The sequence below is a fragment of the Dermochelys coriacea genome, chromosome 6, assembly GCF_009764565.3.
Source record: "Dermochelys coriacea isolate rDerCor1 chromosome 6, rDerCor1.pri.v4, whole genome shotgun sequence".
Lineage (NCBI taxonomy): Eukaryota > Metazoa > Chordata > Testudines > Dermochelyidae > Dermochelys > Dermochelys coriacea.
In genome coordinates this window covers 7,570,998-7,642,370 of record NC_050073.1, presented here as the reverse complement: position 1 = coordinate 7,642,370, position 71,373 = coordinate 7,570,998, and the positions used below count along the sequence as shown (strand labels likewise).

At 47.2% G+C, this 71,373-nt stretch overlaps 4 protein-coding genes and 1 long non-coding RNA gene across 5 annotated transcripts in view; 3 read left to right on the top strand and 2 right to left on the bottom strand.

Annotated features, from left to right (window-relative positions):
- LOC119856901 (olfactory receptor 1009-like) overlaps positions 1 to 690 on the top strand; it is a gene marked incomplete at its 5' end in the record, with an annotated part of 5,546 nt that extends 4,856 nt beyond the window's left edge. The window contains 3 exon segments of the mRNA XM_038404993.1: positions 1 to 342; positions 345 to 371; positions 374 to 690. The exon segment at positions 1 to 342 is cut by the window's left edge and continues 41 nt beyond it. Coding sequence (XP_038260921.1) covers positions 1 to 342; positions 345 to 371; positions 374 to 690 — 686 coding nt within the window.
- An 8,065-nt stretch (positions 691 to 8,755) lies between these two features.
- LOC119856900 (olfactory receptor 11L1-like) lies at positions 8,756 to 9,697 on the top strand. The gene has a single exon (XM_038404991.2). It carries the CDS (start codon positions 8,756 to 8,758, stop codon positions 9,695 to 9,697), a length of 942 nt encoding a protein of 313 aa, XP_038260919.1.
- Positions 9,698 to 26,243: 16,546 nt separating this feature from the next.
- LOC119857688 (olfactory receptor 10Q1-like) lies at positions 26,244 to 33,058 on the bottom strand. Its single transcript, XM_038406940.2, is given in 2 exon segments — positions 26,244 to 28,760; positions 32,882 to 33,058. A coding segment is annotated over 1 exon segment (942 nt). The 5' UTR covers positions 28,738 to 28,760; positions 32,882 to 33,058; the 3' UTR covers positions 26,244 to 27,795.
- Positions 33,059 to 36,805: 3,747 nt separating this feature from the next.
- Positions 36,806 to 55,391, top strand: LOC122460607. The gene is made up of 3 exons (XR_006282026.1): positions 36,806 to 37,195; positions 47,391 to 47,398; positions 55,379 to 55,391. It is a non-coding gene; the product is annotated as an uncharacterized LOC122460607 (long non-coding RNA).
- On the bottom strand, positions 45,797 to 58,649 carry LPXN (leupaxin). The gene is made up of 9 exons (XM_038406151.2): positions 58,491 to 58,649; positions 57,415 to 57,569; positions 57,009 to 57,064; positions 55,088 to 55,190; positions 54,301 to 54,483; positions 53,772 to 53,945; positions 53,539 to 53,620; positions 46,885 to 47,033; positions 45,797 to 46,526 (listed from the first exon to the last, which is right to left on the bottom strand). Exons 1-9 carry the CDS (start codon positions 58,501 to 58,503, stop codon positions 46,260 to 46,262), a joined length of 1,182 nt encoding a protein of 393 aa, XP_038262079.1. The 5' UTR covers positions 58,504 to 58,649; the 3' UTR covers positions 45,797 to 46,259.
- Positions 58,650 to 71,373: the final 12,724 nt, after the last annotated feature.

Sequence of the window (71,373 nt, the reverse complement as noted above, 5' to 3'; positions counted from 1 at the left end):
TGGCTGATTTCCTCACCACCGACAAGTCCATCTCCTACACTGGCTGCATGGCACAGATGGCTTTCTTCTTACTCCATGGCACAGTGGAGTGCCTGCTCCTGGCCACCATGGCCTATGACCGGTTTCTGGCCATCTGCCACCCCCTTCTCTACCACACTCTCATGTCCAGGGGGATGTGCGTACGACTGGTGGCTGTGGCCTACACCCTCAGCATGGCCAACTCAGCCGTGCAGACCAGCAATGTCTTCTGGCTTCCCTTCTGCGGCCCCAACAACATCAATCACTACTTCTGTGATATCCCCCCTCTGCTGCAGCTCGTGTGCACCGACACCATCACGGCCAAGGTATTCTCTACATCTTCTCCGCCCTGGCAACATGACCACCTTGACCATCATCCTGGTGTCCTACTGCTACATCCTGGTCACTGTTGGGAGTATGAGCTCAGCAGAGGTCCGCCGGAAGGCCCTGTCCACCTGTGCCTCCCACTTCACAGCCATCTTCCTCTTTTATGGCACAGTCTTCTTCATGTACATCAAGCCCAGAGCAGCAGACTCAATGGATCAGGACAAGGTCATCTCAGTGTTCTACACCATTGTCATCCCCATGTTGAACCCCCTGATCTATAGCCTGAGGAACAGGGAGGTAAAGGACTCCCTGAAAAGGAAGATCTGTGGGAAGATATTTCCTTAATGACCTCAATAGAGAAAGGTGGTGGGAATTACCAGGGGGGAAGGGAGCTCACAGCCCCACATAAAAGGTCATTTGGTCTCATAAGAGGGAGCTGCTAACCATTACAGCTTGGGCTCAGAAGGCATTTGCTAAACAGCAAATGTCTAACATATTAAAAAGAAAAAAATCTTCAGCCTATTTTGTGTTCAGGGAAATGCAAAATGACTTCAGTTTGACCCTTCTGCGAGGAGCCAAGTCTCTTGGCCAGACTGAACACCACTATGTTTGATGTTCAAAGATTCATAGATGTGAAGACTGTTAATACGAGCTTGTCATAGGTGATGACTCTGGACTATTCTGTTATAGATTTCGGAGATTCATAAAAGTTTAAGGCCAGAAGGGAAAATTAGATTATTTAGTTTCATTTCCTGCATCATACAGGCCATTAAATTTCACTCAGTTACCCTTGTATTGAGCCCAGCAACTTGTAATTGACTAATGCAAATCTTCCAGAAAGGCTTGATTAGAAGATTCCAAGAAATGGAGAATTCACCAAATACACTGGGAATTTGTTTCTGATAGACTCATAGATATTAAGGTCAGAAGGGACCATTATGATCATCTAGTCTGACCTCCTGCACAATGCAGGCCACAGAATCTCACCCACCCACTCCTGTAATAAACTTCTCACCTATGTCTGAGCTACTGAAGTCCTCAAATCAATGGTTAAGCAACCTCCTTGTGTGCCTTATGTCCAGTATGAATCTCTCTAGCTTTAACTTTCAGCCATTGGTTCTTGTTATGCTATTCTACACTATTAAAGAGACCTTTTGCAAATGGATACTATCACTAATTGCTAAATCATGCTATTACTAACAGGAAAGTACTGATGTTGGAGAATGGTAGAGTGAGGCTTTGATGAATTGAAATAAAGTTGTTCTGACAGTGTTTCCAATCCCACGTGTTCAGAAATTATGAGTTGCCTCTCCATCCCAATCCAGAGATCAGCTTAAAAGTCTTGAGATTTTAAAAAAATCATAAATTTAGGATTCTTATTCACTTGCTGGTTACCGAGCCTTCAAGGTGCCCTGGCTTTACGTTTGTAAGCTTTCTTGTGTCACCACCAGTGGTAGAAACTGGCATTTTATATTGAATGGAAGCTGTGAGTCTTAGTCAATCTTGTGAGTCCAAGAGCTGGGGCTTGAAGAAAAACATGAGACATTGCAAGATACATGATAACATCTCAAGAGTTGGTGACACTGTCCTGAATTCTCGTGGACACTTGGCTGGCTTTTGTTGACCTGGAAATCACTGACTGTAACCCTTCCCCACACTCTCATTAGTCTTTTGTGACACTGCACCCCATATTCTTCATAGTGATATTAGTATAATATGATTATATCATAATTATGATGCATTTTATGCAAGATGAGGCATGTGAGATGTCATTGGAAAGGTTATGATTTGCTGAATACGATTATCCTAGTTGTATGCATGCATCATTTCTGTATCTAAAGTTATTCATAATCACTATGTATCTGTATCTCACATGTAGATATACCTTGGTAACGCCCACTAGGCAAAATACTCTTAGTCTAGAGTGAGGGGCATACCTTGGGCAGGGCAGTGGTTGGAGGGGGTGGCCCTGTAGTGCCCAGCACTATGGGAATTCTGGGAGAAGCCATAAAATTCACCTTTCCCCCCCCACACCAAGGCCATATGTTTTGTGGCTCAGCACCAAATCTTCCCTTCCTTCTCTACTTCCATCTTCTTAATGGTGGTTTGTTGTGATTGGTGCAGGGGTGGGGAAGTACAAGGAGATCATAAATTCAGGGTGGTCTTGCTGAAAACGCAATGTGTCATGCAGAGAGTTATTTTCACTCAGTCGTAGGGCAAGAGTAGTAGCTGGGCTGGGTCGGTAGACGAGGCTGGTGGTATGTGCGAGCAACATGCTGCTTGTTGGAGTTAAGGTTGCTAGGAGTCTGCCAGTCTTCTTGAATAACACACTACTGCCTGCCTAATCCTCAAACAGCCAGCACTAGACCCTCTTTTGACCTCACCCACTACCTTGCCATTTCCAACCTCCCTTCCCTCGGTAAGAACACCAAGGAAGAAATTCCCCCGCAAACACCCATCAATGTGTGACATTTGCCAACATTCACAAATACTGCCAGTTCTAGCTCCAGACCCAATCCCAGCACTCAAAGTTAACTTCCATGTGTCCCTGGGTACAGGCAATGTCTCCATTCCCATGCAGCTAGACTTCTGTACATAGGACTGGAAGGGACCTCCTAGGTCATCAGGGCCGAGCCCCCTCATGTAATCCCATTGACATGTAAAACTAATTAGATTGTTTGCCCACCCTTCCTCCTACTTGGAGGCCATTCAAGAACCTCCCTCCTCTGATGGATAGAAACTTTCTTGTACGCAGTGTTGTTGTAGCTGTGTTGGTCTGAGGATATGAGAGAGAAGGTGGTTGAAGTAGTATCTTTTGTTGGACCAGCTTCTGTTGGTGAGAGAAGCGAGCTTTCGAGCTCATACCAACCTGAAGATGAGCTCAGTGTAAGCTGGAAAGCTTGTCTCTCTCACCTCCAGAAGTTGGTCTAATAAAAGATATTACCTCACCCACCTTGTTTCTCTAGAAACCTTCTTCTAATTTCCACCCTGAATTTACTCATGGCCAGTTGTAATCCATTTGTTCTTGTGTCAACATTGTTTTCTAGCTTCATAGCTCTTCTCTGTGCCCTGGTGTATTTATAGAGAGCAGTCAGCTCTCCCCTCAGCCTTTGTTTTGCTACGCTAAACAAGCCAAGCTCTTTTAATCTCCTCTTCAGTAAAATAGACCCTCCATTCCCCTGGTCATCCTAGCAGCCCTTCTCTGAAGCTCTCTGTGACTTTAGAAAGCAATTCTCCACCAGCTACTGTTACCCTGCCCATGTGATATAGTATAAGTAGAGTGAATGGCTTCCAATTGTTCCTTCCCAACAGAACCTGGGGGCAGTGCTGGGTACCTGCCCCTCTTTCTCCAGGTTCCTCACCTCCGTCCTGTTGTTTAGACTGTCTGGACAGAGGTGCTGACCTAGCAGAAAGCTCATCATCTACTCTTCCAATGGGTTTAAAGAAAGACGTGTGGCTGATATAATTCGTAATTCTTCCCCTTGAACATGAACTCTTCTCTATTATGGATTTTTTGGGGCAGGGCACTTAGAAAGCTCAGTGCTACACAGGACTTGGGCCTGGAAGTCACACGTCTACTTCTCCTGGACACAATGACACATGGTAGGTTGCTTTAGCTAGTTACAAAGCATTTGGATGCACCCCTTAATTCTACAGAGAAGAGGAAAGATGGGCCAGTAGGAGTCTAAGATGAGAGCCAGTGGGATGGTCCATTTGGGATCCTAGCATTGGATGTGGAAGACCCAGGTTAAATTAACTGATTTCCTGTGTGCACCTTGGGCAAGTCACATAGGTTCAGATCATCAAAGGTATTTAGGTGCCTAATGCCTATTGAAATAGGTGTCTTAATACCTTTGAGGATCTGGGCTTTAGTCTCTCTGTGCCTCACTTCCCAACCTGTACAATGGGGATAACAGCACTGCCTTGCCTGACAGGTGTACTGTGAGGGCAAATACATGGAGGATCATGACGCACTCAGATGCTGTGGTGATGAGGGCCACACAAGTAGCTAGTACTCAAGTACAACTAATCCTGACATCTTCCCCATGACATATTCAAAATCAAAAATCCTATCCCAGGCAGAGTTATTAATCCTAAAAAGGAAGAAGTGCCAGAGACTCCATGAAGTCTAACAGGGACTTCGCTGTTGCTGTTCATTTTACATGGATGGCACACAGACTCCGCAGAGTCTGCATCCGATGAAGTGAGCTGTAGCTCACGAAAGCTTATGCTCTAATAAATTTGTTAGTCTCTAAGGTGCTACAAGTACTCCTTTTCTTTTTGCGAATACAGACTAACACGGCTGCTACTCTGAAACCTGAATCATCAAAGGTTCAATAGGAGGGAATCAGGAGAAGAAAATCCATGGAAACATTTCAGTGGATGAATAGAGATTTCTTTGAGGCAGCTATCAATTTCCAGGATGCTTTCACTGAGGGAATACATATTTTAGGGGATGAAAATATTTCTGAAAGGAAAGTAACTTTATTCCTTGTCTCCTCACATTGCATTGATCACTAAGACACCATGCCCAGCCTTTAAAATAATCCCTTGATATGGCAGAGCAAGCGCTACCTTCCAATTAGTCAGCAAGAAGTTAATTGTTTTGGGGCTCTGTCACACAGGCAGCAAAAAAGGGAACCACAAGGTCTCTGGATGGAGTTAAAGGCAGAGCAGCTTCTAACAGAGACTTTAGTGCAACAGCTGCTGTCTCCTTCAGTTCATCTGATGCAGTAGCCGCAGATGGGACCCCACGAAGGTCCCTCGGTTCTGGTCGTGGATGTGGGGATGCCCATCCAGCAGCTCACTCAGGTCCAAGGACCCTGCTAAATATTTCCCCTTGAAGCACCTGGCTGCTGGTTCTAGCAAAACCAGACATCAGCAAGCATCTTTCCTCCCTCCAGAAGAACATGACCTGCTGAAGAACATGATTTTGGAGTGATCCCTTTCTTAGTGAACCGGGGGAAGCTTGGCAGGTATATAGTACGGACTGTCTACATTTGCAGTGGTTGCATCTCCATGTAAGAGTGATGGTCTTGCAATTAGGCATGGAGTTTTGTTCATGAATTATGGCAGTGCAGCAGTGATTCTATAGTTAAGGCTGAGTTTGGAAATCCATTGCAATCTTCTTCTGACCTGCTCTCCCTTCCCACCCAAACTTTTGATCTGCATGAGCCATTTATTTGCAAATTTCTTTGTGTAAGAGCCAAGAGTGAAAATTTGGTGCTCAACCTGCTTAGGCATCTTTGAAAATCCTGCTAGGCACCCAAGTGCGTCTTTAGTAGCCTAAATACCATAGAAAAACGCCCTAAGTCCTGTTGAGATCAGTCGGAGTTGTTAGGGCTGAGAACTTTTGAAAATTTGGCCCAGTGTTTAAAATTCTCACATGAAATTCTCAGCTGATGTAAATGAATGAAATCCCATTCACTCCTCTCTCTCTCTCTCGCTCTCATGGTCCTCACAACATCCTTCCATCTTTACCAGTCTCCTGCTGAAGTCTTAGCTTCTTCCCATGTCATTTTGATAGCTTTCACTTCTGCTTAATTGTGCATTTCCATGTTATCCTTGGTCTACCTGGTCGCCTCTGCCCTGGGTGTTCCAGTCTAATGCCTGCCTTATTATGTTATTCGGGTCTTTCCTCCATGTATGTCTTAGCCATCTCCATTTTCATTCCATAATTTCCTGGGCTATCAGTTTCTGTTTAGTCCTTCTCCATAGTTCTTGGTTTGTGATCATTTCTGCCCATCTGATACTAAGGTTTTTTTCTAAGACAGCTGTTTATGGAAACTTCTGGAGTTTAGACAGTAAGATCTTAATAAGTCTCCAAGTTTCAGCACCATATAAACACCATTCACTTCATTGGAGCTTGTGTGATAGGAGGTGAATAGAAACGCCTGAGCAACCTTCTCTAGATCATTCATTATTATATATCCCATGTCATGTCCCCATCTCATTCCTCTCCTCTTTAACAAACCTAAACTTCAATTATTCTTTTTGTACAAGCATATTGGTTAGCTGGTGCTGAGTAACAACATGAGAAGACTTCATGTTATTAAAACTAATCTAGTTGTTTATTAAGAGAACTATTCACAGAAATGTTGCAACTGCAGATAGCATTCCAGCCATGTGCACACAGACTAATTCCCTGGTGTCTCCTCCAAACTCTTCCCTCTGTAACCTGGGCTTCTCCCTCCCAGTTCCATACAGGTAGCTATGTGCTGCTGAGTGCCTTCAACTCTCATTGGCTGCTGGAGGTTTTGAGAATGCTCAGCATCTCACTGGATTGGGCTTAGTCCCTGTTAAGCAATAGGGAAGTTCTAGAATCTCAATATTCATAGATTCTAAGGCCAGAAGGATCCGTTATGATCATCTAGTCTGATCTCCTCTACAACACTGGCTATAGAACTTCCCCAGAATAATTCCTCTTTGAACTAGAGCATATTATCTAGAAAAAATATCCAATCTTGATTTATAAATTGCCAGTTATGGAGAATCCACGACAACCCTTGGTAAATTGTTCCAATGGTTAATTACCCTCATTGTTAAAAATGTATGTCTTATTTTCAGTCTGAATTTGTCTAGCTTCAACTTCTAGCCATTGGACGTTTGCTTTGTCTGCTAAATTGAATAGATCATTATCAAATGTTTATTCCCCAGGCAGATACCTATGGATAAGTCATCCCTTATCCTTCTCTTTGTTAAGCTAAATAGATTGAACCCCTTGAGTTTATCACTCAACTGATCACAGAGACAGCAGAAGGAGCTAGGAATGTAAGCAGCTCCCAAATACATCCTTAATCCATCCTCCAACCCAATACAGGATACTGGCTTGGGGGCTCAGATGTATGAGTCTCTTGTGTCTCTCTAGGGCTCAGGAAGATATTTCCCCTGAAAGTTTCTGATTATTGCTGTTGGTACTGCAGGAGAAAATGCACCTTTGTAACTATTTGCTCCACATAGAAACTAGGGATGAAAAAATCAGCAGTCCCTCCAGCCCATAGGGTATGTCTACACTGCAGCTGGATACCTGGGGCTGGCCTATGCCTGCTGAGTCAGGCTCACGGGTCTCGGGCTAAGGGGTTGTTTCATTGCAGTGCAGACATATGGACTCAGGCTGCAGCCTGAGCTCTGGACACTTCCTACCTCATAGGGTCCTAGAGCTTGGGCTCCAGCTTGAGCTTGCACATCTACACTGCAATGAAACAGCCCTTTAGCCCGAACCCGGAAACCAGAGTCAGCTGGCATGGGCCAGCTCCAGGTGTCCAACTGCAGTGTAGACATACCCTTAGTTTGCTCCCTGCAGTGCACTGTGCAGTTAGTTTTAAATGATTCGAGAGATGTGACTCCCAGGGCTTCTGTGTTACACAGGCTGGCTGGCCAGGATATCAGGAAATGTCCCTGATCTTCTGCCTACATTTTCCTTTTATCAGATTCAGCCCATCATCCCTAGATTTGTATCATCCTTGGAGCATCCTAAACAACTCCTCACCCTCCTGGATGTGTCTAGTGACTAGGTCCCCAGCTGGTGTCAATTGGCTGTAGCTCCATTGGAGTTAATAGTTACACCAATTTACCCCAGCTCAGGATCTGGCCCAGTGGTTCTATCATATGATCCTCAATTCGGCCCTCTACTAAGCCCTCTCTTCATGCTTAACTCTGTTAATATTTCCTCATAACTACAGCTGAGCTAATAATTAATTTGTCAGTTTGATGGCTGAAATGAAAAATCCTCTCCCCCCTCCCCCCGCCGCCGCCAAATGTGTTTCAAGTCAATCTGGAATTATCTTTTTTTCCTGATTTTTTGTTTTGGAGCATTTACAGGTAGATTTGTGGTTGTTGGTTTTTTTAAAAAATGTAACTAAATATGTGAAACAAAATGCCGTTTTGAAATGAAAAGCCAGAATGTTTTGTTTCAAAAATGTCAAAACTAAATGTTTCAACTTTTTAAAAAAAAATTTTTTTTTTTTCTGGCTAAAACTTTTTGCTGAAATCCAACCTGAATTCATGAATAGTTCTGGTAACTCCAAAACTGCATATTTCATCGAATAAACTATTCCTCTGAAAACATTTCACCTTGCTCTGCCCATAACTCAGTGTCTCCAGGGCCCTCCACTTCACCGGCATCTTCCTGGTATCAAGGTGCCTAAAACTGAACAGAAGACACCAGAGGTTCCTCTTCTCCCCTTATAGGATGCAAATAATACCCTTGTATCCTTCAAGGGAGAGAATATAGCCCTCTATATTTGGTCACAGCAGAGACACATAAAGAGACACCAACCCTTCCCTGATCTCTGTGCCTGCTTTCCCTGAATTCTTTCTCTGCTTGCCTCTTGCCCTTAGCCCCCGTCCCATTCCTCCGTCTCTCACACTCGCTGTTCCTCTGAAGGTAACACCCTTGGCCAACGCGAGCATGGAGAACCGAACATCTGTCACCAAGTTCATCCTGCTGGGCTTCCCCCTCCAGTGGGAGCTTCGGCTCCTCTCCATCGCCATCTTCCTGGCCATCTACCTCATCACATTGCTTGGCAACATGGTGATCATCGTCCTCTCCCAGCTGGAGGCTGGCCTGCGCACCCCCATGTACTTCTTTCTCAGCAACTTCTCCCTGCTGGAGATTTGCTACACCTTAGTCATGGTGCCCCGGCTGCTGAAAGATTTCCAGCATAGCCGTTGTGCCATCTCCTTCCGTGCCTGCATCACCCAGATGTACTTCTTCTTCTTCAGCTCTACAGAGTTCTTCCTCCTGGCTACCATGGCTTACGACCAGTACCTGGCCGTCTGCCACCCGCTGCGCTACCTGGTGCTCATGAATGGCCAGGCCTGTGCCCGGCTGGCCCTCGCCTCCTGGGTGAGTGGCTTCCTTATCCCCTTCCTGCCCAAAGCCTTCATCTCACAACTGCCCTTCTGTGGCACCAACCAGATCAACCACTTCTTCTGTGACACAGGGCCCCTGCTGAGGCTGTCATCCGGTGATACCCACATGGCCAACATCTTGATCTTCCTGGTCTCAGCGGTGGTGGTGCTCAGCTCCTTCCTCCTGATCTTCACCTCCTACACACTGATTGTCTCTGCCATTTGCCATATCCCATCAGCCACAGGGAGACACAAAGCATTCTCCACATGTGCCAGCCACCTCACTGTCATCACCATCTTCTACAGCATGGTCATATTCATGTACATTCGTCCAGGATCTGGCTGGGCCTCCGACGTGGACAAGGTGGTGTCAGTCTTCTATGCCATTATCATCCCGCTCCTGAATCCTGTCATCTATACCCTGAGGAACAGGGACTTCAGGAGAGCCCTGGGGAAGGTCCTGAGGAGAGTGAAGGCTGCCCTTACTATCCTGATCTGAACCTCATCACATCCCATCAATGGGATCAGGAGTGGCCAAGCCGGCTGTGTATCTGCAGAGAGGAATGATCTTCATGGAGCTGACTTGCCAGCTGGGACTTATTTCCAGACATCTTTCATACAGTTTAAGGCCAGAAGGGACCATTAGATCATTGAGTGTGACCCCAAAAGCTACAGCTGGAACTGGGACATGAATCCTGGACCCTCAGATTAAAAGTTTGATGCTTTTCTGACTGAGCTATCTTAGCAGGGATGGAGGTCAAGCAATAAAACCATTGTACTCAAGGTGTGTTGAAGTGTCTCTCTTTCTTTCTAACAGCAGAACTTTCCTGTTATTATTAATTATTATTATGGTCCTATCTAGAGTGCCCAGCTGGCCTCCAGTTGCGCTGAGGGCTGCACATGCACAGACAGATTGTTTCACAAGGAGGGGTTTATACATCTATTTGTGATAGTGCAGGTAGGCGAGCATGCCAGAGTTAAAAAATCCAAGTGGTCAGAGAAGGCGATATGGGTTTCAGGCTTCCTGAGTTCTAAGCTCACTGCTGCTATTGATTTATGTGCTTTTGGGAAAATAGTTGCATTGATGTGCTTCAGTTTCCCCAATTGTGAATGGGAACGATGATAACACTCACCTATCTCACATCCCCCTATGGAGAACTGTGAAACGTCTGATCTATTTTTATGGAAAAAATAGGCATGACTCCGTTTCCCCTCTTACCTTGTATTGCTACCTGGCGGGGGGGGGGGGGGAGAGGGGGAGGAAGTTAACTTCTTTCTCATCCTGTGGGAAGCTGTGACAGAGTGAGACCTTATAAGTACGGAAACATCAAAGACCATTATATTGAGATGTTGCAGACTCTATTGGCACATGGGGTATTCAGTGTATTATATTAAGTGTTGTATGTATCCCTGTGTTCTTTATTCATTGGTGAGTTACCTGTGGAATCTAAAATCAGTAGTGGGGAATTAAGGCAAATCCCTAGACAATTAAACAAACCTGTAGAAGTACCAGCCCTAGTTACTCCATGTAGCAGATGGGCAATGCCTGGTAAGCTTAGCATGCATATAGAATATGTATTGTTTTATTGTAAGTTTCCTCTGTAATGCTTTTGTCCTAAATAAATGTACTGTGCTTTGTGTAACCCTGTTCACTAGTAACCCTGTCATAGTCTGAATTTATCTAGCTTCAGCTTACAGCCATTGGATCTTATTATGCATTTATCTGTAATTTAGGAGCACAGGAGTTGCCAGATTGGATCAGCGTCCAGATCCATCTAGCTCAGTCTTCTGTCTCCAACAGTGGCTGGCATCAGATGCCACAGAGGGAGCTGTAAGAACCCCACAGTAGAAAATGTGGGATAATCTGCCCCCACATTAGGGCTTATTCTGGTCTCTGATAGCCAGAGATCAGCTTAAACTCTGCAGCAGGAGGTTTAATATCTCAATATTTGCTAACATTGACTGTTGTAACTCTGGAGAGTCTTGTTATCCATAGAAATGACCAATCTCTTTTTGAATTTTGCTAAATTCTTGGCCTCAAAAACATCCTCTGGCAAGGAGTTCCACAGGTTAATGAAGTACAGTGTGAAAAAGTGTTTCCTGTTATCAGTTTGGAATTTGCCACCTCCCTATTTCACTTACTGTCCTCTTGTCCTTGTGTTAGGAGTCAGTGAGAACAGCAGCTACTAATCTCCCTTCTCAGGGTCAATCAGTATTTTATAAACTTTCAACCTGGCCCCTCCTCCTCACCCCCTCTCTAAGGTAACAATTCTGATATTTTCAACCGCTCTTCATAGGACACTTTTTCCAGCCACTTGATCATTCTCATCGTTCTCCCTCTATTCTGTGATAGCCTTCTGGAGATGGGATGTCCAGGCCTGCACAGTATCCAGATGAGACTGCACCACTGATTGATATAAAGACATTAAAATATTTTCCATGTTATTCTCCATCCCATTCCTTATGCATCCCTACATCTTGTTTGCTTGTTTGGCCACAGCTCTACCTCAAGCAGAGAACTCCACTGAGCTGTCTACAATGGCATTGTGGTCCCTTCTCTGAGCTGATACAGTTAATTTAGACCCTTATAAGGTGTAGAAGTCATTTTTTTCCTTCCAATGTGCATTATTTTGTATTTATCTACATTAAGTTTCATTTGCCATCATGCAAATTTGCCCATTCCCCTGGCTTGTTTGGGTCACTCTGAGGTTCCTCAAAGACCTCTCTGGCTCTGACTAATCTAAACAACTTTGCATCATCTGCACATTTTGCTACCTCCAGATCATTAATAAATATACTAAACACAGGACTTAATATGGACTCTAGACACCCCAGCTGTTCAGTCTGCCAAGATGAAAATGGACCTTTTTATCGTAGTCTTTGCTTTGTGTGTCCTACCCAGATTTTGATCCATAACAACACTTTGCCTCCCACCCCATGATGACTTAGCTTGTTTGGTAGTCTTTTCTGAGGGACTTTCGGAAGTCTAAATAAATCACTTCACCTGCTTTTCCTTTATGCACCCGATGAAGTGATCTGTAGCTCATGAAAGCTTATGCTCAAATAAATTTGTTAGTCTCTAAGGTGCCACAAGTACTCCTTTTCTTTTTGCAAATACAGACTAACACGGCTGCTACTCTGAAAAGACACTATTTTCCTGATTAAAGATCTGTCTACTATTAGAAATCTCCTTCCCATGTAGGAACTTACAGAACATAATCAGGTAAACTAAACTGATTGAGCTTCTCATTGAAGTTTCCTAGACTTTGAATAATTCTTGTAGCTCTTTTCTGATCCCTTTCTGATTTTTCAACATCCTTTTTGAAGTGCGGGCACCAGAACTGGACACAGTATACCAGTCATAGCCTGATCATTGCCATATGCAGACATATCACCACCTCCTTCCTCTGACTTGATGTTCCCATTGCCTGTACATCTAATAAGAGCCTTCACCTTCTCAGCCACAGCATTGGTCTGGGAGCTCAGGCTCAGATGCTGGGACAGTCCCTCACTGTTTACTTTCATTTTGATGACGTGTTGCTAAGCAGCTGTTGAAATGTACAAATAAATCTAATTGTCTTTCTTTGAATGCTATATCATTTTATTAATTAAAAAATAATTGACCATTTATCATTCCTATCAATCAGAGGGTTTTGAGGCAACAGCTAGTCCAGCAAGGTAGTGTGTAAGGGTTCCCTGATCCAGGCTGTAGAGAGCTTGGACTCTCACAGCCCATTTCCAGCTGGACCTAGAGGATGTCTGGGAAGCAATAAAGTGAGAGGAACCATTGCCATTGCCCTTAAACCAGGCAGTTCTCTGATCCTCAACTCCCCATGGGATGCTCCTGGTTGGTTCTTTGTGCAGCCTTCAAAGGCTGCCTCTGCTCTCTAGGATGTAAGACTAGATGATCCTAATGGTCCCTTCTGGTCTTGGAACTTTTCAAAAGGGCAATGATCCAATTATCCAGCCAATGGAGGGAAACATAAGGGAGGTAGTGGGGAAAAGGGCAGCATTTCAGAGCTACCACAAGTCTGTGCCTAGAAGAACAGCTGCAAATCAGAATGGGAGAGAGAAGTGAATTGGGGACAAGAGTGAGAAAAGGCTGATAAAACTGCTGTGGGTAAGTGGCCACATAAGTAGCAGGTACAGATCTGTGTGAGCAACTGGCCACCTAGGGTAAACAATGCCAGATCTAAGGGTCAGATCCAGTGGAAGTTGACTTTGGTCCATTGATGTCAGAGCAGTGATGCCGATTGGCATCCAATGAGGTGTCCATTTGTGCCTGTAAACATGGGGTTTAGGTACAGAGGTTAGCTGGCCTCTTCTGCAAACTGGGCTCCAGCCCAGAAGGAGCGTTTTTATTCTCAAGAAACTACAGTTCTGTGGATGACCCAGCTACTTCTTCCTCAAAGGCCATGTGTTATAACTGGAGTTAGTGGGAAATATTCCATCAAAATGTTTTTTTCGGAGACAGAAAATGGCTTGTGCATTAAATAAAAATGTCACCCTAAAATATACATTTTCATAGACATTTTTCAGGTTTTCATGGGGTAAAAGGTCGCTTCTCAACCCACTCTAATGCTATCCCTCCCTCTAGCACCAACAGCTCCACTCTATCCCAGAAGCGGTTACTGGAGCGTAACATAGGGTACTGCTTCTCTGACCCAGGAACTGAGCCTGATGACATCCAGCATGTTCTCCAGCCCTTAGGGAGTGAGAGACCAGGCCAGGCTGCCAATCCCTGATCTCCTGGTGCATTGAACTGCTAAAGGCCCCAGACCTGATCTCCACTGTACTCCCAGTCTCACGGTCCTGCCTGGACCACGCTAGCTCAAAGTGCTACGTCCCAGGAGTACTAGATGATCTCTGCACCCTACTAATGAGGGTACTCAACCTCATGTTTCCCACAGTTCACTGGGCTTCAGGCCTTGCCCTTTGCAGTACTCCTAGAGCTTCCACCCACTCCTGGGAAATGGGAGACTGGAACTAGGCACAGAAGCGCTCCTGCATGGCTGTACAGGACACTATCAGCTAGAGGTAGTGGGCCTGGCCTCGGCAGCACTCCCAGCCCCTGCTAGCCTAGTCTGGTCCTCATTTGAAAGAAGTCCCTTAATTAATATCAGAGCTCAGCAGTTAGTTTCCCACAACTCCTTATTAAAGAGACTTCTCAGTGCCTTGGAGACTTGGCGCTTAGGGACACTGGCCAAGTATTGCACAGACTCATGCACCAGTGCAGCGAGCCATTTCTAAGCTGGTGATGGCCTGGGAGAGAGCTCCCGGCTCCTTTCGGCTCTGCCCCCACTGGACTTCAGTGACCCAGTCCTTATGATCTGAGCGGGACTTGGGGAGACACGGATGAGAAATAATACTGCTGAAGAAGTCTCAGTGTGCCCTCCTCAGAGGGAAAGCAGCAAGAAAGCTGAGGCTGGGCAATGAAGGGCTGTGGGTCTCTGACTGGTAAGCACCATCTCTGATCCCACTACAGAAAGGATGGGGACAAATTGGAAAGAATCCAGCGGAGGGCAACAAAAATGATTAGGGGGCTGGGGCACATGACTTACGAGGAGAGGCTGAGGGAACTGGGGTTATTTAGTCTGGAGAAGAGAAGAGTGAGGGGGGATTTGATAGTAGCCTTCAATTACCTGAATGGGGGTTCCAAGGGGGATGGAGCTCCGCTGTTCTCAGTGATGGCAGATGACAGAACAAGAAGCAATGGTCTCAAGTTGCAGTGGGGGAGGTTTAGATTGGATATTAAAAAACACTATTTCACTGGGAGGGTGGTGGAATCTCCATCCTCAGAGGTTTTTAAGGCCCAGCTTGACAAAGCCCTGGTTGGGATGATTTAGTTGGTGTTGGTCCTGCTTTGAGCAGGGGGTTGGACTAGATGACCTCCTCAGGTCTCTTCCAACCCTAATATTCTATGATTCTGTGATCAGAGGGAAGTGGGAGGCAGGTTACAATGAATAGGCAGGAGGAAGAGCTGGGCTATGAGGGCGGAATTGTCAGATGAAATCAGACCAGCAGGCCATCGGGTCCAATGCCCAGCACTAGGGCTGGGTGCAAAACTTTTGAAAAAACTTTTTAAAAAATTGTCTATTGTCAAAACCAAAACTTGTGGAAAAGTATCAATTCAGACATGTGTTCTTTCTGCATGCTGCACTGGTTCTGTTAAGTTAGCCTGTGTAGGAGAAAGAGCCTAAAATATAAGGCCTTGTATTAGAGGCCTGGTGTAAGGCCTAAGCTAAAGTAGTGGGCAAGCTTTGCTGATGTAAAGCAAAGTTAGCAAAAGTTAGGCTGTAAGCAAATGTCAGGCTCTGCCTGCTTGCAATTTCACAAAATTTGGCAAGAACAGGGTTGATATTGCAAAAATACACATTCCTAAGAAGTGCTAGGCACAGAGTACTCACACAAACACATTTCAATATCAAGTGATACCAAAATATCCCAATATCAAGAATGGCATAAAAACATTCCCCAAGAATAACAGGCACACACGAACCCCTCCTAAAAGATAAGGTCAGGATAACAGCACATAATAAAAATGTTTTAATCAAACCAACATTGTCAAGGTGATGGGTAATAACTAGCCATGTCAGGGGGCAGCAACTAACTATGTCAGAGTGGCAGTACTAACCTGTTTATATGAGGGTATAAAAATGGAGTATCTTTGTCCAGCCGAGGGGGGGGGGGGGGAAGAATGGAAAGTCCCACCATTCACTGAGCTGTATCCATTGTCATGGGCACACGTCTTAATATTCTCGTAGAGTCTCACAGGTGCTATTACTGTGCTTATAGATTCATAGATACTAAGGTCAGAAGGGACCATTCTGATCATCTAGTCCGACCTCCTGCACAGCGCAGGCCACAGAATCTCACCCACCCACTCCTATGAAAAACCTCACCCGTGTCTGAGCTATTGAAGTCCTTAAATCATGGTTCAAAGACTTCAAGGAGCAGAGAAGCCTCCCTCAAGTCAACCATGCCCCATGCTACAGAGGAAGGTGAAAAACCTCCAGGGCCTCTCCAATCTGCCCTGGAGGAAAATTCCTTCCCGACCCCAAATATGGCAATCAGCTAAACCCTGAGCATATGGGCAAGATTCACCAGCCAGATACTACAGAAAATTCTTTCCTGGGTAACTCAGATCCCATCCATCTAATATCCCATCTCAGGGGATTTGGCCTATTTACCCTGAATATTTAAAGATCAATTACTTACCAAAATCCCATTATCCCATCATACCATCTCCTCCATAAACTTATCGAGTAGAATCTTAAAGCCAGATAGATCTTTTGGCCCCACTGCTTCCCTTGGAAGGTTATTCCAAAACTTCACTCCTCTGATGGTTAAAAACCTTCGTCTGATTTCAAGTCTAAACTTCCTGGTGGCCAGTTTATACCCATTTGTTCTTGTGTCCACATTGGTGCTGAGCTGAAATAATTCCGCTCCCTCTCCTGTATTTATCCCTCTGATATATTTATAGAGAGCAATCATATCTTCCCCTCAGCCTTCTTTTAGTTAGGCTAAACAAGCCAAGCTCCTTAAATCTCCTTTCATAAGACAAGTTTTCCATTCCTCCGATCATCCTAGTAGCCCTTCTCTGTACCTGCTCCAGTTTGAATTCATCCTTTTTAAACATGGGAGACCAGAACTGCACACAGTATTCTAGGTGAGGTCTCACCAGTGCCTTGTATAATGGTACTAAAACCCCCTTATCCCTATTGGAAATGCCTCTCCTGATGCATCCCAAAACTGCATTAGCTTTTTTCACAGCCATATCACATTGGCAGCTCATAGTCATCCTATGATCAACCAATACTCCAAGGTCCTTCTCCTCTTCCGTTACTTCTAATTGATGCGTCCCCAACTTATAGCTAAAATTCTTGTTATTAATCCCTAAATGCATAACCTTACACTTCTCACTATTAAATTTCATCCTATTACTATTACTCCAGTTTACAAGGTCATCCAGATCCTCCTGTATAATATCCCGATCCTTCTCTGAATTGGCAATACCTCCCAGCTTTGTATCATCTGCAAACTTTATTAGCACACTCCCACTTTTTGTGCCAAGGTCAGTAATAAAAAGATTAAATAAGATTGGTCCCAAAACCGATCCCTGAGGAACTCCACTGGTAACCTCCCTCCAACCTGACAGTTCGCCTTTCAGTAGGACCCGTTGCAGTCTCCCCTTTAACCAATTCCTTATCCACCTTTTGATGTTCATATTGATCCCCATCTTCTCCAATTTAACTAATAATTCCCCATGTGGCACGGTATCAAACGCCTTACTGAAATCTAGGTAAATTAGATCCACTGCATTTCCTTTCTCTAAAAAAATCTGTTACTTTTTCAGAAAAGGAGATTAGATTGGTTTGGCACGATCTACCTTTTGTAAAACCATGTTGTATTTTGTTCCATTTACCATTGACTTCAATGTCCTTAACTAATTTCTCCAGGACCTTGCATACTACAGCTGTCAAACTAACTGGCCTGTAGTTACCCGGATCACTTTTTTTTCCTTTCTTAAAAATAGGAACTATATTAGCAATTCTCCAATCATTCGGTACTATTCCTGAGTTTACAGATTCATTAAAAATTCTTGCTAATGGGCTTGCAATTTCAGGTGCCAATTCCTTTAATATTCTTGGATGAAGATTATCTGGGCCCCCTGATTTAGTCCCATTAAGCTGTTTCAGTTTCGCTTCTACCTCAGATATGGTAATATCTACCTCTATATCCTCCTTCCCATTTGTCATGCTACCATTGTCCCCAAGATCCTCTTTAGCCTTATTAAAGACTGAGGCAAAGTATTTGTTTAGATATTGGGCCATGCCTAGATTATCTTTAACCTCCACTCCATCCTCAGTGTTAAGCGGCCCCACTTCTTCCTTTTTAGTTTTCTTCTTATTTATATGGCTATAGAACCTTTTACTATTGGTTTTAATTCCCTTTGCAAGGTCCAACTCTACTCGACTTTTAGCCTGTCTCACTTGATCCCTACATGTTCTGACCTCAATTAGGTAGCTTTCCTTGCTGATCCCTCCCCTCTTCCACTCCCTGTATGCTTTCTGCTTCTTCTTAATCACCTCTCTAAGATGCTTGCTCATTCAGCTTGGTCTACAACTCCTTCCTATGAATTTTTTCCCCTTTCTTGGGATACAGGCTTCTGATAGCTTCTGCAGTTTTGATTTAAAGTAATCCCAGGCCTCCTCTACCTTTAGATCCATAAGTTCTTCAGTCCAATCCACTTCCCTAACTAATTTCCTTAATTTTTGAAAGTCAGCCCTTTTGAAATCAAAAACCCTAGTTGCAGATTTATTTTTGTTAATCCTTCCATTTAGTTTGAACTGAATTAGCTCATGATCACTTGAGCCAAGATTGTCCCCTACAACCATTTCTTCTATGAGGTCCTCGCTACTCACCAAAATTAAATCTAAAATGGCATCCCCTCTAGTCGGTTCAGCAACTACTTGATGAAGCAAAAAAAAACCTGTGATTACTTGATGAAGGAATCCATCAGCTATCGCATCTAGGAAAATCTGAGCCCTATTATTACTAGCACTGGTCCTCCAGTCTATATCTGGGAAGTTAAAGTCTCCCATGATCATGCAGTTTCCATTAGTATTTACTTTATTAAAGACATTAAAAAGGGCTGTATCCATATCCAAATTAGATCCCGGAGGTCTATAGCACACCCCAAGCACTATCGTAGGAGAAGCTTTACTAGTTATCTTCCCCAATGTAATTTTTGCCCAGACGGACTCTGTCTTATCCATTGCATCGCTTCTTATTTCTTTACATTCTACCTCATGATTGATATACAATGCTACTCCACCCCCTTTACCTTTGTTTCTGTCTTTCCTAAAGAGCACATACCCTTCAATACCTGTAGTCCAGTCATGACTACTATTCCACCATGTTTCTGTTATCCCTATAATATCTGGTTTCACTTCCTGCACCAGTAGCTCTAGTTCCTCCATTTTGTTACCTAGGCTCCTCGCATTGGTGTACAAACATCTTAATTTTTGCTGTTTGGCCTCGCTCACATTTTGTACCCTATTAGGCACAGTCATTCTACAGCCAGTATAACCTATTAGACTAGTATCCACACCGCCCTCACTCCTTATATACATTCTCCTACCCACGGCTGTATCCATTCTTACTTCATCTTCTTCCCTCTCAATGCTAAAATCTGGCGTGGAGATTTTCTGGACATCTCCCATCCATCTCCCCCCAATTCCTAGTTTAAAGCTCTCTTTATCAGTTGTGCCAGCCTCGATCCTAGAAGTCTATTTCCTTCCCTACTGAGATGAAGTCCATCCCGAGAGAACTGACCTCTGTCCGTGAATGCCTCCCAGTGGTCATACATCCCAAAGCCCTCCTTATAGCACCACTGCCTAAGCCATCTGTTGACAGTCATAATCTTGTCAGACCTTTGTTGCCCTTCTCTAGGAACAGGAAGGATCCCGCTAAAGATCACCTGAGCCTCAATTTCCTTAAGCGTCTTCCCTAGCCTAGCATAGTCTCCCTTAATACTTTCCAGCGAGAATCTAGCCGTATCATTTGTTCCCACATGAAGGATAATTAGGGGATTCTTTCCCGCTCCCTTTAGGATCCTTTTCAACCTCAGGTCTACATCCCGTATCTTAGCACCCGGAAGACAGCACACCCTTCTATTCTCAGGATCAGCTCTAGTTACAGGCCTGTCTATTCTTCTCAATAAAGAGTCCCCGATCACATAGACCTGCCTTTTCCTGGTGACAGTGCTATTCTCCAAAAAGAAAAGGAGTACTTGTGGCACCTTAGAGACTAACAAATTTATTAGAGCATAAGCTTTCGTGAGCTACAGCTCACTTCATCGGATGCATTACTATTCTCCAGTGTCTCCCCTGTTCTCTCTGGCTGCAAGTTCTTTCCATTCCTATTTTCCCTTACAATCTTCTTCAACCCATCCTGTATCCTCCTGGGGCTCATATTTGGTATAGTCTCCCTTGACTCTTCCCCTTTTTCTATAGGGCTAGCCTCTCTTCTCTTCTTCCTTACCCTTCCACCTTCAACAAGTACCTGCTGAGCCCCGTCTTCATTTTCCAACTCTGCAAACCTGTTCCTAAGCTCTATTTCTCCTTCACTAGCCCGTCTTTTTCTCTGCTTGGTTCTTTGAGTCACATGTTTCCACTGACCACTTTCCTCACCCAGTCTCCCCTCAAAATTCCCCAGCCCTGCTTCCATCTGTGAGTCTGAGCTTTTCCCTTCAGATACCTCATGTCTTTGCTCCATCATCTGCTCAAACCCCTTCCTAAACTCAACCAGACTTTCCACCTGCATCTCCAAACCTCAGATCTTTTCCTCCATCAGCTCTATCAGACGGCATTTCACGCAGAAAAAACTCTTACCGGTTCCCCCCTCCAGGAGCATGTACATACCACAGCTTCCACATCCAGTCATCCTCAATGTGTCTTTCACTGCAGGAGTCACTCCCACAGCTGCCTCTGTATCTGTCATCTCCTTCCCACCTAAATCCTGTTAATCTGGGAAACACAAGCCACACCAAAAAGACCACAACCCCCCAGCAAAAGCAAACCCCAAACAAGCACCACAATCCAAACTCCCCTTGCAAACTCCCACCCAAACTCCCCTGTTTAGAGCTCTGTTTGCTAGCTCCTGTGCCGCTGCAGCTGACTTGTTCTCCCATCTACATTCCATGAGGCTCAGAAGGATGCTGGGGAAGGCCTGTCTGTCATTCCAATGTCAATGGGCTGGTGAAAAGGGCCCAGTGGCTAAACTAACCCTGTCTCAGGAGCTGGGAAAAAGGTGCAGTTCATGCTAACGGCTCCCCCACACCACTACCCGGGACATTCCAGCCTCATCAGCCGGCACTTTGACTGGAGTTGTTTCAAGATACCCAGAGCTCCTCCCTCTGATGTGGAACTGAGGCCCCAAAGCTGAAAGGCTCCACATCCCCTCCCCTCCCTGGACCAGTCCCTCCCCCTCAATCGAGTTTGGTGGATTGTAAAATCTTTTTGTTCTGTGTTTGTACAGCACCTAGCCCAGTGGGGGCCTTCTCTGGGTCTGGAGTTCTTGGGCAACAGCAGAACACAAATAACGATGGAGGTGAGAAACTATGGATCCCGTTCTCCCACACCCGGGGTTATCCAGCCTCAGGCCAAGTTAAAACCAGTGACTTAGAGCTCAAGAGATCCTGCCTCAGTCTCCTGAGCAACCCATTCTCCCTGCCCTAGCCTACATGCAAACCACTGAGCTACAAGTGAAGTAGAAGGATGGAGAAGGTGATGTTACATCTGTGAGGGCATCAGTGCTGAATCCTTTGGAGCCCTGAGGCTTTCCTGTGCAAACCCTTGGAGAGGCCGGGAGTGTATGAGAGAAAGGTGCGAAGTCGGTTGCCCTGGGATGGTCAGTTTGGCTTTTCTCTTATGGAATCTCATTGCTGCTTTCCCTGCACCTAGCACTGTGCCCATTTTAATATATCCCTCTGAGCCCCTTGGCAAATGTTTCCTTTGCCACTGGGAAATGATTTAGGTGGCAAAGGGGCTTGTTAGGAAGAGACGACAGGTCTGATCTGAGAGACGCAAACTTGGCAAAATGACAGGGTGAGACACGGACAAGGGTTGTGTCCAGCAGAGACAAAGGGACCATCATGAGTGGAAGGGAAGTAACTCCATTAAATGCAGGGTCAGCTCCCCACACACAGCTCTGATGCTGCACCTCCATTCCCACTGCTAGTACAGTCCCACAACAAGCACAGCCACAGCTCCTAGCCTGCATCACTCCTGCCAGTCCACTTCTCCACCCCTCCCAGCTCTGCCAGTTCCTCTTGGTCCCTTTTCCATGTAGCACCTTGTGCTACTTCAGTCCTGTCCCTCACCCACACACGCAGCTCTACCGCAACATCATCTTCATCCTCTCCATTACAATCTTCCTCCTGATCAATCAGAGTCAGTCATTGAAGACTGACCAGACTTAATGGTCTGACACACGCCAGGCCCAGTTGTCAGTCAGGTCTCTTTAGGTCCTACCTTGATGGACCAAGAGTGTGGTTCTAGCTCAGTGGCATTATCTTGACTTGACTGAAAAATCTCATTAGGAGATAGGCTGACATATGAGAGGTGACTAACGGCACTTGGCTTGTTTGTTAAGCCTATGTTAAAGACCAGGACATGGGTGGACTTGCCTAATGGTCAGGGCGGGAGGCTGGCCTAGTGGTTGGAGCAGAGGTGACCAGAGCCCAAATCAGGAGTCACGTTACCAAGCCCAGGGAGTGATCTGGAGCCAAGAGCCAGGAATCAGGAGCCCAGGGTTGGAGCCAGAGTATCAGTTGTAGCAGGAATAGGAGTGGAAGCCAGGATCCTGGAGCCATAGGAAGAAAACCAGGAGTGAAATGCAGGACCAGAAACACAGCTGCAGGTGTGGAAAGCCACTGAACAGCCAGAGACCCATGGCTGTGGCAGTGTTTAAGAATGTGCCTACTGGAGTCATTGGCCAATCAGGGGGCCAGGGGTGTTCGATGAATCAGCTGAGGGCAATGAGCTGTGTCTGGCCTCAGCTGTGGGTCTCTGACAGCCTGGCAAACCGGCAGCTGAGAGGGGATCTGATTGCTCTCTCTAAATATGCCAGGGAGGGAGAAGAGCTGTTTAAGCTAAAGGATAGCATTGGCACAAGAACACATGGAGATGAAATTGGCCTTGAGTAACTTCAGGCTGGAATTTGGAAATCCGTTTCGAACCATCAGAGGAGGGAAATTCTGGAGCTGCCTCCCAGGAAGAGTAGCAGGGCCAAACAACCTAACTAGTTTGGAAAAAGGCTAATGTAGTGCCCATCTTTAAAAAAGGGAAGAAGGAGGATCTGGGGAACCACAGGCCAGTCAGCCTCACTTCAGTCCCTGGAAAAATCATGGAGCAGGTCCTCAAGGAATCAATTCTGAAGCACTTAGAGGAGAGGAAAGTGATCAGGAACAGTCAGCATGGATTCACCAAGGGCAAGTCATGCCTGACTAATTGAATTGCCTTCTATGACAAGATAACTGGCTCTGTGGATGAGGGGAAAGCAGTGGACATGTTATTCCTTGACTTTAGCAAAGCTTTTGACATGGTCTCCCACAGTATTCTTACCAGCAAGTTAAAGAAGTATGGGCTGGATGAATGGACTATAAGGTGGATAGAAAGCTGGCTAGATCATCGGACTCAATGGGTAGTGATCAATGGCTCCATGTCTAGTTGGCAGCCAGTATCAAGCGGAGTGCCCCAAGTGTCGGTCCTGGGGCTGGTTTTCTTCAATATCTTCATTAATGATCTGGAGGATGGTGTGGATTGCACCCTCAGCAAGTTTGCAGATGACACTAAACTGGGAGGTAGATACACTGGAGGATAGGGATAGGATACAGAGAGACCTAGACAGATTAGAGGATTGGGCCAAAAGAAATCTGATGAGGTTTAACAAGGACAAGTGCAGAGTCCTGCACTTAGGATGGAAGAATCCCATGCATCACTACAGACTAGGGACTGAATGGCTAGGCAGCAGTTCTGCAGAAAAGGACCTAGGGGTTACAGCGGACGAGAAGCTCGATAAGAGTCAACAGTGTGCCCTTGTTGCCAAGAAGGCCAATGACATTTTGGGCTGTATAAGTAGGGCCGATGGACATAATCATTCCCCTCTATTCGACATTGGTGAGGCCTCATCTGGAGTATTGTGTCCAGTTTTGGGCCCCACACTACAAGAAGGATGTGGAAAAATTGGAAAGCATCCAGTGGAGGGCAACAAAAATGATTAGGGGACTGGAACACATGACTTATGAGGAGAGGCTGAGGGAACTGGGATTGTTTAGTCTGCGGAAGAGAAGAATGAGGGGGGATTTGATAGCTGCTTTCAACTACCTGAAAGGGGGTTCCAAAGAGGATGGATCTAGACTGTTCTCAGTGGTAGCAGATGATAGAACGAGGAGGAATGGTATCACGTTGCAGTGGGGGAGGTTTAGGGTTGGATATTAGCAAAAACTTTTTCACTTGGAGGGTGGTGAAGCACTGGAATGCATTACCTTGGGAGGTGGTGGAATCTCCTTCCTTTGAAGTTTTTAAGGTCAGGCTTGACAAAGCCCTGGCTGGGATGATTTAGTTGGGGATTGGTCCTGCTTTGAGCAGGGGGTTGGACTAGATGACCTCCTGAGGTCCCTTCCAACCCTGATATTCTATGATTCTATGAGTTTTAAGATAGAGTTTGATATATTTTTGAACGGGCCTATATGATGGGGCTTCCTGAGAGAGCAGGGGACAGGACTCAAAGACCCAAGATCCAGTCCAATGTTCCTATTTGATGCCTAGCTCCCTTCTAGTCTATAAAATGGCCAGCTAACATGGCTACACACTTCAGCCCGTGTGCTAAGGGAACTCCTTTAAGCTAGCATATTGGAAAAACATATTTTTTGCCCATGAAGAGAAGGATCTAGCAGCTCGGACTGGTCTGCAGAAAGCATTGCTTTGACTGCATTCCCTGGTTTTCTTAGATTTGTGGTTTGGGTTTTGCTCTTGTTGTAACATTACTGTTCCTTTAAAGTGTAGAGGGGACACAATGATGTAGCATTTTCTCCGGGGAGATTTTCCAACAGCTGCGTCTGGGATACAGAAGTCTCATTGGTATATTCATAGATCATATGGCCAGAATTCAAACTGGAACAGGTGCAAGGAAGGGCTACCAGGATGAGCAGTGTAGAGGAGAGCCTATTTTATGAGAAGAAAAGGAATACTTGTGGCACCTTAGAGACTAATAAATTTATCCGAAAGCTTATGCTCAAATAAATTTGTTAGTCTCTAAGGTGCCACAAGTACTCCTTTTCTTTTTGCAAATACAGACTAACACGGCTGCTACTCTGAAACCTATTTTATGAGAGCAGACTAAAAGATTCATAGATTAAGTGACCAGAAGAGACCATTGTGATCATCTAATCTGATCTTCTGCATAACACAGACCAGAGAACTTCCTTGACTTAATACCTGGTTGAGCAAGCAAAGAAAAACATTCAATCTTGATTTACAAATTGCCAGTGATGGAAAATCCACCACAACCCTTGGTTCATTATCCTCACTTAGAATCATAGAGTATCAGGGTTGGAAGAGACTTCCAGAGGTCATCTAATCCAATCCCCTGGTCAAAGCAGGACCAACACTTAAAATGTTGCATTATATTTCCAGTCTGAATTTGTCTAGTTTTAGCTTTGGCTGCTAGATTGAAAAGCCCATTCGCAAATATTTGTTGCCCACATAAATGCATATTAACCAATGTTCTGGAAGGCAGCCACAACTTTAACTCCCCTCCACAAAGTTTTGTGTAAATGAATAGTGTCTCAACAGGACAGACTGGGCAATATCGGTATTATTTCAGGTGAATGAGGTGCTTGCCTCTGTGTGTCTGTTTGTGAAGGGATATTTGTTATGAAGTAAACTGCCCAGCACTGGACATCCCAGGATTTCCTGGATCCCGCCTCTGGGGCAGTGCTTCCAGGCTTTTCCTTCAGCTGGGAAGATCACTGTCAACCCAGAACAAAATATTTTGATATTTCTGAATCAACATTTTTGGTATTTTTTGTTGTGTGAAAAGTTTTTGTGTTCACATTGCATCCCAATTTGGGACAAAAACAATGATCAAAATATTGGACTCTCCCACAGGATGGAAATTCCAATTTTTTGACCCCCAGCTCATTATTCTTAATTATTAGCCACTAACTTTGGGTGCTTCCATGGCTGGTGCCCAACTTAAAAAGGGCGTTTCAGTGAAGCTGAGCACCCGTAATGCCAGTCAGTGTCCCTGGGAGTTGTGGATGCTCAGCACCTCTGAAAATCAGCCCAATACCACTCAGATTGTACCCAGACATGTAGGGACCCAATATTAGTTGCCACTTTTAACAACTCAGACACCTTAATCATAGGTTTTAGTAACACATGATGCCAGAGAAAGGAGAATCATTTGTCATATATTTTATTAACCAGAGTGCCACGTAACCAATAATTTTTTCTCCAGGGTGAAGCAATTCCCTGGCATCGCTATCTGGAGCTGACTCTAAGAGGATTCTTGGCCTGCCCCTTTTTTATTTCCCCCTTCCCATACAACCAGTCCAGTAAGAGTCAACAAGAACAGGAAAATCAATGATCACTTGGTTCTGGTGTATTGTGACCCTTCAGCCAGGTGTTGTCAGCAGCAAAAAGGGCCAGGTAAAATATCTAAGGGTTCCCCTTAAAATCAACAAACACACCAGCTCGAGCACCCACAAGAAACCTGGGAAAACCCTTCCCTGTGAGCCCTTAACAGGCAACACTTCCCCTCTCATGAGCAATGAGTCTGTGTATAGAAACAAGGAAATGTTATTAAGGGGAAAAGAAACGCAGCATTCATTTGGGAAAACACAACAAATCAACTCTTATATTTACATGAATAGTAAGTAAAACACAATATCATGGGCAGTAATCCTTTGCCTCAGTTTCCCCACAGGCCAGCGTGCCTGTCTGATGGACAAATGTCCCTATCACGCACCCCTTTCTTCCCTTCCCCTCCAGTCCATGGTTAGCATAGTCCAGCCCAGAATGCAGTCAGACAGGTCCATCCCAAGTCCCCGGGGGTGGGGGTGTGGTGCTTGATTTCTATGAAGAGATGATTTGCCTCTGCCTCTCTGTCATGTCCCCTCTTCTAGCTGCAATGCTAGCTTTGTGTCACCTCACACCACACCATCACTTGTAGCCTCAATGCCAGATCTGCAGCCTGAAGCGCCAAACACAGCTATTGCTGTTATAACTCTAGTGGTACTGAATAGGGGCACCTTGCTACAGAGGACTATCTGTCAGCACAATGGTAGATTCATATTCTCAGGATCCTAACCCACATCCCTTCCCCCATTCACTCACTTCTATCAGAGAAGACGTTAAAGAGCTCAGATGAGGCTTGGGCATGATCCTTGCATGTTTGTTTGCATGCATACATGCACTTGCTCAACAAACCAAATGAAAACACCAATTATAGCCCCACTTCCATTACCCAGGAGTGCCAGATGGAGATTTTGTTCGGGTGACTCTTCACTCAGTACACACTAAGTACAGTCCCATTGTCTTTTTGTCACACAGTAAGGATGAAAACATTTCATATCCTTATCCCCCAAAGTTAATTGTTCACACTGGAAGGACAGGTAACAAACATGCGAACGAGGTCAGGCATTGTGCCTTTTCCTCCAGTTCACCAAGAGATGGCGGCCGAGAGCTCCTTCCCTAGCAGCCACAGGCTGACGCTAGTTTTCACCCTGATCCTCTGATTTCTCTTGTCCTCCACAGGTTTACACTTCATGCACTGCAGCAACTAGGGCTGCATTTCAGAGCCCGTGTACGTTCCACTCCCAAATCGGGCATCCCTGCCTCCTCCCTGCCTGTGGCATAGAAATAGGTGGCTTCTGCTGCATGGAGCGACCAGGCCTAAGAGTGGAACCTGGGTCTCCCCATTGCAGAGGGGCAGGGGAGGCAGGAATGGGGCTGACAGGCATAGCCTGGGTCTGCCCATGGTGTGGGGGGGCAGGGACTGGCTGCCGAGACATGGCTGTCTGGCCCCTCACCGAGGCTGGGATGCCAGTGCCTGCCTCATGGCTCTGCTCAGGGCCTGCTTGATGTCCTTGTTCCTAAGGCTATAGATGAGGGGGTTGAGCAGTGGTGTGACAAAGGTGTAGATCAGAGCGATCTGTCGGTCCTCGTCCTCTGTTGAGTTGGCCTTGGGGCGCAGGTAGACCAGGCCGCAGCAGCCATACTGCAGCAGCACCACCGTCAGGTGGGAGGAGCAGGTGTGGAAGGCGCGGCGCCAGCCCTCAGCCGAGCGGATGTGCAGCACGGCAGCCGTGATGAGGGCGTAGGAGAGACAGATGAGGAGGAAGGGGACGGCCAGCACAGCCGCGCCCACGCTGAACAGCACAGTCTGGTGGAGGCGCGTGTCACCGTAGGCTAGACGCAGCACGGGCGGCACATCGCACAGGAAGTGGTTGATCCGGAGACCGCAGAAGGACAGGGCAAAGACCAGGGCCGTCAGCTCCAGTGAGAGAAGCCCCCCAAGGAACAGTGAGGCAACCACCAGCCACCGGCAGAGCTGTCGTGTCATGATGAGGGCGTAGCGCAGCGGGTGCCGGATGGCGACATACCGGTCGTAGGCCATGACTGCCAGCAGGAAGCAGTCAGCACTGCCGAGTGCTACAAAGAAGAACATCTGGGCCCCGCAGCTGGCCACGGTGATGGTGGTGTGGGCATCCCAGACACTGACCAGCATCTGGGGCACTACCACAGTGGTGTAGCAGACCTCCAGCCCTTAGAGGCTGCCCAGAAAGAAGTACATGGGGGAGTGGAGGGTGTGTTCGGTGCAGACCACCCAGAGGATGGAGGCATTGCTGATGATGATGGTCAGGTAGAGCAGGAGGAAGAGCACGAAGAGGAGCTGCTGTGTCGTAGGCATGGACGAAAAGGGGCAGAAGACAAACTCGGTGGCGAAGGACTGGTTGGCGTGGCCCATGTGCCCCAGATGCACCTCACTTGCTGGGAAACCACAGAACCAAGAGTTACACAAGGGGATGTGTGTCTCACTGCGTCTACTGGCTCTCACTGTGCACTACACTCAGACTCCTCGTGCTTAGGCACAGGGTTCAGGGTACTCTGCAGCAACGCAGCCTGGATACAGCACCTTGCTGGGAGCCTGCAGCCCTAGGTCCTCATCCCTACTTTACTGTATGAGCCCAGTGTCATCACCTCAGCTCATAGGGCAACTTTAGACTTTCACAGCTAAGAGTTTCAAAAGCAACTGTTGGTTTTGGGACCCAAATGGATGTCTCTTAAAGGAGCCTGTTTTTTAGAGGGTGGGGCCAGATCCTCAAAGGCACCCAACTTCCATTGATCTCAATGGGAACAAGGGCTGAATACCTTTGAGGATCTGAGCCTGAGTACTCAGGACTTTGTTAAAATCACCCTCGCTTGTGCTGTCCCAGACTGGGCACTCAAAATCACAAGTCACTTTGAAAATGTGGATCCCATCATTGTGATATTTCCTGACCTGTCTTTCACCTTGGCTCGTTTTTTACCGTTCCGGGGCAGGGCTACAAGGCCAGCGGAACTCAAAAGTGGCCCAGCTTCTTCCGTGGATGAGTTAGCTGAGTGCAGATGCCACTTGCAACGTGGGAAGGAATCAGTGCGTCACTCCACCCTCGCGGCATTCTGAAGGGGCTCCCACGCTCCTAAAACAATCATGCTCCCAGCAAATGGAATGATCACCGCCCGCAGGGACCTGGAGAAATTCTGAGTATCTGGAAATGTGGGGTTAGAATGGAAACCAGAACTCTAGGTCAGTCGCACCCAAGCACTGCTGTCATGGATAGATAGATAGATAGATAGATAGATAGATAGATAGATAGATAGATAGATGGATGGGGTGTATGGAGCTAGCTAGCCTGAAGGAAGCACCCCAGATCTGGGAGTTTATGGAAATTAGCCAGTCCCACACCTGAGGGCAGTGATGGGGCCTTTTGTTGCAGCTGGGTTCAGACCAGAAGGGCAGTTCCTTCTGATGGATTGCCCCCCCACCCTTGTCTCTAAGCCCTGGATCCTGATCGGAATGGCCAGGTTGCTTGTATCCCCCCACATCCTGGAGGCTGGGGTGGTGTCTTTGCCCCCCTAGATTGAAGAGCAGCAATGAAGCTGCTGCCTAGTAGTTATTGCAGCCCCAGGGCCATTGCCTTCCCTGGGCCTGACCTTGCTCTCACACACACTGGTGAGAATCAGGAGTGACTCCAGGGAAGTTTGTGGGTTCACACTGGAGATCAGTCAGGTCCTGTCTGCAGGGTATACTGGCCAGTGGATCCAACAATCCAGTCGCCAGACCAGGGCAGGGAGTGTTTGCCGGGCACACAGATCGGGGCAGGTTGGCACAGTGATCCCTGTGGGAAGAGACAGGGTCACAGATGCCTGGGTTCAGCCAGCTCTCTGCCTGGATCCCTCCCCTCCAGGCCTGCAGCGGAGAGAGGACAGGACAGGACACAACCAACCATCCCCTTGGATGGGCGTCATGGGAACAGGCATGGAACACACATGCATGCACATGAATATACACATATAGGTGTATACACACACGTGGATACACAGACATGTACATGTACACACGCATATAAATGTACACATGGAGACCCACATACATGCACATACACATATAGAAAAGGAGTATTTGTGGCACCTTAGAGACTAACAAATTTATTTGAGCATAAGCTTTCGTGAGCTACAGCTCACTTCATCGGATGCATCTGATGAAGTGAGCTGTAGCTCACGAAAGCTTATGCTCAAATAAATTTGTTAGTCTCTAAGGTGCCACAAGTACTCCTTTTCTTTTTGCGAATACAGACTAACACGGCTGCTTCTCTGAAACCTGTCAATACACATATACACACTCTCATGCATGTGCACTCATACACAGGAATTCCAGCTGCCAGGAGGGTCCATCCCTGGCAGGTTTAGTTCCTCTCAAGACATCCAGCCCACAATCAGAGCCAACCTTGCCTAGCACATGGCCTGACTCTCCTCCAGCCCTATGGGGGAGCTTTGTGGTTGGTGTTGTGCCCATTCCCATCACTGAGGACACAGGTAAGCAGGGATATGGTGTCCCAGTGGCCAGGACAGAGTTACCTGCCTCCTCATTATTATCCCCATCTCTGGGCAGCACAAGGCACGTCTGCAGGCCGGACGCCCCAGTCCCCAATCTCACCAACAGACCCTGGGTTGGTATAAATCACCACACAGTTAATGCAGCTCATTGACACCAGTGGAGGGCTCCAGTAACCCAACGGTTACCATGATGGGGCTAGAGCTGGGGAATGCACTGTAGGGAGCAGCCGTGAACTGGCTAGGGGGAAACCCAGTGGGGTTCACCTACAAGAGCAGATGGTACATCCACCCTTGTAGGCAAGGAGGATGGCCCAGTGGTTAGACCACTAGCCTGGCTTCCAGTCCCCATTCTGCCATACCCGTCCTGCCCAAGTCACTCAGGGTACATCTGCCTTTGAGCCAGGAGGTGCGATTCCCACTTTGAGTAGCTGTACCTGCTTGAGCTAGTGCCTAGAAATAGTTGCATGTCTGCTGTCGCAAGGGCTAGTAGCCCGAGTTATACACCCTGGGGGCGGGGTTGGATTGTACTCGGAGCATCTGACCAAGCCACTGTGCACTCGCTGCTATCTTTAGGCACTAGCATGAGCAGAGCTAGCATGGGTGTGACTCACCCCTCCCAGCTCAAACATAGGTGTGCCCACAGTCTCTCTGGGCTTCACTACCTCCTCTGCCCAATGGGGATAACTGCCCTACTGCACAAGGGATCTGGGAGGCACCCATATTCTCTGGGGGTGGCTAAGTGCCCGTGATAGCTGGGTGAAGGGAACGGATGGAGATGCTGCAGGATTGACTGCCCCGAGGTAGTGAGCCACGGCATTGGTCCAATAAACCACAGTGATAAATCAGTTTCAAGGAAATCTCTATATCTGGCCACCTCTTCTTCTCCAGTGTGGGCAGCTGACCGTGGCACGGGGTCAATGAGTCTCCAGCCGCGTGCTTCAGCATCCAAGCTGAGCAGGGAGGAGTCCTGCATCAGCCGCTGTTGGATACCGGGCCAGATGGTCTGATCCAGGCTGGCAGTTGCTGTGGCCCCCTTCCCTTCACCCTGTCAGTCGGTGCAGCTTTTTGATATTAGCAGAGAATCCCAGAAAGCTAACAGGGGAGACATCAGCCATGGCAGGGTGAGATTTGGGAACGCACCTTAGAGAGCAACCCCATACTGGCTCTGCAGGACCCAGCAGCCTTCACTTACAGGAACCCATGGTACATTCAGCCTTTCAGGGAAGGAGGGTGGGTGAGTAGTTAGGGCCCCCTTTCCCCCTGGATGGGTTATCATCATGGGGATCAAACCCAGGATCCAAAGACCTGAGCCCAGGGCCCAGCTCTTCCCCCCAAGGCTCCAGCAGAGTCATCAATCACTCAGTGGTGCAGTCGCTAGCAGAGGACAGAGTGCTACATGGAGTAAGCCAGGGTTACAGAAGCATCCAGGCTGCAGCTACTGACTGAGTCAAATTATCAGACCATAGAGATCATTGCTCTGCTCCAGCTAGAAAATTTCTGAGCAAGCTCACCCCATGCTAGTTGGGGGCTGAGAGCCCAAATAGTCTGACACCACTTTGCCAGCAGTGCTGCTGCAGTTGTACTGAAACAAGCCAGCCCTGACCTACTCCCAGTTCCCTCTGTGCTGAGGCTTAGGGCATTTTCCTACCACTCACTAAGACTGGGGAGAGGCTTATATTAAACATCACAGTGCAGCCTGGAGCTGGACGGAGCAGCCATGGGAGAGAGCCCCCACCCATTCCAATCACAGCCAGCAAAGCCCAGAGACAAGAAACGGGGGGTGGGGAGGGATTGCCACTAAGTCATTGTCCCCTCCCCAACCCCATCCCCACCCCAAGCTAGGACACCACCATGAAACTGGTGCATGCTGCGTAAATACATATGCAAATAAGCCTGCTGAGCATCTCCCCCCACACACATTCTGGGCTTCCTAATTCCAGGCCCCAGGGCTCCATGGGATGCTGAAGCAGGTGTTTGCTGGCTAAGCACAGGGGTTGAAATGATGTCCTTACCCTGCCGAGTCCTGTCAGGTTCCTGGAGCTGTTTGGGGCGGTGATGGGCTGAGCTGCATGCTGTCACCTGGCTAGGAGGCCAGTCCCAAAGGCTGAGGATGACCCATGGCCCAGCTGAGGCCTCGAGGACTATTGGACAATGGAGGGAAGAGAGCTAGTGAGTCTGGCAGTGTCCAAAGGCTCCTTGACAATGGGCTCTGGCTGCAGAGGAAGCCGGTATAGGGATCTCAGAAAGGGGGAGTGTCTTTCTCTAGCAGCAACAGGAGACAACATCAAAGTGTCCCCCTCTCCTGTGGCTACCTCCACCTCCACCCTGATGCAGCTGGGGTATTTAGCTTCCTCCCCAAGATCTGTCCCTAGGGGGGCTGCCTTCCCCCCCTGCATCCAGCACTGACATGCACTTCCTCAGTCAGAAGCAGTAGATCAGAAGCCTACCTGTGCCATTCCGGGTACGGAGGCCACACATACACCCCGTCCCCCTTTCCCCCCAGCAGGGTCTCTGCGAGGGTCTCACTCTGGGTTCAAAGAAGAGCTGGATAATTTCATGGAGTGTAAGTCCACCATGGCTGTTAGCCACAGTGGTCAGGATGCAATCCCATGCCCAGGGTGAACTGAAACCTCTGCCTGCCAGAAGGGGATCGGTCTTAACTGCCCTGCTCTGTACACTTGCCCCGGAGCTCTGGTATGGGCCACAGTCGGAGACAGGATACTGGATGAGACCATGGTCTGACCTAGTATGTCAGCTCTTAAGCTCTTCTCACTGTGGAGTACCTGACAACAAGGCTCAATGGATCAGAAATTTGACAAGGGTCTCAGATTGCCCACACCTCACCTTTGCCTCTGATGGGCACCAACTACTCAAGGAATCTTTGCCAGTGCCCTCTTAGCCTAACCAGCGCCTTCTTCATGGAAGTGTATCTACTGGCTATTCACCACCTGAATCTCCACAGTCACCAGATGCTACAGCTCCAATCCCAGCAAAACCTCTACACCCCCTCCCCACCTTCTCTGTACAACCAATGCTTTCTTCCTAAACTCCAGTGTGGTCCTAGGCTCTCTCAGTGCACTTGCTGTGTGCCACCAGAGCATTGTGGGTCATGGTATATTCAAATGAGCATCACATGGCAGGCCCCCCAATTTGTCAACTGAGTTCATTTCTCCTAGTTCCCCTGAGCCCCCTAGCTGTGAGTAGGCAAAGCATTACGGGTAGGGTATATGCAAATGAGCAGCACGTGGGCATCCCCATTTGGCATCCAAATTCCTTAGTCCCACTCAGCTCCCTAGCCAAGAGTTGGCAATGCATTGTGGGTAGTGGCATATGCAGATGATGGCACTGGGTATCTCCATTGGGCCTCAGAATCCTCTGATCCTCTGCCTCCCATAGGCGCTTCAGGGACTGCTGGCAATATTTAACCCCAATAGAAATCATGGGGGCCTGGTTGCATTGGGAGTGGAGGGGTCCCTACATCCATAAATCTGCCCTGTGTTGGATTTCAGGGTATTTTATGCCAGATAGAATCTGTCCCCTAGCAGCCAGTCCCAGGTAGCTCCTGTGCCAGGCTGTGCCAGTCACAACCAGTCCATCCTCTCCAGCCACTGCAGCATGCTATTCTCATGTCACCCACCACAATGAGCATTACCCACCCAGGCTGGACATTAGGGCTATTTCCTGAATCATATCAGTCTTCATGTGTCTCTAACAGTGCTCCAGATAGCAGCTCCATTGCCTTTTTATTGGTCACTCCCTCCCTCTGCCACCCAGTGCCTTGGCACCCCCTGCTCTCCACCAGAACCCTGTTGGCTGAGGTAGATGGCTGTTCCAGATGCTCTAAGGTCAGACCCTGCGCCATGTTCTCAGCTGCCCTGTTCCTGTGCCCAGGACAGAGGTAGTACTAAGCCACCTATGACCTCCATGCCTTCCATGGCCATCCATGGCACTGCCCAGCCCCTGCTGGATGGGGCAACTGCTGTTGGTAACAACACAAGCTCTCCATTCCCTAATGCAAAGAATGTGAGTTAGAGCAGTGTCAGGACTGCTCCAACTTAGTCTCTGCTCTGCAGGCCGTGGGGAGCAGAGAAGACCTAGAGTCCATGCACTCCGGCCATGCAACTGATACATCCCCTATGTCGGAGGCTGAGAACAGGATTGATGCAGGTTCTTATGTCAATTCCACACCAGCCAGAGAGGCCCCTGCTCTGGGGGATTCTCAGAGAGACTTTAAGGCCCTTCTACTCTGCCAGAATGATGGAAAAGGGTCTGCATGAAAAATCATGCTGCTATCAGACAGGTGAGGCCAAGACTGTTCCAGGAGCTGAGAGCCTGGAAGACCTAACTCGTCTCCAGTTCACTGGGTGTGCAGCCATGGAGCCTGGGAGCCCAAAGAAGTGAGACTGCAATTTTCTAAAAATTCAGTTTGGAAGGGGTTTTTTTGGGGGGGACAAGTGTTACCAAAAAGTTGAAATTTTCAGCTGAAAATTTTGACAATTTTTCCCCATTTGCCTTGACATTTTCTGGGGGAATAAAACCCCATTTTCCAAACAGCTCTAGAAGACAAAGGCAATGGACTGGAAGGAGAGAGGATAAATCATTGTTCTGGCTGAATACGTTTGGATGGATACGAAAGGATGGATACAAAGGAAGGTTCCCTTCTGGTCTTAACATTTATGACTGCAAGTATGGACACCAGATGGACCACTGTATGGATGGGTGGACCAATGGATGAATGAGTGGATGGATGGATGGACCAATGGATGGACCACAGGATGAACCAACCATGGGATGGACGGACCGATGGAGCTACTATAAGGTGGATGCATAAATGTGTGGAAAACCATTCCCAGAGAGTAGTTATCAGTGGATCACAGTCAAGCTGGAAGGGCATATTGAGTGGGGTCCCGCAAGGATCAGTTCTGCATCTGGCTCTGTTCAATATCTTCACCGATGATTTAGATAATGACATAGAGAGTACGCTTTTAAAGTTTGCGGACGGTACCAAGCTGGGAGGGGTTGCAAGTGCTTTGGAGGATAGGATTAAAATTCAAAATGATCTGGACAAACTGGAGAAATGGTCTGAAGTAAATAGGATGAAATTCAATAGGACAAATGCAAAGTACTCCACTTGGGAAGGAACAATCAATTGCACACAGACAAAATGGGAAACGACTGCCTAGGAAGGAGTACTGCAGAAAGGGATCTGGGGGCTATAGTGGATCACAAGCCAAATATGAGCCAACAGTGTAACACTGTTGAAAAAAAAGCAAACATCATTCTGGGATGTATTAGCAGGAGTGTTGTAAGCAACACACGAGAAGTAATTCTTCTGCTCTACTCTGCACTGATTAGGACTCGGCTGGAATATTGTGTCCAGTTCTGGGCACCACATTTCAGGAAAGATGTGGACAAATTGGAGAAAGTCCAGAGAAGAACAACAAAAATGATTAAAGGTCTAGAATGTGACCTATGAGGGAAGATTGAAAAAATTGGGTTTGTTTAGTCTAGAGAAGAGAAGACTGAGAGGGGACATGATAACAGTTTTCAGATACATAAAAGCTTGTTACAACTACAAGGAGGAGGGAAACAATGCAGCAAAATCCCAAATATTGGCAGACTGCTGAGGTTGAGGGGCAACACTAATCAGCCAGCATCAGATCTCATCCTGGTGTCTAGTAGAGATCAGCTTAAGTCCTGAAGCAGTAGGTTTACTATCCTATCACAAGTTTTTTAGTATTAACTATGACAATATTCTTGATAGCCATAAAAATAGCAACAAAATTCTGTCAAAACTGTTTTTGAAGGCAACTTTGGTTTATCTCAACAAAATATTTTTGCAAAAACTGAGAAATTTTGGCTGAAAATCAATTTTTTTCTCTTCTTTGGGCTGGGCTTCCCAGCTGGACTACATCTCCCATGTTGCATCACAGCAATATAGCTCCCATGAAGCTGTCACAATAAAATGCCTCCCCCCCGGGGTCCCCTGGGTAAGCACCAGCGTTGTATATTGCTAACGCCTTTATATGCATTGGAAAGTACCTTGGAAAGACTTGAAGGTGTGAGTGTGGAGCGAAAGATTCCTTTGTAGATTACGAGAGGCCAAAGGGGGAGGAAGGAAGAAAGGAACAGGTTAACTCAACGATCCAGCTAGGCCCGAAGATAAGAAACGAAACTGCAGCGCAAGGCAAGCGCACACAAACAAGCTCTGTGCTGCCAAACAGCCAGATGCCTGTGTCTCAATCCCGGCCAGCCGTGAAAAAGGAGACCTGAGCCAGACAGAACTGAAGGGGTTGCAAAACTAGTAAGATTGGAAAAGTCGGTGAGTGGAAAAACAACAGAAACCGGTGTGTTTTGGGGAAACTAAGGGAGCCACAGAAGGCCGGTTTGGACTGGTACCGAGAGCACAGGGGACGAGAGTCCCTGGACCAAAATGCCCCCAGAAGAACCCAGGGCTTATAGCCCTCCTGAGAACTGAAGCAAGTCAGAGATTTACAGCGGACCCTAGATGACCTGTGCACAGGGCAGAACTCTTGTCTACCCTTTTCACGCTCTTCTTCTTACATTACACCCAAGCTTGGCCAGCCTTGGGTTGTGCCTGTGTAAGTATGAAAGTGGGTTAGGGCTCGGGCACTAACGCTTTCTTCCTCCCTCTGAGTGACATGGGGTGCGCCCAGCACTCACCATTGTTATTTGGTTAATAAAGCTTTAAACTTAGTCACATGGTGTGGTCCTTCATCTCCTCCCCTAAAGGTTCTGCAGCTTCAGCCTCATCACCTGAAGCCCCAGGCAGATTGGTAACATAAATCTGTCCCAATACACCACGGTATCTCAGCAACAGGGGAAACCATGATGCATTATAGGAGATGTAGTCCAGCCAGGCAGACTGGCCCATGGGGAAAATGGGGGCATGAGGCACTCAAACCAGCTCCCATGAAACACTGAAGTTGCATTTCTAAATTAATTTTTTGGTTTTCACCCCTAAGTTTTCCATTTTAGGGGGAGGGGGAGTAAATTTTGGCTCTAAATTTTTGATTTTTCACCAAAAAGATGACATTTTCAGGTTCAAATATCAAGAGATTCCTCTTAAAATTAGCAAATGCACTGCCTTGAACCCCCTCACCTAGAAACTTACTTTCCCTGGATGCCTTTAACAGGCACTACTTCCCCTATCACAAGCACTGGGTCTGTGTACAAAACAAGAAAATGTTATTAAGAAAAGGGCATTATTTTGGGGAAAACACCGCAGCAGTAAATCAACAATATACTGATATGAATGTTAGCTTGTGGGAGCTCGAGAGAAGGAGCTCTCTGCTGCCATCTGTTGATGAAACTGAAGGAGGAGACAGAGTTAGAAAGCCGCGTGTTTGTTATCCACCTCCTTGCCCCCCAGTGGGAGCATTTTGGTTAAAATTCATTTACATTTTGGGTGTAGGGGTAATGAAATGTTATTATCCTTGTTGTATGACAAAAGGGCTTTAGGACTGTACCTAAGAGAAGAAAGAAAAGGAGGACTTGTGGCACCTTAGAGACTAACAAATTTATTTGAGCATAAGCTTTCATGAGCTACAGCTCACTTCATCGGATGCATTCAGTGCATTCATCGGATGCATTTTCCACTGAATGCATCCGATGAAGTGAGCTGTAGCTCACGAAAGCTTATGCTCAAATAAATTTGTTAGTCTCTAAGGTGCCACAAGTCCTCCTTTTCTTTTTGCGAATACAGACTAACACGGCTGCTACTCTGAAACCTAAGAGAAGAGTCACCCAAACCAATGCCTCCCTCTGGCACCAATGGGTAATGGAACTGGGACAACCAGAAAAGTGAAAAAGCTGCTTCTTGGAAACGAATATGATTATAAAGGTAAGGGTTCTGTTTAATGTTGCAATATACTGTTGAGTTCTCTTGACATGTCAGGGGATAACTGAGTGAACTCCAGTAGGGAATTAGATCTAGTCCATGTCTAACAGTTCTAGAGTTGTTTCACTAACTAAAGAACCTGAATCCCTGGGTGTGGTATTTTAATACGATGTGACAGCGCATTGAGAGAGGGCAGTTTGGTGACAGAAGACAATATAGAGGCAGGTTTACTTCCCCAATACTAATTTCTGCCTACTGTTACTCACACCTGCTTGTCAACTGTCTGTAATTGGCCACTCTCTTACCACTTCAGAAGTTATTTTTCTTCCCTTGGTATCCTGCTGTTAATTGATTTATCTCATTAGACTGACCTCACACTTGGTAAAGCAACCCCCCATCCTCTCATGTATTTATACCTGCTCCTGTATTTCCACTCCATGCATCTGATGAAGTGGGTTTTAGCCCACAAAAGCTTATGCCCAAATAAATTTGTTAGTCTCTAAGGTGCCACAAGGACTCCTCATTGTTTTTGCTAATATAGAGGCAGTGGTCAGTTGTCTTTTCATGGAAGCGGAGCAGCACTTCCCCTACGGGCAGGAGATGGATCTGACCAGGTGTACTCCTAAACTTTAACACTTCACCTACTACTGACACAACACCATGCATGAGGGTGTGCAGAAGAGGAAAAGAGTGTTTAAAAAGGAATGTTTGTCCATTGGTTGTTCATGCTGGCTGGTGGGGAAACTGAGACAAAGGATGACTATCCATGATACTGTGCGGGCTAGACATGCCCAAACATGTGCTGGCAGGGATATTATATCTGTGTCCGAACATTTTCTTGCTGCTACCCCAAAGGGGCTCATGTGGGGTCTCTGCTGAAAGTGATGGTCGAACTTATTGCCATGGTTATTGCGAGATGTTTGTCCGGGAAACAACTGTAGAGTTATGGAACACATAGGGTCTTGTGTTCCAAATCTAGACTCCTGGCAGTGAAACCCATTGTAACCTTTGGGTGGGCTAGAGTTTGCTAAATTGCCCTTCTCCAATGCTCCCCTCCCAAAACCCAAAACCACCCAACTCACATAGAAAAGCAACCAGAGACCCAGAATTCAGTCTCTAAGGATTTTCAACAAGGATTGCACAGGATCAACCTCCCCACATTCAAGTCCCAAAAGGAACAAAAACAATAAATTTAATTAAGTAACAACTTTATAAAATCTTATGATAAAGAAACATAATAAATTATGATAATTTAATTTTTAACAAAAATGATTAGAGGTATGGAACAGCTTCCATATGGGAAGAGATTAGAAGACTGGGACTTTTCAGCTTGGAAAAGAGACAGCTACGGGGAGATATGATTGAGGTCTATAAAATCATGACTGGTGTGGAGAAAGTAAGGAAGGAAGTGTTATTTACTCCTTCTCATAACACAAGAACTAGGGTCACCCAATGAAATTAATAGGCAGCAGGTTTAAACAAACAAAAGGAAGTATTTCTTCAAACAACGCACAGTCAACTTGGGCGAACTCTTTGCCAGAGGATGTTGTGAAGGCCAAGACTATAACAGGGTTCAAAAAGGAACTAGATAAGTTCATGGAGGATAGATCCATCAATGTTTACTAGCCAGGATGGGCAGGGATAGTGTCCCTAGCCTCTGTTGCCAGAAGCTGAAGTGAGCTTATGCTCAAATAAATTTGTTAGTCTCTAAGGTGCCACAAGTCCTCCTTTTCTTTTTGTAAAAGATGGTGTCTTAGGTCACATGTCTTCATCACATGTCCTTACTTGCTTTGCTGAATCACAAAGTTACCATTAGGGGTGGCCAATGGCCCCACACTGTCTGAGGCATTTTCAGGAAGGGCTCACTGAAGAGCTGATTTCCCTTAATGGCCCATCATCACACGGATGGCCCACCATCAGTGATGGCTAGTCTGAATGAAAGTTTGCCTGGAGAGTGTCATCCAGCAACACAATACATGTTTGAGATACAAATACATAGCAAGTATTCATAACTTCAGATACACAGATGATACATGCATATAAAAAGGATTGTCATATTTAGCAGATTGCAACTTTTCCATTGATACCTTACATGACATACTTGGTATCAGATTTAGTGCAATTATGCAACAGTAGTGATACATTAATGATTGGAACAGTAGTGTACACCTGGTCATCATTCTTTTCTATAAAGCATCACACAAGCAATGGGCTGGCACCATCTGTAATTACCCAGGGGTCCAGGCAGGTATTACCAGCCCACACAGCTGCATCTTCACTGCTCTGGGACCCAAGCTAGCTCGAGCGGCAGTTACACCCAGTGATTGCACTCTAGACAATCCAGATTAAAACTAGCTCAAGTACGTTAGCTCAAACTGCCATCACATGCCATGATTGCAGTCTAGACATACCCAGAGCACATGACAATCCCTTCCCCAAAGAGCTCACGCTCTAAATACACAATGGAAGGATCATTATCCCCAGTTAAAAATGGGGAGCTGATGCTAAGGGATTTGACCAAGGATATACAGAGAGTCTGTGGCAGAGCCCAGAAATGAAGCCAGCTCTTCAGCCTCTCGGGCCAGTCCCCTATCCACATGGCTGCCCTTAATCTCACATAGCTGTAGTGCACATTCCCATGAGCTGTCCAGCAGCATTCCCATTAAAGATGTTCTTATATGATGTCATGCTGGTTGCCCTGAAGTGCTGATCTTGGTCCATTGACATGCATGATGGGTAATGCTCAATAATCTGACTGAGGCAGAATGGGGTCCTTTCCCTCAGTCACCAGTGGTGATGTTTCCGTTGTAATGCTGAATGTGCCTTGGCTAACGACTTTTCATCGACTGCCACAGCAGCTATGCATGGTGGGATCTGCCGTAGGAACACAGGGACCATGGAGATGTCCCCACCCCATCCCTGTTATGTATATCTCTGTGGCGGTTGCTGCACGCTGCTTATTGTCCAATAGTGGCGAGAGCACAGGGAATTGAAGACAGCAGGCTACAGGAAGGACATGTGTTTCCTTGCTAGTGGGGCAGGGAGGTTTAGCACTGTGGGCACTAGAAGAGCAGCTGTGATACAAGCCTTCTATTGCAGCTTCCACCAGCTGTTTCCCCTTAGCTGAGTGCAGGAAGCAGATGCGTGGGCATGAGAATCCATTTTGATGCAGAACAGCAAATGAGAAGCTCATAGAAACTCTTCTCTCAAGATGATCTCTGAAAAGACAAGGGTTCGCTGCACTCATTTCAGTATGGGCTGGCTGGGCCAGTGCCCTTATATCACAGACCCACCTCCCCTGCAGCAATCAGTGGAATGAACTAACAGCTTTTATTGTTTGCAACACAGGACACCTAAAAGGCCCCAGCTGAGATCCAGATCTCACTGTGACAGGTGCTGCACAGATCCCCACCAAGGCTGGGGCTCCATTGCACTAGGTGCTGGACAGACCTGATCAGGTTCCCCCATTATGCCAGACACTGCACAGACCCTCATTGTGCCAGGCACTGTGCAGACATATAGTATAAATCTCCCTGCCCTGAAGAGCATACAGTCTAAACAGATTAAAAGGGAAACTGAGGCAGAGGGCGATGGGGGGGAGAGATAGCTCAGTGATTTGAGCATTGGCCTATTAAACTCAGGGTTGTGAGTTCAAACCTTGAGGGAGCCACTTAGGGATCTTGGGCAAAAATTGGAGAGTGGTCCTGCTTTGAGCAGGGGGTTGGACTAGATGATCTCCTGAGGTCCCTTCCAACTCTGATATTCTATTTCCAATTTCCAATGACTTGCCCATAGTCACCCAGCAGGTCAGCAGCAGAACTGAACTAGAACTCAGATCTCCCAGGTTTTTCATCTGCTGTCCCTATCATAACTAGACCTTTAATTTGGTTACCTCTATTATTTACAGGCAGCCAAATCTCAAATCCAGCCCCCGGGAGCTTAGGGCTGCCAGCAGAATTCCTCCCTGAGGCATGGTCACTTGTGCACTAACAGTGGGTAGCCACAGAGCTGTGTGACCTGACCCAGAGAGGCCTGAGCAGCGATTTGTGTTTTACTACACCTGCAGGGCAGCTAGGCTGGTAAAAGGCAATGTATACACATGGGCAGAGGCCCCAGTGCTTATTGCTGGGCTGCTTCTGGCAGCAATGTTACAGCAGCTAGGATGGCACTCAGGGTACCCTGGGAAGGAAGGCTGGAGATGTAACAAATGACAGGGTCTTTGTGTAGCTCCTAAAGGAGTTGACCACCCAGCCATGGTGGCCACCAGCTTTGTGTTCCAGACCCTGTCATGGTGGGCCAAGACCCATGCCTCCACCCCCAGCCCGAGCCCAATCTCATTAAAAGCCTGAAGCATCCCTGCTGTGATGGAACCGCTCCTCTTTCCCAGAGCACCATCTCTTTCCCCCACTGTGGCACCTTAGAGACTAACAAATTTATCTGAGCATAAGCTTTCGTGAGCTACAGCTCACTTCATCGGATGAAGTGAGCTGTAGCTCACGAAAGCTTATGCTCAAATAAATTTGTTAGTCTCTAAGGTGCCACAAGTACTCCTTTTCTTTTTGTGAATACAGACTAACACGGCTGCTACTCTGAAACCTTTTCCCCACTGGAAGTTCTACTGCAACCTAAGCAGTAAGAGCTGTTCTCACTGAGGGAGGCTATGGGGCCCTGGTGCTGAGAAGCTGTAAGATTGGCACATGGCCTGTCCATAACCAGAATGGCCATTGCCATCCTTGCTCAGGGATATTGGACCTACGGGTGTTCTCTCTTCACAGCATGGTTAGTCCAACTGGGCAAGCCTAGATCTGGCCTGATTCTCCACTCCCAAGCCTTTTGCAAAGGAGGGCTGAGAAGCCACCAGAGCAGAATGGCAGCAAGGGGAAGCCCAGATCCTCAAAGGCATTTAGGTGCCTAAATCCCATGGGAGGATCTGGTGCCTAAATGCTTATGCAGGGGGCATGGCAAGTGGAGAACCGTGCTCAGTGATTTTGGCTGCAATCTCCTTCCACGGCTGTTGATTGCATTCTGCTAAATTACCACCAGCCAGAATGGATTAGTCATGTCAGACCACAAACACCACCTTCCAGGAGAGCAGCTAGCTACAACAGTTGTTCTGAGGCATACAAAGTAGCTAGCAGCAAGGAGGAGGCAACCTGCTGTGGTTTGATGCAGCAAGCGCTGGCCGGTAACACCTACCAAGGCATTTCCTGTTTATATGAGCAGCATTAGGCCTGCAGGATGGCAGCTGGCCAGGTTGTGCTGTGTCAGAATGACACAATTACAGAGAACTCTGATACCCAGGGCAGTTACGACAGGCAGAAATTTTCCATCAACATGAAAATTTGGGTTTTTAACTAGCCTTTACCGCCCCCACCCCCCACCCCAAGGGTTTGCTTTCCTTACAATTTTTTGTCCCAAAACTTCCAATCCCCCAAATAATTTGATTCTGAAAAGCCGTTGTGGTGCCTCATGGGAATGGTAGAGTGCGTACCTCATGCCACCATTCTCCTCTGCAGGTTGGGCTCCCCAGCTGGACTTCATAGAATCATAGAGGATTAGGGTTGGAAGAGACCTCAGGAGGTCATCTAGTCCAACCCCTCCTTGCTCAAAGCAGAACCTAAGCAGGACTTCATCTCCCATGATGCACCATGGCAACGCAACTGCTAGGATGCAACCACCTCCCCTCACCAAGTGGGGAGATTGTGGAGATCTTGGGAGATGTAGTCCAACCAGGAGCCCAGTCTGTAGAAGAGGATGAGAGCAGGAGATACCCTGAACTACAGATCCCATGAGACACTGTGGCTTCACTGGGAGCAGGACGAGGTGCTCAGTTGGTGCTGGAGTCAAGCATTAAGCTCTCCAAAGTTGGAAAGACAATGATGGAAGAAGCTGACGGACCCTGTTTACTGTTTATTTTGATAGGTGGATGTTTTGTTTTAATATCCCCCAAAAAGCTCACATGCAAACCATACCTCTGTCTTTCCCTGTGTGGAGAACATTATAACACCATTCTATAAAGCCCTGGGTGGTCTCATCTGATTACTGTGTGCAGCACTGGGCAACCCATCTCCAGAAGGATGTTGCCAAACTAGAGGGATTCAGAGAAGGGTGACAAGAATGATCAAGGGCCTGGAAACAATCTCTTAGGAAGGGAGATTGAAAAGATGGGGATTGTTACTTTAATGAGGAGCCAGGTAAGAGGGGACTAGATGGAACTGTATAAAATAATCAATGGTTTGGAGAAGGTAGATTGGGAGTTTCTATTCTTCCTGTCTCCTAACACAAGAACAAAGGGACAGTCAGTGAAATTGAAAAGTAGGAAATTCAAAAGGGAAATACTTTTTCATACAATGTGGAATTAGACTGTGGAACTCACTGCCCTAGGAAGTCACTGATACCAAGAACATAATAAAATTAAAAAAGGGAGCAGATATTTACACAGATAACAAGAATATCCAGAATTAGACTAATTTATGATTACAAAAATATTGTGGAACACATTGGTTTAAGCTGATCTCTGACTATTAGAGACCAGAATGAATTCTGCTTTGAGCAGGGGATTGGACTAGATGACCTCCTGAGGTCTCTTCCAACCCTAATTTCTATGATTCTAATGCAAGGGGCAGATTATCCCATAGCTTCTACTATAGGGTTCTTACACTTTCCTTTGCAGCATCTAGTACTGCCAATGTCGGAGACAGGAGACTGGGCTAGATGGATGTGGGAGTCTGATCAGGTTGGGCCATTCCTAGAGGAGCCCAAAATGGAAATGTGGATGTGATGGCTCGGGAACAGAAAATAAAGAAGGATTTTGCTAATGAAAGGGACATGTCAGCTGCTGGGTGGACCCAAGTCTTTACATGTAGCAATGAGCTTGTTCTATGTTAACCTGCTCCCCCAAAACTGAAAGGTTCTATCCCACCTCTTGACCCCACTGTGTTTGTTCTTTATCCTTATCGTTTCCCTCTGAGGTGAAATCCAGGGATGCAGCTTCGGAAGTCTCAGAATCAATCCCTCCCCTCCCCCCCCACATCCCTGTCCAAACCTATATGCAGAACCAACCACAGAGAATACCAAGATGTTTATTTCTGGGCAGCACCCTCATCCAGTTACATTTACCATGAGTATAGCTCAAAGGTGAGAAAAGAGGAGCAGATGAAATCGTGCATTGGAGGGGAGAGAAGCAGAGCACAGCTTGAAGGAGCAGAACATCCAGGAAGGGATGATCAAGTGGCAGGGGCAGGTTCCTGGGAAGGAAACCGCAGTGGCTGTCACTGGGGAGGGAACCCTGCTCTCTCCAAACATATTGGGCCAGACCGTCAGCTAATATTTACCAGAAAGGACATCAGTGGAGTGCTATTGATTTAAACAATCAGTGGTTCAGGCCCATTGAAGAAGGCTGCTCTTTGTTGACTCTGGCCTGTGGTCCTTCTCCCTGTATCTCAGCCGCTGGCTAAGGATGCCAGAGGATGCTGTCCCACAGAACCAGTTTTGGTACTTAGCCCCCTCCCCTCGGGCCAGTGCAGGAGTCACACAAAGAGCTTGCCGTAGCAGGCGTGGCAGTAGGCTTTGTCACCATGGTCCCGGAAGGTGCCCTTCTGCAGCTGGCTCAGGCAGAAGGCGCAGATGAAGTGCTCGGGGTGGAACCGGTGCCCCATGGCACTGATGCAGCGCCCGGTGATGGGCTTCTCACAGCCGTGGCACAACGAGCCCTGGCGCTGGTGGAAGTGAAGCTCACAGTAGGGGTGGCCATCTAGCTCGAAGAAGGAGCCGGTGGTGAAGCTGCTGAAACAGTCCTAAGGGAGGGGGAAGGAGCATTGAGACCTCATCCCTAATTAAGCACCTTGCCAACCTGCATATGGTGTTCTGCCTCTCACCCATCTGGCCTCCATATGGGCCCTGCTCCCTTGCCCATCCAGCCACCATATGGGACCCAGTCCCCTCACCTATCTAGCCCCTGGCGCCTCTACCCTGGTGCTTCACCCAGCCATCCTCCATAAGGGAGCTGGAATCACACTCAGCTGCTATAGAGGTTCTTAGTGCTCCATAGGGAAGAACTTCCTGACCCTCACCTGGCCATGCCCTGCATCACCTTCCTGAAGATTAAAGCCCAGGTGTCCCTCCAGCCCCCTGTGTGGGACTCTGCACACTCACCCCACACACAAAGCACTCGGGGTGCCAGACGCCCTGGAGCGTGGACAGGTAGTTATCCATCACAGGCCGCTCACAGGCTCTGCATTTAGGAGAGAACATGGCCAGGAAGTCCTTCTGGCAGTACGGCTTCCCGTTCTTCTCATGGAAACCTGCAGAGGCAAGCAGGGAGAAGACATCCATGAAGTGCACCTGAATCCCAATGGGAGGACACAGAGAGGGACCCTTCCAGCCAAGCTCCAAACCTAGCCCAGGGAGCCGGAGAACGTACCTGAGTTACACTGCCCACTCTGATTCATGCTGGGCCTGGACAGCAAACACTGTGCACGGATATTCCCCTTTAAGATGCAAATTTCTCACAGCCACACTCCCACTTTCCTTCTCATTTGCTCCCCCTGTGGCCAAACTCAGGAATTACAGGGAGAGATTCTCACTAGTCCCTAGGGCCCAGATTTTCAAAGGCATTTAGACATCACTGTCCTCAGTGTTGTGATGACTAACTGATTTAGGAGCCTAAGTCACAGAAAGTGCCTAAATGCCTTTTGAAAATGAGATTTTAGCTCCTAAATCAGTCAGGCATTGCAACACTATGGGGCTAATATGAGGGGGAAAGGAGTCCAGGAAAGCTGGCTGTATTTTAAAGAGGCCTTATTGAGGGTGCAGGAACAAACCACCCTGATGTGCAGAAAGAATAGCAAATATGGCAGGCAACGAGCCTGGCTTAACAGTGAAATCTTTGGTGAGCTTAAACACAAAAAGGAAGCTTACAAGAAGTGGAAACTTGGACAGATGACTAGGGAGGAGTATAAAAATATTGCTCGATCATGCAGGGGTATAATCAGGAAGGCCAAAACACAACTGGAGTTGCAGCTAGCAAGGGATGTAAACCATAACAAGAAGGGTTTCTACAGGTATGTTTCAGAGTAGCAGCCGTGTTAGTCTGTATTCGCAAAAAGAAAAGGAGGACTTGTGGCACCTTAGAGACTAACAAATTTATTTGAGCATAAGCTTTCGTGAGCTACAGCTCACTTCATCGGACGCATTTGGTGGAAGATACAGTGGGGAGATTTATATACACACACAGAGAACATGAAACAATGGGTTTTATCATACACACTGTAAGGAGAGTGATCACTTAAGATGAGCCATCACCAGCAGCGGGGGGGGAGGAGGAGGAAAACCTTTCATGGTGACAAGCAAGGTAGGCCATTTCCAGCAGTTAACAAGAACATCTGAGGAACAGTGGGAGGTGGGGTGGGGTGTGGGGGAGAAATAACATGGGGAAATAGTTTTACTCTATGTAATGACTCATCCATTCCCAGTCTCTATTCAAGCCTAAGTTAATTGTATCCAGTTTGCAAATTAATTCCAATTCAGCAGTCTCTCGTTGGAGTCTGTTTTTGAAGTTTTTTTGTTGAAGGATAGCCACCCTCAGGTCTGTAATCGACCTACATGCCTCTAGCTTTCATCCAGACCATACCACACGATCCATTGTCTTCAGCCAAGCTCTACGATATAACCGCATTTGCTCCAACCCCTCAGACAGAGACAAACACCTACAAGATCTCTATCATGCATTCTTACAACTACAATACCCATCTGCTGAAGTGAAGAAACAGATTGACAGAGCCAGAAGAGTACCCAGAAGTCACCTACTACAGGACAGGCCCAACAAAGAAAATAACAGCACGCCACTAGCCATCACCTTCAGCCCCCAACTAAAACCTCTCCAAAGCATCATCAAGGATCTACAACCTATCCTGAAGGATGACCCATCACTCTCACAGATCTTGGGAGACAGGCCAGTCCTTGCTTACAGACAGCCCCCCAACCTGAAGCAAATACTCACCAGCCACCACACAACAGAACCACTAACCCAGGAACCTATCCTTGCAACAAAGCCCATTGCCAACTGTGTCCACATATCTATTCAGGGGACACCATCATAGGGCCTAATCACATCAGCCACACTATCAGAGGCTCGTTCACCTGCACATCTACCAATGTGATATATGCCATCATGTGCCAGCAATGCCCCTCTGCCATGTACATTGGTCAAGCTGGACAGTCTCTACATAAAAGAATAAATGGACACAATCAGACGTCAAGAATTATAACATTCAAAAACCAGTCGGAGAACACTTCAATCTCTCCGGTCACTTGATTACAGACCTGAGGGTGGCTATCCTTCAACAACAAAACTTCAAAAACAGACTCCAACGAGAGACTGCTGAATTGGAATTAATGGAACAAAGGACTGGTAAAATCTGGCTAGAAATCTGGCATGCCATGAGAAGGCAGCAAATCACCAGAGAGTATTCCATAGGTGGAAAGAGCTTGAGATGAGACTAAGGTTAAAGGCCACCATAGATGATCAGCATCAAGAGAAGATTGCATCAGAGTCTCTTTACTGGCAAAATGTTCTGAAAAGGCTCATTGCCATTGTGAGAATGCTTGCTACCCAAAACCTAGCAATGCGTGGCACATCAGATCAGCTGTATGAGCCAAACAATGGAAACTTCCTTAAAATTGTGGAGCTGATGGCTGAGTTTGATGCTGTACTCCTGGAACATCTAAGAAGAGTCACCGCCCAAGAAATGTACACACACCATTACCTTGAAAAAACAATTCAAAATGAGATCACACATACTGGCAACAAAAGTCAAATAGAAGATTGTGGCAGATCTGAAGTCAGCAAGATATTACTCTGTTATTCTGGACTGCACACCTGACATCAGCCATACGGCACAAATGTCTTTAATGGTGTGTTTTGTAACAACAACAGAACCTAGTGAAAATGTCCCTGCAATGGTGACTGTCAGAGAGCATTTTCTAGAATTTATTGACATTGATGATAGTACAGGAGCTGGTATGAAAAATGTGCTTCTTAAAAAGCTGGAAGATATGGGAATTGCGATAGCTGACATGAGAGGTCAGGGCTACGATAATGGTGCCAACATGAGAGGAAAGAACAGAGGAGTGCAGACATGGAACTGAGAGTTAAACCCTTGAGCTTTTTTTGTCCCATGCAGTTCTCATTCATCAAACTTGGTGGTCAGTGATGCAGCATCAGCTTCTAGTGAGCCTGCTGAATTTTTTAATGTAATTCAAAGCATCTATGTATTTTTCTCTGCATCAACTCATCGATGACAAATTTTGAAGCAACATCTGGGAACATCCTCTCTGACACTGAAACCACTGAGTGCCACATGATGGGAAAGTCAAGTGGAAGTGATAAAGCCTATCACACACCAAATTGGGAAGATAGATGATACCATAGTTGCCATTATGGAGGCTAATGCTATGACAGGAACTGTTCGTGGGAGAACAGTGGCAGAGGGAAATGGAATCACCAGAAACATACATAACTTCAAATTTCTGTGTGGCTTAGTGTTGTGGCATGACATACTGTTTGAAATAAATGTTGTAAGCAAGAGACTCTAAGGTGTTGACCTTGATATATCTGGAGCAATGGAACAACTGAACAAAGCAAAGTCATACCTACAGTCTTACCGGTCAGATGAGGGATTTCAAAACGTTCTGAAGAGTGCACAGAGTGGGCAGAGGAACTTCACACTGAAGCTATTTTCCCACCCATTCAAGAATACAAGAGTCACCGAAGAAGACGACATTTTGATTATGAGGCACGGGATAATCCCATAAGAAACCCCAAACAACAATTCCAAGTTGAATTCTTTAACCAGGTGCTAGATTGTGCAATACAGTCAGCTGAAGAAAGTTTCATGCAGCTCAAGGAACACAGCAGTATATTTGGGATGTTGTATGATATTCCAAAACTCCTCACTATACCTGAAGAAGACCTACACCAGAAATGCAGGGCACTAGACAGTGTTGACACATGATGACATGCGCGATATTGATGCGAGTGATTTAGGTGGTGACCTGAAAGCCCTTTCAAGATACATTTCTGCAGGATCTACTCCAAAGGCTGTTCTGGAATATATGTGCACAAATAAGTTGACCACCCTCTTTCCAAATGCTTTTGTTGCTCTGCGCATACTTCTAACACTTCCTGTAACAGTTGCCAGTGAAGAACTTCTTAAAGTTAATAAAAACACATGACACAGGAGGAGCTGGTTGGCCTTGCAACCATCTCAATAGGGCATGAGCTGGCCCAGACTGTGGACCTTCAGGAAGCAGTTCAAATTTTTGAAACCAAGAAGGCATGGAAAGCACCACTTTGATTATTCAAACAGATAAAAATGCTAGTGTTTACTATGCAGACAAGAAAAATTACATTTGCTGTTCAGGCATTTGAAAGTTAAGTGTTACTTAAAATTTTTGAACAAGGCATTTTAAGTTGTTAGTTCTCCTTTATTGGGGTAAGTAACAGTACCATGAGAGGAGTAGAACAGGAAGAAGGCAGAATTGAGACCTTTCAAAGTTTTGGCCCAAGCGAGGAGGTATGGGGGCATCATTTGAGCTCCCCGCCTCAGGTGCCAAAATGTTGTGGGCCAGCCCTGGCAGGGGGATGGACTAGATGACCTCCTGAGGCCTCTTCAAACCCTGATCTTCTAGAATTCTAGGATTCTATGAATGCTGGTCACAGCAATGCCTGAAATACCTTTAAAAATCTGAGCCCATGGGATGTTGCTTTATGACTTTCCCTGTCATTACTGAGAACTCTCTCAGAGAATTGCCCTGTCTTGCAGAGAAAGGCTGTAAGGGTTTGTGCTTACAGCCTTGCACTGGGCCCTCGAATTTGGATCCAGTGCCCAGCTCTGTCACAGACTACCTGTGTGACTTTGACATGTCACTTCTCTACGGACCTGAGTTCCCCTTCTATAAAATGAAGATAACGAATCTTCCATTCTCCCAACCTTTGTCTTGTCTACTTAGCCGAGAAGCTCTTTAGGGCCAGGACTTTCTCTCACTGTGTCTGTGCAGTGCCCGATGCAATGGGACCCTGATCTCAGCTGGGGCAGGGCCTGTCTCTCGCTGTGTCTGGGCAGTTCCTGGCACGATGGGGCCCTCATCTCAGCTGGGGCAGGGCCTGTCTCTCGCTGTGTCTGAGCAGCGCCTGGCACAATGGGGCCCTGATCTCAGCTGGAATCTCTAGGTGTTACCATAATAATAAATAATAGTAAAGGCAGAAGGTGGATTCCTAAAACAAACCAAACATCCCTAAAAGCAGGAATTCAAATTCAACCCATCAGCCAAGGAGCTGAGTTAGACAATCTCATGACAATGGAGTGTGCTACAAGAGATGGGTGCAGGCAGAACTGGCTGCCACCTGTAGGGACTGAGCTGGGATAAGACAAGATCACTGTGCCAGGAATAGTATTGGGATCATGGAAGAGGTCCGAGTTAGCATCATGGCCCCGTTGAACTGGGCATCATACAATACAGTGCACAGTCCCTGCTCCAGTGAATAAGCAGCCTATTGCTAGCCAAACTCCTCAAACTTAGCACTAACAAGAAGTCACTGATGTGGGGAGAGGCCCTGGAGAACAAAGACAGGATGCAGGAGGGGACAAAGAAAGAACCAGCCCCAAGAGGGGCTGGGGCCTGAACTCATCAGTTAAACTTTCCACAACACTGCTATAATTAGCAGCGTGGGAATGAGCGGGGCCCTCGGCGCTGGTTCTCCCTCAGGTGTCAATTACTGAGCAGGGCTGGTGGGAACACAGCCGCTGAGTGCCTGCCTAGAAAGCCAATCCCCTGGCAGGAACAGAGTGTTTTTGCTTGGGCTGCCTGGGGAAATTAATGAGCACCTACCATGGGCGGCCCAGCAAGCAGGAATTAACACACACGCACACTGCACAGGGAGAGGATGGGGCCTTAAAGGGGAACTGATGGCAAAATGCGTAGATGGACAACTGCTGCTGCTGTGACGATTTTGTGCCACTGGCTGGGCTGTGAGCAAGTGGTCACCGGGGTTGTTACAGGGGCCGCTGTGCCACCATGACACAGTTAAACACTGTCTGTATGACACTTATAGGAAATGGTAACCAGCACTCCACACTGGTGCTAACGGCCGGAGCTCCGACCCCAAAGCCTGCATCCCGTAGGGCCTCAGAGGGAGGGAATCTAACCCATGTTTCATGTTCTCTATGTGTATATAAATCTCCCCACTGTATTTTCCACCGAATGCATCCGATGAAGTGAGCTGTAGCTCACGAAAGCTTATGCTCAAATAAATTTGTTAGTCTCTAAGGTGCCACAAGTCCTCCTTTTTTTTTTGTGGATACAGACTAACACGGCTGCTACTCTGAAACCTATTCATATGACTGAGCACTTTAGCAGTGAGCGCCCATCAAAATGGCTGCTCCCTTCCAGAATTTTCCCTGATCTGTGCACCTGACAGAATCACAACTCACGACTGGAGGCCCTGGGGTGGAATAGCAGGAGGGTGGGGAACCGAAGTAAGGAATATGGGGAACTGGCAGAGGTGTAGGGGGAAGCCCAGAGCTAAGATAGCAGGCGGTTGCAGTCAGGATTGAGGGGCAGAGACGGGGGTGAGAAGGAGCTGAGGGTGGGGATAACAGGGGCCCGCAGGTCGGAATTGAGAGGGGGGGAGCTTTTGGGGAGAGGCCAGGGCTGGAATAGCAGTGGGACTGTGGGTCAAGACAGAGGCCTAGATCCCCGTGGAATCCCGACTTTCTACGTAGGGCAGGAGAAGAGCAGGGGACGTACCATCATTGCTGAACACCTTCCCACAGTGAGCACAGAAGAAGTGCTCCGGGTGCCAAGTCTTGTCCATGGCCGTCAGAACTTTCTGCAAAGAGAATGAAGTGACTGGGGTGTGCACTATCGGCAGAGAGCTACGAGAGGAGAGGGGCAAGAAAAAGCAAGGCTCCTGGTTAATCCAGCCGGGAACCTTGCCTGGCAGGAGTTAGAACCAGGGGGGCAGAGTCAGCTCTATTTACCTCCAGGATGGGCGCCGCGCAGTAGGCACAGCGGGGGGAGAAGAGATGGTGATAATCCTCCTGGCAGTAGGCCAGGCCGTCTCGCTCGTAGAAAGTGCTGGAGCCCATCTCCCGTCCGCACTGGGTGCAGGTGAAGTGCTCATGATGCCACGTCTTTCCCAGAGCAGTGATCATCTAGAGACAGGACAAAACCCAGGAAGTCTTTGCACAGAGAATCTCCGCCACTGAGCCCATTGGTACATCGGGGACCCAGCCCATTGGTACATCTGGGGAAGCTATGATAGGAATAGGGACCCTCACGTGGTCCTAGAGATGGTGGCTGAGACAGCAGGAGACTCAGCTGTTATAGGACTTTTTGGGGAGAAAGAGATCCCCTCACCTACAGGAGGATTGGGGGAAACATACTGTCCGACCAAGCAGATCTTATAGCTCTGAGCAATCAAGAGTGGAAGGAGCCAACCCTGGTGAGACAGAGGGACACGCAGATGGACTGACAGACAGCCGCAGGGTCCATGCCATCCCCTCTCACCTTTCCAGCGATGGGTTTGCGACAGGAAGCACAGTTGCCCTTAGGCACGGCAGTGATGCCGAGGTCCTGCAGCTCTTGCGTCAGGTCCCCCAGCATGCTCTCAAGGGTGCTGCCGGGACTTGGCCCCACTGCTGATGGCCCCCTGGCATGTTCCGGCTCTGCAGCAGAACCCACCGCTGAGATCTGCCACAAAGGAGGAGAAGAGGCCGTGCGAATGTTCAGCTTCATGTTCCCGCCAGGGGCTCTGCCCTACAGCTCCCCCCTTTTCCCCACACCTAGGGAACTGTTTCTATTGCACATGGGACCCACCCACAGAAGAATGCCAGGCTTTGCCATTGCCGGCTGGTACGTGGGACAGGGGCAGTGCCAGGTTGCCAATGGCGCCATGGTACTGGGCCCACACTCAGAAGGGGCCCTGGCGCCCAGACCATGGCCCTGCTCCCCCACTCCACCTGCGTGCCATCCCGAGGCCCTGTCCCCACTTGGCCTCTTCCCCACCGCAGGCCCCACCCACCACTCACTCATCTCCACCCCCTCCCGGCCTGTGCAAGTGGTGGGCGGTGCCTCAGGGGATGAGTCTTGAGTGGGGGTGTGGTCTCATGGCAGAGCGGGGGGCAGAATGGGAGGGTGGGCCATGGCCCAGCAGTGCTGGGCCCACGAAAGTTTAATCCAGCCCTGGGCAGGGGCCATTCCCAAGGAAGAGCTCAAGGCCTGCATCTCAACTGAAGCTTTGCAAAGTGGTGCCCCTGGTTCTTCTGGAGGAGGGGGTTGCGTGGCCAGGACTCACCTTGGACTGCATCTGACCCAAATAGGATAAAAGCTCATCCAGCTGCTGAGCAGCCATCGGGGTGGGAGGGGAAGGAAGCGACAGCTGCGGAGTTGGAACCTCACTGCGGGTAGAAGAAAGACATCCGTGTCAAAGAGAGTAGGTCACAACTTCAACCCCACCATGAGCCTCCTTTACCCAGCACCCAGCAGCCAGACCCGCCCTGCCACCACCAGACCACAGGAACACCAAAGTGTTCACTGGAAGCATGGTGTTCACCCCAGTGAGCATGGAAGTAGAGCAGGGTGTGAGGGACACCCCTAGAGAAGGGAAACAAATGCATCTCCCCATCATCAGTTATCGTCTGATCCCCAGAGCAGATGCTGGGTGTTCCTGTTCAGGAACAGTATTAAGATAAACTGAATTAAGGGCACTTTAATTCTGAACGAGACCATCCACACAGGGGTTTAATGAGGTTTAACTAACCCACTTTAAAAGGTAATTTAGATGAGCTTTCCTAAGTGTCCCCACGTAGACAGGCACTAAATACAGTCAGGGACTTGTGAGTGGAGGGCAGGGCAGGTGGGAATGTGTCTGTGGAGGAAGCTGTGGAGTTTAGGGAAGGTTTCCCCCAATAGCCAGTCAGCGAGCAACGGCCCACTGAACTAGTGGCAGGAAGGGAGGGGTGGAGTCTGATCTGGGTGTTTGGAGGGGGAGGAGTATAACCAGCAACTAGTGGAGGAGGAAGGAGAGGAAAGGATTAGTAATTGGGGAGAGGGTCAGTGGAGAGGTTCAGGGGTATTCTACCCAGGTACCATCCCCTTAGACAAGCCACACCCACACACCCAGGTACCATCCCCTTAGCCAAGAAACTCCCACACACCCAGCTGCCCTTTCTTTAGCCAAACCATGCCCACACACCCAGGTACCAATCCCTTATCCAAGCGACTCCCACACACCCAGATACCATCCCCTTACCAATCCAGAGACCATCCCCTTACCCAACCAGGCCTACAGACTCCCCAGCCACACCCCCTTAACCAAACCCCTCTCACACCCTAAGTACCACCCACAGACTTCCAGTAACTGGATATTTCTTGTACAACGGTCAGCAATGACTTAAAGAACAATATGACATTTAAATCATTATTAAGCTCCTGATTCAACTGTTTTAATCAAAGATTGTAAGGCCTTCAGGCTAGAGGCCTTTTTGCCATGTGTACAGCAGTTAGCGCAATGGAGTGATCCTGATTGAAACCTTTGCTACCCCAATACAAATAAATAATTAACCCACTAGTACAGCTCTCTCCTAGCCCACCCTGTGCCACACTTCACACCAGGGAGCCAAGGAGACTTGGGCACACAGGGGAGCTGAGGAGACTTGGGCACACAGGCACCAACTGGTAGCTTGGTGCAGTTTTGCTGCTCTATGGTCACTACTACCAGTCCACTGGTTGTAAGCAGAGGTTGTGGATTCTCTCCACCTCCTGTGCGGGGTGTTAAGTCTGTTGATTTGCATACTGGCAGATCCACAGGTAACTCCTCTGCACCACCGTGTCACCAACCCCCTTCTCCAAGCTAGCAGTTCTTCCATGTTTAGGCCTTTCTATGCCCTGGGATGGGGCATTATTCAGTATTCCCCCCTGCCTGCCTGTAGACTCAGCCCTGAATTGGGTCCTGTTCAGACTGAGATGGGCACAACCAGAAGGGTTGGAAACTTCTTTTTGATCCATGCTTAGACCCTGCAGAAACTGACGAGGCTACCAGAGAAGGGCTGGTATGGGCAGTACCACCTCAAACCGGCTCTGTCCTGCCGTGGTGGGGGATCAGGGTAGGTTAATTTTTCATTAAGCATCATAGGGGAGCAGGCATTTGTAGGCTGAGGAGATACGGTACTGGAAGGATCAATAAAACAGCTTTCCCTCCCTGGTACAGCATTTACCTGTAGACATTTTTGTCATCTGATTCCTGGAGCCAAGTACTTAATGCAGGCTGTACCTGGAAACACAAAGAGTAAGGGATATACAAAGAAAGCAGCCCATTTCCTTATACCCAGTCCAGTTATACTGTATTTCCAGATCCTGTCTTACTGTGAACATGGCTAATTAAGGAGAATTAGTGACTAATTGATCATCTGGAAATCCCTTCTCCACTCTCGGCATTCTCCTAAATTATAGTCAGGAGGGGCTGGATGGGCTGTAACATCTCTAGGGCACAGATGCAACTGTCTGCATGGGACAACCTTCATGTGCTGAGTTCTGCAGGGTCTCAACCTCCCTGTTGTAGAGGATGGATTTCTGCCGGGTACCTTGTGTGTAGGCAGCTCCTACAGGCACTGAAGGAAATACCTTATGGGTCCCTGAGGCGACTAGTTTCGCTTTCTGGACAGCGTCTGTCTCAGGCACTGCTGTGGCTGGTCTCTGCTCACTGGAGCTGTGTGTCAGAAGGCAGTGGTCCCCTTTGAGCTCCTTAGAGCTTTCTTCCAGTTCTGCCAGCAAAGCGTCTGAAGAAGAAAACCGGTTAGAGAAAAACAATATAAACTGCGCCCGCCACACAGGACACACAACACTCCCCCCAGTGCTCTCTCCCCACATCAGCACTGGGGCCCCAACCTGCCACAGGAGGGGTACCCCTCCCCCAGCCCCAACTCAGCCTGTGGCCTGGACCAGCCCCAGGCACAGCTGGCCTGCTCCGGCCACCCCGGGTCTGGGCCGCTCCGGGGTCAGGCCGCGCTGTGCCACCCTGGCCATGCCTAGGGCCGGGCTGCTCTGGCTGCGGCAGACCCAGGGCTGGACTAGGTGGGGGTTAGGGGAGGGGTGCCCCCTCCCGGTCACAGCAGTCACTGGGCGGGTGGCGCTAAATAGGCTGCTGCACGGCTTACAGGGAATTTAGCTATAGACCATGATCAAGTCTCCTCCTAACCTCTTGGATAAGCTAATTCGATTGAGCTTCTTAAGTCTTAGACCTTGAATCATTCTTATATCTCTCTTCTGATGCTGTGTCTGCCACAACACCCATAAGAATCACCCAGCATTTAGGTTGGTGTCTGCCAGAGAGCCTGAGGATGTTCGGCACCCAACTGCCACTGCAAGTGAATGTAGGTCTGGCACCTGGAACCCTAAGGGTCCTTTGGAAATCCCAGCCTAAAATACCTAGGTTGAGGGGCAACCCGAGAAAGTAGATATTACTGATGTATTATCCGATGTCATGCTGTAAAGGGTATATTAGAGTCACAGCCCCTTCTATTTTGTCTTCTAAATTTGTAATTTAGGGGAGGAACAAAGAGGAAAAGAGAAAATGAACAACAGAAATCCTCATGCCCTCCTGGTAGCCTGGATGCTGTGGTGTCAGCATCAAACCCAATTTGGGGGCCTAACTCAAGAGTCCACTCCTTGCTCTTCCATTGGAAGGGGGGTTCACTTACCCAAGTCGTCCATTGCACTGAACCCTCTCTCCCCTTTGCTCCAAGGAGGAGAGCCAAGATGTGTCGGGTGACAGAATCACAGGGGAAATGAGCGAGGCAATGAGTGAGAGGCTCCTGCAGACTCTTTCAGTTCCTCTCTTCAGCTGCACTTCCTCTCTTCAGAGGCCGGGGACTTTTTTCGTGAGTCACATGTTTCAACTAAAGCATGATGAACCCAAATCACTGAGAAGGGAAAGCAGGGAGGACTGGTCCAGGTAGAGTCTTACAGATGTACCACAAAGGTGATCTGGCTGCTTTCTTCCATGTGATCAGGGCACTCTGCTGACCCCGTATCCAGGAGAGCAATTGTACACAGTGACACTATCTCTGAACCCATTCTGGTGGGAGTTAATGGGTGAAAAACTCCTCATGGCTGTTGAAAGCTAGCAAAGATCCATTATTGATGAGGATTGTTAATTGCTCAAGAAACCACCCTATAATGTTAATATCTTTATCTATTACCGTTTTGTCCCAAGCCTACCCTTTCTGGGGAAGTTCACCGCATAGGTCATGGGATGGAAGCTCCAGCTTAAAAGCATTCAGAAAGCTGGAGGAATCTGCACCAAACTCATTTCCAGCTTACACATGGTGTAGAGGCAGCATCAGCCTTCTTCATCACCGATTTCCTTCTGGAAATGAACAATGGTCATGGGGCCATGTAGATTATAAGAGATCTAGCATCAGCCTTTGATACCTTTCAGCCTGAGGTGTTGCTGACAAGCCTGTGACATCTAGCAGGGAGGGATGGGGCACTGGATGCTTTCTGGAGCATCAGGCAGCTTTTCATCCAGCCCTCTCTGGTGAGGCCCCACAAGGCTCCTTCCTGCTCCAGACTGCCCAAGGATATGGAGGTGTTTAGGGCTTCAATGGCTTCAGTATGCTCTTCTCTATGTCTCCTTTCCATCAGATCTGGACCATGCAGTTTCCTTGCTTTCCCAGTGCCTCACTGAGATAAGGCTCTGCAACAAAGTTGCCTGAGATGTTGGATACAAACAAGTCAAGAGGCACTCATTTGGGAAAGATGAAATTGTTGGTTAGCACAGTGGTCTCCAAATTTTTTGGATCACGTATCCCCAGGGCCAGCTCTAGGGAAGCAAAAAAAAAGAACAGCTGCCACTGGTGTGCCGCCAAAGATGGAGCAGGGAGAGCCGAGCTACCACCGGTGGGCCACTGAAGACGGAGTGGGGAGAGCCGAGCTGCCGCCGGCGTGCCGACGAAGAATCAGAGGTCTGGGAGTGCTGCTGCCGCCGTGCCAGCAGCACTCCTTCAGCAGTGCTCCTCCTGCCGTGCACCCCCAGGGATGGTCTTACGCACCTCCTGGGGTGCGCGCACCTCACTTTGGAGACCACTGGGTTAACAAAGGGGAGCAACTAGAGAAACTGGCAAGGATCGCACTGCTCCATCCATCAGCAGTTACCTCCCCAGAAAGGTCTGCAATTTCAGAGAACTTTTTTTTGGCCACCAGTCTGCCCTCGGATTCCCAGGTGTGACACTACGCCCCTTATTCTTCATAGAAATATTGTTATAATATTATTTTAGCATATTTAAGATGTATTTTATGCAAGATGAGTCTTGTGAGATATCATTGGAAAGGTTATGATTCACTGAATATGATTGTCCTATTTGTAGGCATGTATAATTTTTGTATCTAAAGTTAGGAATATTGACTATACATCTGTACTACAAAAGTGTTTGCAACTGGGGAATGCCCACCAGACAGAATGTAACCTGGCTGGCTGGTTAGCTGGGGACAAATCAATGAACCATTAAGGAGAACAATAGCTCTTTGAAGATGCTAATATCCCACCTTCCTTTGACTCATGGCTGCTTTGACACTGCAGGATTCTGTCTGGTGGGCCTTTCCCAGATGCAAACATTTTTGTAGTACAGATGTATAGTCAATATTCCTAACTTTTAAGACAGGGGATTGTGATGGTTGGGGTTCATTATTCACTCAATCCCTGCCCAGGAAGACTGCTGAAAACATATAAAAAACAAAGACACAGGGGGATGTAGGAGAAGAACTGAGCCCAGGTAAGAGAGTGTTTGGCCTGTGAAAGAAATACTGGGAGTTTTAAGCTGCACGCAAAAGCAGCTTGCCTTCAAGATACTTTGCAACCTAAAACAACATTTAGGGTGAGAAATTGTTAGTTATAGCCAAAAACAAGGAGGAGTCTTTGTGGCACCTTAGAGACTAACAAATTTATTTGGCCATAAGCTTTTGTGGGCTAAAACCCACTTCATCAGATGCATGGAGTGAAAAATACAATAAGCAGCATATATATACAGCACATGAAAAGATGGGAGTTACCTTACCAAGTGGGGGGGGGGCAGTGCTAACGAGGCCAATTCAGTCAAGGTGGAAGTGGCCTATTCTCAAGTTGGCCAGAAGGGGTGAATATCAACAGAGGGAAAATTACTTAAATTTGTTAGTCTCTAAGGTGCCACAGGGAGTCTTCATTGTTTTTGCTGATACAGACTAACACGGCTACCCCTCTGAAACCTAGTTATAATTAGTTTCTTTAGTATTAAGTTTAGCTTGCATATTTTTTGCTGGGTAATCTGCTTTGATTTGTTTGCTATCCCTTATATTCACTTAAAATCTATCTTTTGTAGTTAATAAACTTGTTTTTGTTTTCTCTAAAATCAGTTTGTGGAATTCATAACTGGGGACAAAAAGCTGTGCATATCTTGCTCCACATTGAGGGAGGGAGCAAATTTCATGAGCTTATGTTGTACAGTTCTCTGTGCAGCACAAGACGATACCATTTTGGGTTTACACTCCAGAGGGGGTGTGCACTTGAGGGCAATTCCCTAGCTGAGCTTTCCCATGCTGAGCTGATTTTAGCGTCTGTGTCTTTCTGCAGCTGGGTGTGTCCTTACCTGTGTGTGTGCTGGAGGAGGCTTGAGGGCCTGGCTCAGCAGAACAGTGTAAGGGTGTAAGGGTGCTCAGACTGGTGGAGCAGGCGGGCTCAGTGGCACCCTGGAGGCTGGAGGGGATCCGTCACACGAGGTACCAGTGAATCCACCTTCATGTAATTAAAAGATGCAACCTTTTCTTAAGAATGCAAATTTCTCTACTGACACGCAAGGCCTTTGTCACTTCCAGGTTAGATTGCTGTATCATGCTCTGCTTAGTACTGCTCTTCAAAGCCATGCAGAAATCGTAGTAGAAGCAGCCTGCTTTCTCAATGGAGTAAGGTCTCCATGAGTCAGAAGTGTACCCTTGTTGCTAAGAAGGCCAACGGCATATTGGGCTGTATTAGTAGGAGCATTGCCAGCAGATTGAGGGAAGTGATTATTCATCTATATTTGGCACTGGTGAGGCCACACCTGGAGTACTGTGTCCAGTTTTGGCTCCCCCACTACAGAAGGGATGTGGACAAATTGGAGAGAGTCCAGTGGAGGGCAACAAAAATTATTAGGGGGCTCGGGTGTTAGAGGGCTTATTCCTTCACCCTCCCACTTCCCTGGTCCTTCTCAAGTGAACAGAGAGCAACAATACCCGAAGTCCAAAGGTGCAAACAATTCAAGTGTTTATTGTGGTGAACAGCCAGCAAGTTTAAATCCCAGTTCCTTTTTCCTTATTTTCGAATCCCAATTTACTTCCTGTTTGCTCCTAATTTATATAGTAATATTCTCAACTATACCTTAGCCAATCATTTTACTGAAATTTACCAAACCAATCCTAACATATTGTAACATGATTAGCTAACCAATTATATCCCACAACCTTAATTAGTTTACACCCAGCAAAATTAATTATACAGCAGACAAAAACAATCACAGAACCAGGCAGAGACTATGCAAATAAACAATAGCAAAGTAGGAACTATAATGACAAAACAATGCAGAAGTGAGGATTTTACAACTACATCTACATCTTCCCAACTATGTCTATTGATAAGTGAGTTCTTACCAAACAGAAAACTATCAAACTAAATTTCCTTTTACATCTTCTAGGCTCTTCCCTTTATCTGGAGATGATAGATTGGATCCCCTTGCTAACAGCCCCAGATTGCCTTATTTCAATATGACTGGTTTGAAATGTGTGAGGATGTGACCGTACGCTTCCCAGCTTATGGCTGCTCCCACTGCTTAGCCAGAGGCCTTAGCTTAAGAACAGGGCCTCAGACTGGCACAGTGAGAGAAGGCCCTTACACAGGCAGACAGTGATTTTGATTCTTTCTTTTATACCTCTGTAACTAGCTAAATGATAAACATATACCTACATTCTTAGAGTATAGGCCTTTGCAGACAGGCCTGAATATCTATATCCTAACACTCCACCCCACTGCCTTTTTTTCTTTTTCCTTTTGGGATCCTCCTGCCCAGATATCCCTGGAAAAGCATAGGACATATGCAAAAAGAAAAGGAGTACTAGTGGCACCTTAGAGACTAACAAATTTATTTGAGCATAAGTCCGATGAAGTGAGCTGTAGCTCGCGAAAGCTTATGCTCAAATAAATTTGTTAGTCTCTAAGGTGCCACAAGTACTCCTTTTCTTTGTCAAATACAGACTAATATGGCTGCTACTCTGAAACCTGTCATAGGGTATATGGTGACACACTTCCTGATAGGGCCAGACATCAAGGTGGAAGGTGTTGATGCTCCATCTGTCCCACCGCCCCTTGTGTAGTACCATGCCCTGCACCTTCTCTTGTACGGGCATACCACACCTATTCCAATTAGTGTTCCAGACTTCTCATTATAGTGCGCAAGAGAAGGTTGGGTCCGGGTTGTCTAGTACACTGTGGGGGAGGGCTTACTACATTACTTTTAGGTTATAATTAGTGGCTGTTCTCTAGGGGGTTTTGCCCCCCCTTGATCGTTTCCATATGCAACATAACACAAATACAGTTAAAAATACACCATCTGCTATGATAATCCACAGCAACACTGAGAGTCCTGACCACTGCAGTATGGTCCAGTGCTTCTGAACACTGCTTCTCCTTCTTTGAAGGGTTAAAATTTTGTCAGTGCCATCCTGTAGTGTATTGTAAGTGTGTCAAACTGTTGGCGCTTGCAGCAAGTTGCTCTTGTAATCTTTGTATACTTTTGTCCATATTGTGTGTCCATTGAATATCCACAGTGAAATTTGGTATTGTCCAAACCAATTCAACTACTTGGTACTGCATGGGGTAGTAAGTGCTGGTTTGATTGTTTACAACAATTAAATCCATTGATGCACCATAGTTCAGGTGGCAGTGTATAGAAGTTCATAATTTGGTCATATAGTGGAAGAATATTGCCTCTTAGTGTTATATTGCAGGATTGCATACATTCCCAACAGAGTACATCATACCCCATATACATTACTCCTAAATGCCCCCCCCACCCTTTGCAATAGGCCATTGATCCTGCTCCTCCATAGTCATAGGAGGGGGCACATTCATATTCCTCCTCTATATATACAACTGCATAATGTGATGACAGTCCAATTTACCCCATTCCACCCTGGCCCCCACCTATTTTCTAGTGGCTCCCAACACGCTCCCCCTTCCCTAGTTACTCCCATAGGGTTCAAGGGGACCACCTTATTTGCATTTCCTTCCCATGGTATCATAGTAACAATTACACAAGAACTGTCTCCACAGGTCGGGGATGTTATTTTCCGGGTAGATGGGTATGTTTTTGCAATTGTTGGATAAATATGGACTAGCCTCCTGATTTAATACTGAAGACCATTGTTCTGACCAAGCCTCTCTCATAATATCCATTAACATTATTAACTGAGCATTTTGAATACCTATGCACACTTTTCCCCATGTTAGTCTTCTGAAGCCATCTCCCACCCATGTCACCAGGTCCCCAGCCCAATGAGTTAACTGCAAGTTTTCCTCTACTGCTGTCCTCCACCCTGTGGCAACTGTCGATAGTTGCTGTGCCATTAATTTGTTGTTGAAATCTCACATTTTGGCTACTAATCATTTGGTTACTCACTCATTCCCCAGATTCCATGTACCCAGTATCGTGTTCCCCGCTGCCCACAATCCCCTTTTCCAATGACGATTCCAGGTGTGTCCCCTCACCCACCCATTGAATTGTTGTTTCAATCCTTTGATGTACATACTACCATTAGGATGAATTTGGTCCACCCACCGTTCCTTGGGGCGTCCACCCCTGGAATAGAGTGAAAGGACACATTAAACAGTGCTGGCTGCATCCGCTCTCACAATGGCTCCCATACGTTTGCTCATCGGGGAATATTCTCGGCTCCAGGCTGTGACCACTTTAAATTTGGGTTTTTCCAACTTGGCATCCAGATCACCTGTAGGGTTACAGTCTGTAAAATGGTTAACTCATCGTACCCCCAGTGTCCCAAAGGGGATTTTACGCCCAGTGTAATATGTACATAACAATCACACCTTTGGGGATTATCTTCCATGGAAGTATCATTGGGGTTACATATGGTAAAATCACACCCTAAATGTGGGGCCCTATTTTTCCCAAAGGGTTCATTTGCTCCAGGAGACCAGAGGGTTATATTCTTTGGATCCTCGGTAACAAACCACATAGCTGGGTAACTGTGTTTTCCACTATCATTAATCATGGCAGCACCCAGGGAGTACCATGCAATATTTCCTGATAAATTGGATATTCTCCACCGGGTTGGTATTCCCCCATCTAATCCATAAACCATATACCAACATGCCAAATTCCTGTTGGAGTATTAGTGGTACATCTTTCTATGGGGAGATTCTCATAGTCTTCATTAGCTTTATTACCACAGGTTGCAAGTGTAGTAGTTCATGTGTTTCCTCCTTTTGACACTTCACATTGTGGGATCTGAATAGAATTTGTAAATGTGACAATTGTGATTAGCATTAGTAATTGTTTCATCCAGGGCCAGAGAATTTTCATCCTTTTCTCCTTTTTGAATTAACCTGTAATACACATATAACAAAATTTACACGTCCCCTTTCCCAATCCCGTTTGTACCTTTCTATTTGCGTGCAGTGAACCTACTCCCTTCCTCCATTCTCTGTACCCAATAATAGCAGACTGGGCCCTAATTGGTCAAGGACAAGATAGGGGCCGTTTCATTTAGGAGCTGGGAATGGATGGTGTTGATCTGGAATCTTGTACATCACTAGATCTCCCACCATGGGTAGATCACACTCCCCGGGCAGGTCATACCATGCTTTGACTCTTGCTGCTCCTTGATTGTCTCGCCAGGCCACCGCCTGCTGTATCGGTTTTACATGGTCAGAGTTAAAATCCATTCTTGTGTTAAGCCATGTTAGTGAATTCCCCAGGTACTGGGGTAAGAAGATTTTCCCACGGTTCCATGGGCCTTCCCATGAGAGCTTAATATGGAGAAAATCCTGTGCTCTTTGATTCTCGGGCCCTTATTCTCATTAAGACAAAGGGCAGTAACTGTGACCAGTTTTTCCTCCCATTTCCACTCCCTTTCTTAGCTCTCTTTTAATGGTGCGGTTCATGCGTTCCACCTGCCCCACAGCCTGTGGGTGATAAGCAATATGGAACTGTGTGATTCCAGTGAGGGCTGATAGCTCTTCTAACAGATCTGACCGAAAAGCAGCTCCTTGGTCTGAGTCAATCACCTTTGGGACCCTTCAGTGAGTGAATACCTCATTTACCAGTATTTCAGCAGTTACCCAGGCAGTTTGATACTTTGTGGGGAAAGCTTTCACCCACCTGCTGAAAGCATCCATCACCACCAACATGAATTGTTTTTTTCTGTGATCTGGTGGTAGGGGTCCTGTGTAGTCAATTTGTATTCTTTCCCAAGATCCCCTTGGGGCTTGTCTCATTAATTCTCCCCTTAGCACCTTGTGAGGTGGGTTGTGCCTGGCACAGTCCAAACAACGGTCCAGATGTGATTTTAAATTAGCTGCCATTCCTGGCCTCCAGCACAACCTTTTTAAAGTTCCCAGTGTCTCCTCAAACCCGGGTGTCCCCCTGCCAAGCTCCCAAACACCCAGCATAAGAAAGCCGTCTGGCTTCCCAGTGGGCACAACATTACTGGTCCCTCAGCTGTTAAGACACCCCAAATCCCTTCCATTAGTTCCACCTTTGGCACATACCTGTCCCCAAGTTTCATGATGCCTTTCAGTCCTGGGTCAGATTCTTGCAACTCTCGAATTCGCCCTCCCCAATCTGTATCCAACCTCCTTCTTGTTATCCGTGCTACAAGCACACTCTCTTCTGGCTCCCAGGGCCTTGGGGGTTCCTCTGTTGCAGCCCACTTGGCCTCTACATCGGCCAGATTATTCCCTTTGCTTAGGGGTCCTGTTTTCTTGTGTGCCTTTACCTTTGCCACATTGATCCGTGTAAAACAGCGACTGAGCTCCTCCACTCGCTTCCACCAGGTAGCATGCTTGACTGTGGAGCCGTCTGTTACCCTGAAATGATTATCCACTCACCATCTCAGCATTAATGTGGCACCATGAAATACATCATCTGAATCTACCACCACCCAACATTCTGGCTCAAATTTGGGATCCACTTCATTTAAAGCTGTTAGCAAGGCTGCCAGTTCTGCCTCTTGAAGTGACCTTGCTTCTAGAGAGAAATCAATGGTGCTGACTGTCTCATTGCCTCTGATTCCCACAACAGCTAAGTGTGCAGTTTTCTATCCCCCCGATACCTACAACTTCCATCCAAAAACCATACCAGTGTCCCCTCCTTTACCTGATTGGGGTTAGCCGCCCGAAACACCTGATGTTGGGTTTTACTTGGGCTGGCTTCACATTGGTGTGGGGTGCCAGCCAGATGTAATCTGGCTACCCAGACTATGGGTTCCTTTAACACTTCTGCTGTAATGTTTTCTGCTTGTAGAGCCAGCAGCCATTGGGCAGTATGCTGCCCACCACTGGTCCCCTGTAAGACAGTGTGCGTGTGTAACAGCTGCAGGGGTCACAATGAGATCTGACTATTACTTTCTGCATTCCCGGGAGGCGTTTGAATTTCCCTGCCCCCCAGTAGGTGCACAAGAGCACCTTTTCACATCATCCACACTTCAGTTCCACAGCACTCAAAAGTCGAGAGGCAAAGGCCACAGGTCAGTCCTTTGCTCCATACTCCTGTGTTAACGTACAACCAATGGTAGCGTCCAATACCAAAGGGTACAGATAAAAGAGTTTCTCCCCATTCGGGGAGGCCAGCACTGGAGCACTGGCCAGGTTTTCCTTTGGTATTCTCACTGCCTCAGTACACTCTTTTGACCACTCCCAAGTTGAGACTCGGGTTAGGTCAAATAGAGGCTGGACTATTTCTGCATAATTGGCCACAAAATCCCTGCAAAATCCAGTTAGACCCAGAAAACGTTGTAAGCTTTTAACATCTGTAGGCAGTGGCAGGCAATTGCACCTGTCTCTTATCAATTTCCCTTACCATCTGGGACACTTCCACTCCTAAGTAGGTCACTCTTGTCTGTCCCATCTGAGCTTTTTTCCCATTGACTTTCAACCCTGCTCTTGCCAAAGCTTGCAGGACCTGCTCGGTTAGATTCCTATCTTCCTCCTCTGTCTCTGACATTAGTAACAGGTCGTTTATATATTGTATGCACCTTGCTGAATCCACCCCTTCCAGTGCCTGTCTCATGTATCTGTGAAAAATTGCAGGGGTGTCCTGATATCCCTGGGGTAGGACTGTCCAGCAGAATTGTCTGCCCTCCCATGTGAATGCAGTTTTATACCAACACGAGGTAGCTAGTGGCAGAGACCAAAACCCATTAGCTATGTCCAAAATAGTAAAAATTTGAAATTGGGGTCCAATACGGGCTAGCATTTCAGGGTACACTGCCACCAGTGAGGCTGGTGAACTGGCCAGAGCATTTAGTGCCCTGTAATCCACAGTGAGGCACCAGGTACCATTTGGCTTTCTCACTGGCCACATAGTAGCATTACAAGGGGATGCAACTGCTCTAATCAATCCCCTCTGTTACTATTCCCCAGTAGTTGCCCCCACCTCTGGCAATGCTTCCCGAAGAATAGGATATTGTTTCTGTGGGGGAGGGTCCCCGCCCTGGAGCAGTACCTCCATGCTGCCTGTACCACAATCCAGGTTATCCTTAGCCCATACAGGGATGTGTTCCCACCCTGCCAGGAGTGGTGGGAGGGCATGTGCTGCTTTAATGGTCATAGTGGCTATCCCCATAGGAATGGAATAGCCCTGTCCATCCTGGGTCTGCCCAGTAAACACACCCAATTGGCTAAATTCAGTACAAGTCCCAGTTTGTTTAAATCTCCTGCCCCCAACAGATTAAGCATATCATTACAACCCCATATAATCTCCCCTTCCCCCCAGATTCCTTTTATCTGTCCCCACCTCCTGTTAACTGTGTCTCTCCCCCCGTTGCCCCTACAATTGTCACAGTTCCTTCTGAGGGCCTCCCCTGGCCCCATGTGGTTAAGCTGATGGCTGCTCCAGTGTCTATCAAAAAATCCCTCAGACTCCCTTTGATTGCCCCCGGAGTGTGGGGCGACCAGATTCATCCCATCCTAAACTGAGAACATGGACAGGACGCCTCCAGGGGTGCCCCTAAATTGCAGCACCCACCTCTGTCCCGCCCACTCAATCACAGGGGGTCCGGGGGTCCTGGCATCAAACACATTCCTGTCTCCAAGCAAAATTGTGTGCCTGGCATTTCAGGCAGTCCCAGTCCCCTAGCCTCCGGGGCCACTTTCCCCCTGATCTGGTAAGATCCTGGGTAGTCAGTTTAGCCTGCAGTCTCTGGATCTGTTGCTCTATAGTTGCCCGCTCATCCCTGACTACCCCCATAAAGCCACGAACTCTCCCTCTACATCATCCCCTCTAGGCTGACCCACCCCTTTCCACCTTGTATTGATCCCCTGCAGTGACAACATGGACTAGCTCTCCCTCCTGATGCTTCTGCCTCCACACATCTGCCTGTTCCAGAAACTGGGGTAGCTGATTGGGAGCAAGTTCAGGGTGCTGCAACCTTAAATGCCCCATGAACAGCTCCAACCGTTTCTCCAGCAATTCCACACCCCGACCCTGCTCCACACCCCCACCAGAAGCTGGTGCCCCTGTTTCGGGTATCACCCATGGACCATCCAAGGGATGCACCCAGCACTGTGCCCATTCCTGTATGCAATTAAGTCAGTGTTTTCCACAGGAACTGAAATTGGGGCGGGGAGGTTGTAGAAATTTACCCCAATCATCACAATCCCCTGTCTTAAAAGTTAGGAATATTGACTATACATCTGTACTACAAAAATGTTTCAACCTGTAGAAATTTACAGGGTGGGGTCAGGGCCAATGAGGGGTGAGTCCATGAGGGTGAAGGTGGGCTGTATGGCACCATAGTAAAAACTGAAAAAATGTTTCATGACCATTTTATTAGATTTTTAAATCATCACACAAATTAAAGTTTGCTACTCAAGCCTTCTATGAAGCACGACATCTACATCCTTCTTGCTTTCTTGTTATAATTTTGCACAACTCTCTTATTGAACTTCTTGAATGCAATGCATTCATCTTTGGTGGCTTCTTGTGTGTCCAGTACTTCCATTCCTTCAATTGATATGCTTATTAGTTCATTCACATAATCAGGCAGAAGGTGACTTCTTTCAAAACACAAAATTGTATTCAATGATGAAAAAGAACACCCAACTCTAGCTGTTGTGACTGGCAGTAGCAAGAGATGAATTCCTACTTCTTTCAGCCCAGGAAACATAGCATAAAGATCAGGTCGAGCCACTAGTGATGATAAAAAAGTTGAAGTCAAATCTTCATTCATTCATCGTATGATATTCCACTCTGTGTTCAAATTTTCTATTCTGTCCTGAGCACATGGCAGCCCCATTGCTGGTAGTGCCTCACTCCACTCAACTGTCAGTGTTTTATAAGACAGGGATCTGTAAAAGCTACGCAGGGGTTGAGTAGAATCTAGAAGTTGCTGTTGTAGATTATTAAGAATCAAGTCTGTCTACTTTTTCAGTTGTCTTAACAAACACTTCTTGTCCTCTTCACTTAAGGATTCAATATAAATGCCTTCATTAGTCAACTTCTGAACTGAAGTCTTTGCTTCTTCCAGACTCACAAGAGAGAGAATGGCAATAGTCTTCTCTGAACGTAGTAGCAAAAGTAATCCACCAGCCTCATGACTTAGATCCATCCCATCTTGGTAGATACTTTCCAAAGCCAGTAATAATGGCTGGAGTAATTTTAAGACAACAGCCAAGGATCGCTCATGAGAAAGAGAGGGTTTTCCCAGGTTGGACTAATTTGAACTTCAGTCCCAGTGTATCTTCTAAATTTTCCAAGATAGTCAGCCTTTTTGGACTCTTGTTGAAAAAAGAATATAATGAAGACATTACATTTATAGCTTTTTAAATGCCTTTCGAAGTCTGCAGCTCGTACTAGCGCTAGTTGGAGTAGATGGCCTCTGCAATGTGTATAGGAGAGACTAGGGTTACACTTTTCTCTGAGCAAAGCTTGTGTTCTACCATGTCTTCCAGAGAAATTTGCAGCTCCATCAAATGCACAAGCAGCCATCTGTTTGGGGTCCAGTTGACAAGCATTTAACTCTTCTAAGATGTGGGTTGTCACCAATGCAGCCAATCTGTCTTCTATGACTTGAACATCTAGAAATGCATCTACTGCCCTACCACTGACATCAAGATAACATACACAATGACTTAGTACTTGATGACCATTTGCATTGGTGCATTCATCAGCCATGTATGCATATTTTTTGAATGTTGTGAGAGAGTTCTTCACTTTTTCAACTGTTGACTCTTTCACTGTTGCACCACATGCGTCTAGCCAGTCTGTTGAGTTTCTTGCAGAAAGATAGTGAGCATTTGCTGGTCTTGTTCGGAACCAATGTTCAGCTTCAGGATGAACAAGT

Coding starts and splice junctions, on each gene's coding strand:
- LOC119856900 (XM_038404991.2), top strand. CDS start 8,756: ATGGAGAACCGAACATCTGTCACCAAGTTCATCCTGCTGGGCTTCCCC.
- LPXN (XM_038406151.2), bottom strand. Junction 53,946..54,300: donor GCAAACCCATCGCTGGAAAG/GTGAGAGGGGAT, acceptor TCCTGTCTCTAG/ATGATCACTGCTCTGGGAAA. Junction 46,527..46,884: donor CCGAGTGCTTTGTGTGTGGG/GTGAGTGTGCAG, acceptor CCCCTCCCTTAG/GACTGTTTCAGCAGCTTCAC.